The 72,089-nt window shown below is 37.6% G+C and overlaps 1 protein-coding gene and 1 long non-coding RNA gene across 4 annotated transcripts; one reads left to right on the top strand and one right to left on the bottom strand.

Moving 5' to 3' along the window:
* Positions 1-23,957: 23,957 nt before the first annotated feature.
* LOC110694642 lies at positions 23,958-27,793 on the bottom strand. Of its 3 annotated transcripts, none has more exons than XR_002505916.1 (3): positions 27,503-27,793; positions 27,249-27,425; positions 23,958-24,312 (listed from the first exon to the last, which is right to left on the bottom strand). It is a non-coding gene; the product is annotated as an uncharacterized LOC110694642 (long non-coding RNA). The 3 variants fall into 3 exon arrangements; XR_002505918.1 differs by having other exon boundaries at positions 23,958-24,305; XR_002505914.1 differs by lacking the exon at positions 27,249-27,425.
* A 22,514-nt stretch (positions 27,794-50,307) lies between these two features.
* On the top strand, positions 50,308-50,622 carry LOC110695159 (uncharacterized mitochondrial protein AtMg00810-like). The gene has a single exon (XM_021872380.1). The coding sequence runs from the start codon at positions 50,308-50,310 to the stop codon at positions 50,620-50,622; it is 315 nt and encodes a 104-aa protein (XP_021728072.1).
* The last annotated feature ends 21,467 nt before the right edge of the window (positions 50,623-72,089 follow it).

Raw genomic sequence — 72,089 nt, 5'->3', positions numbered from 1 at the left:
ACCAAAAAACTGTGATATTACCAAAAGCTCGTTATGATTGGTTACATTTAAGATACAAGACTTTAAGTCTATGAGTGAATCAGTGAATACAACTCGGCCATGTTTAGAATTACATCACAATTGAAATTATGTGGAGAGAAAATCACGGATGCACAAATGTTAGAAAAACATACTCTACTTTTCATGCAAATAATGTTGTCCTGCAGACACAATACCGTGAAAAGGGTTTTAAAAAATATTCCGAATTGATATCTTATCTCCTTGTGGCTGAGCAAAATAATGAACTATTAATGAAAAATCATGAATCACGCCAGCTCTACTCCATTCCCTGAAGCGAATGCGACATCCCACAGTGGGAAAGAGCAAAATGCTAGAGATCACGCCAGCAGCCGTGGTCGAGGTCGTGGTCGCGGCCGCGGACGTGGATATGGTCGTGGTCGAGGTGGTTATTTTAGGAACTCATACTCCCACCAGAAGTGGGACAACAAAGATGGAAATAAGAATGAGAAGGATAAAAATGAAAATATATGCTATCGTTGTGGAGGAAAAGGCCATTGGTCTCGTGTGTGTCGCACACCAAAACATCTAGTAGACCTTTATCAACAATCAATCAAACAAAAAGGAAAGAAAAATTTGGTGTATGAAGATGGCGAAGGTGATTTTTATTGCGGTGATACTACTCACCTAGAAGCGGCTGATTTCTTACCAAATCCTGAAGAAAACAATTGAATAAATTATGATCCAGCGAATAAACTCTATTAATTAGCTTGCATTTATTTTATTATATAATTTTATCGTAGTACTATGACTTTATGCTTTATGGGACATTTCATGTTTTTGGACAATTTTATGTTTTCGGATATTTCATATTATCAATATTTAGTCATTTATTGATTTAAGTTGTTTTATTTGATTTTGTGAATCTTATTTTAATTCCTTTAATTCTATTAGAATATGAATCCCTTTGGAGCTCAATCATCAATCAATGGTGAAGATTTATGTCTAGTTGATAGTGCTACCACTCACACCATACTTAAGAATAAGAAATATTATTCGCAATTGATGATGAAAGAAATAAATGTGAACACTATATCAGGTAGTACAAAAATTATAGAAGGCTCCGGAAGAGCAAATGTTTTATTGCCCAGGGGAACAAAATTGGAAATTATTGATGCATTATACTCCCCTAAGTCTCAAAGAAATTTACTAAGTTTTAAAGATATTCGAAAAAATGGGTACCATATTGAGACAATTAGTGAAGGAAATAATGAGTTCCTTCAAATCACGAGTGTAACTCAAGGCAATAAACTTATTATGGAGAAATTACCTACATTCTCCACTGGTTTGTTGATATGACCATTTTATATAGTAATTTACCCCCGTCCCTAAGTCATAATTAGTAGTGTTTTAGGCTCTTTCGAGCCACTTTTATTACTAATTTGTGTTTTCTAGTGTTTTCGTAGTTTTAGTTATATTTTACAGGAAATTGCACTTTTGGAGCATTTTCCCAGGCTTTATGGATCAACTACGGAAGCTAGAAGGACACGACCACTTTTGAAGCCCAGGATCGGTGAGAGCCAATGATTAAGGGCTCGATATGAGACACCAGGTTATTGGATCGTTTATCCAAAACCCGATGAGGAAACTTAGATTGGGCCGAGGAATTTAGCCCAGTCGAAATCCGAGCCTCGAAGAATAAGACCGGGCCTGATCGGGCAAGCTTGCGCCCGATCAGGCCGGCGCGCATAAGAGAGCACCAGCAAAAGGGCGCGCCCGATCGGGTGAGAGTTAGCTCGATCGGGCGCGACTGCCCAGATGAATTGTGAAGAAAAAGGCGGGCCCGATCAGGCGGCCTTTCGCCCGATCGGGCGCGTGTTTTTCTGGGACCTGATTAGATTAGTTTTTATTTTTGCTTTAGGGAATGTTTAAGTACGAGTTTGTACGTAATTTAGGATGACCTTCTTTTCTTAGAATTTCTCTCTCTACTTAGGATTTCTCTCTCTCTCCTTTTTCCTTTTACTCTTTCTTTACTCTCTTAATTCAATTTTAGATTCTCTCCCTCTTTAACCTTTGTTCTTAATCCATTCTTAATTCCAGAATTATTTTGGTAACGATTTCTCTACTCTTAATCTTAGTTGTTTATTTCATTCCTTTAATCATGTCTTGTTTTATTGCTTTGATTAGTTTAGTTTCTATTATGTGTGAGTAGTTTTCTTTCCGGGGTTTTGTAAATAATATGAAGGGGTAATTTATTGTTGTTGATTGTCCATGCTAGATTAATTTCCTATTGATTGATTTTATGCTCTGTGACTAGATTAGGCCTGATCTTTTATGCATGAGTTTGACAATATTGATTCGAGGTTCGACAGATGAGAATTGATGTTTAGGTCTAGTTTCAATAGGCAGGTTAATTTATAAATGGTTAGGTCGAGATTCGAAAGATGAGATTTAATAACGATAAATTAATTGTGTGATTATAATATGTAGCGAAAGCCCTTTATAATCTGATTAATATATGCATTGATGAATGATTATTATATTTTACCCTGGAATATTATTCATTGGTGAACCTATGCCCTAGATCCTTTTATATATTATTTTCTCCCTATTCTTGATCTCCATAGTTTAGTTTATTATTCAAATTCACATAATTGGTTACCTAATAATCTAGATCATATTAGTTAATTAGGAATAGAAAGATCCGTTTCTCTGTGGATTTGACCATACTTCCCTATCTACATTAGTTAGAGGATTTAGGTATTACTTTTGATTTGGGGATACGACTTTACCCTGTCAAAATTTGGCGTCGTTGCCGGGGGAACGACTTTATTTTTATTTCTGATTATTGTTGTAGTCTATATTATTTTCTTTTTGTCACAGAGAGCGTTAGTTCTCTGAGGCAAATCTCATATTTGATTCTAGTTTTTGTTTATGCCCAGGTGTTCCAGATCAGGGTACATCCCATTCGATCCTGAGATCGAACGTTCCTTCCATAGACAGAAAAATCTCTACAAGCAAATTTCTGGCGGATTCTGGTGATAATAATAATCACCGCGATCCTCCAACTGTTTCTAGCGATTCAGAGGTATCATCAGACGCAGAATCAGTGATGGCGGTTCCAAAGAAGCTTAGTGATTACTCACAACCCAAGCTTACAGATTTTCCACATCTCACCCCTACTCCGGTTCTTAATGGGGTTCAATTCGAAATCAAACCTCAATTTATAATGATGATATAGAGGAAGCAATTCAGTGGGGCCAAGGGTAAAGACCCAAATCTTCATATTGCCGACTATTATCAATATTGCAACACCATCAGGCAAGCCGGGGTCACTGAAGACCAAATCAGGGAGATTCTCTTTCCCTTCTCTTTAACTGGAAAAGCTTAATTGTGGTTTAATGGCTTAAATAGAACTGCACTCGGTATAACTGACTGGGAAACTCTTTATTTGAATTTCTATAACAAGTATTATCCTGCAGAGAGAACAGCCGTACTACGGAGTGCGATTTAGAACTTTGCCCAAGAAGTCGATGGATCTTTATATGAGGCTTGGGAGAGGTTCAAGGATCTACAAAGAGACTGCCCCCACCATAATTTAGCACAATGGAAGTTAATCCAAGCCTTTTACAATGGCCTTGGAAATTCTTCTCGAATAATTTTAGATTCTGCAGCTAGTGGGAGATTTATGAATCTTGATGTTTGAAGATGCAGGTCAGGTTATTGAAGACATAACGATACACAATTCCCATTATGGGAATCCTAGAGGATTTGCTAACAAGGGGAAGCATAGTGTTGACTCTGTATCCTTTTTGCAAGCTCAGCTGACCTCTATTTGCCAAAAATTAGATAATCTGAGCACGGCTAATGCAGCTAATGTTTCTGCGATTAATAATAATAATTCTAATGGGGCTTTCTGTGAAAATTGTGGTATTTTAGGTCATTGGGAACAAGATTGCAGGAGTTCCGTAGAGCAAGTTAATGCCTTTCAAGCTTATAGGCAGAATAACCCATACTCCAACACCTACAATCCTGGGTATCGGAACCATCCGTACCTTTCCTACCGGAGTACTAATGTTCAAAATCCACCACCACAAGAACCACAGGCACCACAACAACAGTAGCAGAAATATTACCATCCCAATGCTGGCCAGAAGAACCAACCACAACAACCCTCCTCATCTTCCGACCCCTCTCTGGTGGAAATCAGAGCAATGTTGGTTAATATGCAAAAGCACATGGAGAGTAGAGATGCGACAATTGATCAAATTCTAGCACATAATAAAATTGTAGCCAACCAAATTGCGGAACTTTCCGCTACTCTACAAGCCCGCCAACAGGGAGTTCTGCCGGCACAGCCGATCAGGCCTACGGATCAAGCATTTGCAATTACTCTAAGGAGTGGTTCAAACTATGAAGGGCTAAAGGATAGTACTAACATATCTAGTTCTACATTGCAGGGTACGACTCCAGAGAAGGTGGCTACTTCAGATAAGAACAATATTGCTCCAAAGCCAATTATCAAACTTCCATTCCCCAATCGTCAATTAAAGACAAATTTGGATAAGCAGTTTGGTATGTTCCTGGAGGTGGTAAAAGATTTGAAGGTAACAGTTCCCTTCAATGAATTAATCACACAAATTCCCTCATATGAAAAATTTATGAAAGAAATATTGGCAAGGAAAAGGTCTATTAGTGAGGTAGAGACAGTAGCTTTCACTGTAGAGTGTAGTGTCGTACTTCAAAATAAGTCTCCGCTTAAATTAAAAGATTCAGGTAGCTTTTCTATCCCTAGTCATATATGCAATCTATTGATTAATAATGCATTGTGTGATTTGGGTGCTAGCGTTAGTGTCATGCCATTATCTGTGTGTTCCAAGTTGAATATGGGTAAATTAAAAGCTACCAGTATTACTCTACAAATGGCCGACCGTTCTTTCAAATACCCCTTATGTGTTTTAGAGGATGTCCCCGTTAGAGTAGGTAAATTTTATATACCTGTTGATTTTGTTGTTCTTGATATGGCTGAGGATATGCAAACTCCAATTATTTTGGGTAGACCATTCCTTAACACTGTAGGAGCAATCACAGATGTAAGAAGTGGTAAGTTAACACTATCAGTAGGGGATGATAAAGTTATTTTCAATCTTAATAATACCCCTAAAAGCTCAATGACTGAGGAAAAATGTTTCAGTGTTAATGTGGTTGAGAATTATTCTAACAAGCCCCAAGCTCTTGAAAAGATCCCTTGGAGGCAGTATCTTGTGTTACATCCTTTTTAGATGAGATAGAAAAATGGCAGAAGGAAGTTGATGCAATCGAAAGAGCACTCTACAATGTTGGTCTTGGTTTTGAGGACGACAAGGTGGAATCAATCAAGCAAGTTGTGCGATTTGAGCCTACGGTGAGTGTTCCACCAGATCGAGTTGCAAGTGTTGAATGTAATGACAATTTGAAGCAACCCTCGATCAAAGATGGATCTTTAGTGCGTAGCATTAAAGATCCCCCAGTCCAAGTCAAGGAGGATCCACCAGATAAGGTGAATTGGCGTCCCATAGGGCATGTCAAGAAGCCGCGTTGCAGCCAAAACACCGGTAGACCGGGTGAGAAACCACCCGATCAAGCGTTAGGCCAAGTATCTTAGTTATTATAATGTGGTAAGAGGGTCGTGCGGGACCTAGATAAACCAGCGCTTTGCGGGAGGCAACCTGTATTTCTTGCTTTCTAAACTAGTTTTCCTTTTTATCTATTTTTATTTTTATTTTAGAGAGGCGAGGAGAGTGAATTTTACCTTTCATGAGTGTTTTTGGACAGGTTTAGATCCCATAGCACGGAGGTTTAAAGAGAAGAAAATTTAGGCGAAGAAAGAGAAGCTCCAGGTCTGGGTACGGGCCCGATCGGGCAAGGCTCGCCGGATCGGGCGCGCACCTAAGGGTCAAAGATTGAGTTCATTCCGCCCGATCGGTCAAAGACGCCCGATCGGGCGCGCAATATTGATTTTATCGGAGCTTAATTTCGCCCGATCGGGCAAGGAGTCCCGATCGGGCGCGCAAGTGGGGGAAGAAATCGAGCGAATCCGCCCGATCGGGCGGAATTTTGGAGAAATCGAGTGCCACAAAAAGAAATATCGGGCGAAGCTTGCCCGATCGGGCGAGCAAAGAACGATTTCCAATTTTGAGTTCGCGCCCAATCGGGCGGAGGTCGCCCGATCGGGCGCGCACTTTGCAAATTGGCATTAACCACCTTCGCCCGATCGGGCGAGGCTCTCCCGATCGGGCTCGCCTTTTTGATCCGGGGTTTTAAACCCCCTTTTCCCTTTCTATTTTCTTTTTCTTTCTCACTTCTTCCTTCTCCTTCACACTTTCTCTCTCTAAAACCTCCATTTTCACACCTTCAACTACACCTTCAATCCAAGATCTCCTCAAATTCACCTATCAAAACCTCAAATTTCTTACATATTCTTAATCCTCACATCTTCCTCTACATTTCCCACCTATTTTCTCCCACTTTCTCTCATACTTCCTTCAAACCCTTAGAGAAAGAAAGCTCCAAACATCAAATTTTTCCACATATAATGGCCTCAAAACGTTCAAGGACACAAAGGGGTGAGAATTCAAGGGCACCACAACCAGATGTCAACCCAGACCTTCAAATTCCGAGATGGGAGGGGGTTGTCATCACCTTAGAGGAGCAACGGTCTAGGATGTTAAACCTCATTGATCGCCAGGTAATCTCTACCCGTTTTATTCATCATCCCACACTAGCTAGGTTAGGTTTAGATAAATATGTGGAAAAATTGTTCAAAGGTATAGGCATGAGTGGTTTCTTTCAAATGTGCCATGATACGTATGACTATTTAACATTAGAATTTATTTCAAGTTTTAATGTTATTAAAATGAATGCACTTATCACTCATGTACAATTCCGATTATTAAACAACGATGTGAGACTAATTCTTAAAGAATTCGGAAAGTTGTTTGATTTGAAATCGGATAAACCGATTGAACCCTCTCAAGACCACATCGCCGTGGTCTACAAGAGGCTAACTGGGGAGGATTTGGTTAACCTCCAACATGCCAAAGGGACGTGGATTCAACATCCCGTCCCAAAATTTTGGCAAAGATTTACCGGCCTCACTATTTTTGGGAGGCATGAACCGACAAATGTGAGGAGAGATGAATTGGAACATTTGGCATCCTATGTAATTCCTAACGCCAAAAAATTGAACATACCTCATAGGATAGCCAATCACTTCCAAAGGGCGGCCAATACGGCCGGGGCTAGTAGGTCTAGGGCACCTATTTATTTTGGGGGGTTAGTGACCCACATTGCCAAAAAACACCTAGGTTGGAACCCGAGTGGGCATAGGAAAGTTGTAGGATCAAACCTCATGGACCTATCCTATCTAGGGAGTCTAAACTGGGTGCAACCCGTGGGGGTTGACACTTGGTGGATAGTCCACCGACAATCGGGTAGGAGGGACCAAGCCTTCACCTTACCCAACCCCGCCTTGACCAAATTTGAGAAGGGGAAGCCTTCTTATACTTTTGAGATTAACAGTCAAGGTGAGGTCCAACCACCTCACCCTTCACCACAACCCCACAAATCTCACATAGACAACTCCCCTCATCACCATTCACCACACTACCCACCACCTCCACCCTTCCCATATGACATTCCCACTTCCTCAACCAACTACAACATTGACCCCAACGCCCCTTATGACTTTTTGGCTTTTAGGATCCAATTGGATAGGATCGAGATGGGGCAAGGGAGAGTCGAGAGTATGGTTAGGGACTTGGACACTAGAGTTGGGTCTCTAGATAGGCGGGTGGGGTATGTGGAGAGGAACGTCAGGAGGGGTTTGTACCCCATGTATGATGATTATGCCCGTTGGGGGGCTATCCCCCTCGATTCACTTGTTCCCGATTGGTTCCAATACCCCCAAGGAGGGTATTCTCACCCCGGTGCGTTTGGTACTTATGTGGAATACTCTTCAGTCCATGGTTATGGGAGTGACGTTCCTTTTGGGGGTATGGGGGGGAATGTGGACCCTAACTACTTTGCAGGTGGTTCGGGTTATGGTGGTGGTGGCTCTAGCCATGGAGGAGCCGGTTCTAGCCATGGAGGGGGCTATGAGAGGATGGATGACGATGAGGAGTAGCTCCTCCTAGCTACCCTCCCAAGTCAATGAGGGCATTGCTTGATTTGGCTTGGGGGGAGATTTCTTGTATATATGGTAAATTTCTTTCTTTCTTCTCTATTTATTGCTTTCTTAGTGTAGTTTTTATTGCTTTCTTATATATGAAAAATACAGAAAAAAATTAAAAATAAAAAAATCCAAAAATACGTTCCAATGAATTGTAAATCATGCTTCCCTGTGCCCCTTACTTGAGAAAATTTGTTTTGATTATTGGTTATTGATAATGAGCATTGTGGATTTGTTGGTCATGATTTGAAGTCTAATTGTTTGGATTCCTAAACATGCGTCAATCTTGCCAACTACTTGTGAATATAGTGCTTGACTAGTTGATTTGGTTAGGAAATGTGAGATAGTTCCATAGTTCCTGGTATGTCAAGGAATTTGAGTATTTATTTGCAACTATGAGTAGTGTTTCATGACTTATTATTATGCACATGAGGAGGACGAAGGCGTTCATTCTTTTCGGTAGCCTTCAGAGTATTAGATACATTTGTTCCCTTCTTGTTACCCATGTTGTTTCTTGTGCCCTTTCATTGTTTATTTAGCCACATTACAAGCTTATATGAGCCCCATTGGTTACTAGTCCCAAGCTTGGCTTGGGGAGCTATTAGTTGGTGAGGTGAGGGAGTTGTGGTGTGCACATTATTTGCACAATGTGGGAATAAAAGAAGAGTGATTGTTCTTTGATTTTTGATTGGAAAATATTGATATGTTGTGTTTCAAAGTTGAAATTTCCAATTTGAGTTAAAAAGAAAAAAAAAAGAGCAGAAGAAAAAAAATTTAACGCTCAAGTGTTCTATTTGAAGGTTGTTAAAGAAAAAAAAAAATTCAAGTTTGAAAAGAAAAAAAAAAGAGAATGAGTTCAAAGTTTGTATTTCACTCAAGTTCTACATTATCATCTTTTTATGAGTGAATTTTGTAAGTAATGGGATTGTTTATATTGTTTGGAGCTGTATTTGGTGGATTTTTGTTGGAGTTAGTTATGTTGTTGGAGATGTATGATCATCATTTATTTTTGATCATGGGTTTATTAGGATTTGACTCCCTTAATGCATAGCTTTTCTCTCACATACTCCCAAATTTATCCTACCCTTTACCCTAACCTTACATTATAAGCTTTAAAGACCTTCCGACCTTGTGCATAGAAGTTGTGTAAATGTGAAAGTGTTGTTTATCAATGCAAGTTATGACTTGACATATTTCGAGTCGACTAGTAGGTTGAGCGTTCATTGTTTTATACACACGAGAGTGTGAGATGGGTGGGCATTGTTCACAATTAAAGGGGTTGGTTGGAGAGCGATCAAGTACATCTTTTACTCGCCACATAAATGAGAGTTGAGTGTGTGAGCACTAGTCTTGAATTCTATATGCTCTTGTGGTTTGCTCTATTTGACAATTGTTGGGGAGGAAGGGTGATTAGATGAATAAGATTGATTGGTGTTGAAGCATGTTCATTAGATTTGCCTTGAATCGTTTATGCTTGATTTGATTATTGGGGTGAAGCATGTTTTATATGTTCATTGATGAGCTCTTTGCTTAGGGACAAGCAAAGGTTTGGCTTGGGAGAGTTTTATATGTCCATTTTCTATAGTAATTTACCCCCATCCCTTGGTCATAATTAGTAGTGTTTTTGGCTCTTTCGAGCCACTTTTATTACTAATTTGTGTTTTCTAGTGTTTTCGTAGTTTTAGTTATATTTTACAGGAAATTGCACTTTTGGAGCATTTTCCCGGGCTTTATGGATCAACTACAGAAGCTAGAAGGACACGACCACTTTTAAAGCCAAGGATCGGTGAGAGCCGATGATTAAGGGCTCGGTATGAGACACCGAGGTTATTAGATCGTTTAATCAAAACCCAATGAGGAAACTTATATTGGGCCGAGGAATTTAGCCCAATCGAAATCCGAGCCTCGAAGAAGAAGACCGGGCCCGATCGGGCAAGCTTGCGCCCGATCGGGCGGGCGCGCATAAGAGAGCACCAGCAAGAGGGCGCGCCCGATCGGGTGAGCGTTAGCTCGATCGGGCGCGGCTGCCCAGAGATCGTGAAGAAAAAGGCGGGCCCGATCGGGCGGCCCTTCGCCCGATCGGGCGCGTGTTTTTCTGGGACCTGATTAGATTAGTTTTAATTTTTGCTTTAGGGAATGTTTAAGTACGAGATTTGTACATAATTTAGGATGACCTTCTTTTCTTAGAATTTCTCTCTCTCTCCTTTTTCCTTTTACTCTTTCTTTACTCTTTTAATTGTTTTTTAGATTCTCTCCCTCTTAAACCTTTGTTCTTAATCCATTCTTAATTCCAGAATTATTTTGGTAACGATTTCTCTACTCTTAATCTTAGTTGTTTATTTCATTCCTTTAATCATGTCTTGTTTTATTGCTTTGATTAGTTTAGTTTCTATTATGTGTGAGTAGTTTTCTTTCTGGGGTTTTGGGGATCCATAAATAATATGAAGGTGTAATTTATTGTTGTTGATTGTCCATTCTAGATTAATTTCCTATTGATTGATTTAATGCTCTGTGACTAGATTAGGCCTGATCTTTTATGCATGAGTTTGACAATATTGATTCGAGGTTCGACAGATGAGAATTGATGTTTAGGTCTAGTTTCAATAGGCAGGTTAATTTAATACCGATAAATTAATTGTGTGATTATAATACGTAGCGAAAGCCCTTTATAATCTGATTAATATATGCATTATTGATGAATGATTATTATATTTTACCCTGGAATATTATTTATTGGTGAACCTATGCCCTAGATCCTTTTATATATTATTTTCTCCCTATTCTTGATCTCCATAGTTTAGTTTATTATTCAAATTCACATAATTGGTTACCTAATAATCTAGATCATATTAGTTAATTAGGAATAGAAAGATCCGTTTCTCTGTGGATTCCACCCTACTTCTCTATCTACATTAGTTAGAGGATTTAGGTATTACTTTTGATTTGGGGATAAGACTTTACCCTGTCATTTGTACAATAAAATATCAATACAATTGAATCACATGCTATAGTAAACCAGAAGTTTACTGAAGACTTTAAAGTTTGGCATGACTGGTTAGACCATCTCGGTTCAATAATGATGCGAAAGATAATTGAAAATTCATGTGGACACTCATTGAAAAGCCAGCAGAATCTTCATAATAGTTTTTCATGTGCTACTTGCTCAATAGGCAAGTTAATACTTCGGCCATCACCAGCTAAAATAAATTCCGAATCTATTACTTTCCTAGAACGTATACAAGGGGATATATGTGGACCAATTCATCCCCCGTGTGGGCCATTTAGATATTTCATTATTTTAATAGATGCATCAACTAGATGGTCACACGTATCATTGTTATCAACTCGCAACCTTGCGTTTGCGAGACTACTTGCTCAGTTGATCAGATTACGAGCACATTTTCCAGATTTTCCTATTAAGGCTATTCGTCTTGATAACGCTGGTGAAATCACATCCCAGGCATTTGATGAATATTGCATGTCAATTGGGATCAGTGTTGAACATCCTATAGCACATGTTCACACACAAAATGGTCTTGTGGAATCATAAATTAAACGTTTGCAATTGATTGCTAGACCATTACTTATGAAATCTAAGCTCCCAATTTCTGCTTGGGGGCATGCTATATTACATGCAGCAACACTAATTCGCATCAGGCCGACAAGTCATCATAAGTTCTCCCCATCACAATTGGTTTTTGGTCAGGAACCAAATGTATCCCATTTGAGAACATTTGGATGTGCAATATAGGTTCCAATTGCTCCACCACAACGCACTAAAATGGGCCCTCAAAGAAGACTAGGGATATATGTTGGATATGAATCTCCATCGATAATTAAGTACTTAGAGCCAACTACAGGAGATTTATTTACGGCTTGTTATGCAGATTGCCATTTTGATGAATCAGTTTTTTCCAACATTAGGGGGAGAAAACAAACCGGGGGAAAAGGAAATTAGTTGGAATAAATTATCATTATCTCATCTAGATACTCGTACTAAACAATGTGAGTTGGAAGTCCAAAAGATAATTCATTTACAGAACTTAGCAAATCAATTGCCAGACTCATTTACTGACCCAAAGAAAGTGACAAAGTCACATATACCAGCTGAAAATGCTCCTATTAAAATTGATGTCCTAGAAGGACAAGCCCAAGTATCAAATGATTCTAAAGCACGCCTGAAGCGTGGTAGACCCATCGGTTCCAAAGATAAAAATCCTCGGAAGAGAAAAGGAGCAACAATTGACAATGGCCAGACCAAGGAAGCTATTAATTTTGAAGGATCTCCAGAAGAGAATTAGACATGATGGAAAAGGATATTCAGGTACCTGACAATGAAGAAGTTTCAACAAATTTTATCATGTCTGGAATTACATGGAACCAAAACCAAATCGACGTCGATAATGTTTTTGCATGCAATGTAGCATTAGATGTCATGAATGATGATGAGGATCATGAGCCAAAACCCATTGATGAATGTAGACAAAAAAGCAATTGGCCAAAATGGAAAGAAGCAATTGAAACTGAATTGAAATCTCTCGAAAAAAGAGGAGTATTCAGACCTGTAGTTCGTACACCTGAAGGTGTAATACCAGTGGTATATAAATGGGTCTTTGTATGAAAAAGAAATAAAAATGGTGATATTGTAAGATATAAGGCCCGATTAGTTGCACAAGGATTCTCACAAAGACCCAGTATTGATTATGAGGAGACATACTCTCCTGTGGTGGATGCAACTACTTTTAGATTTCTAATCAGTCTGGCAATAAGAGAAGGACTTGATTTACACTTGATGGATGTAGTCACAGCTTACTTATATGACCCACTGGATAGTGACATTTACATGAAACTCGCAGAAGGTTTTAAACTGCCAGAAGCAGCAAATTCAGGTTCTCGAGAACAATACTCAATAAAATTGAATAGATCTCTTTATGGATTAAAACAATCAGAGCGCATGTGGTATAATCAACAAAGTGAGTACTTTTTGAAAGAATGGTATAAGAATGACCCTATATGCCCATGTATTTTTATAAAGAGATTTGTATTAGGACATGTCATAATTGCAGTATATGTTGATGATTTTAATATTATTAGAACTCCTGAAGAGATTTCAATATCAGTAGAGTTCTTAAAGAAAGAATTTGAAATGAAAGATCTTGGAAAAACTAAGTTTTGCCTAGGGTTACAAATTGAACACCTTAAGAATGGAATCGTTGTGCACTAGTCATCATACATAGAAAACACTATAGAACTATATAGATAAGAAAACTCTGTAAAATAGCTTTATCTTAACAAATCTATTCAAAATTTAATAACTTCGCATCATATGTGTCACAATAATATCTATTTGTCTCTTATGTGGTGAAAACGATTGATAAAAAACAGGAATATCAAGTGTCGCTGTTTTGTGGCCTGCCTGCGAGATCAACTTTATTTATTAGTGATGATACACACACACAAACACACACACACACACACACATACATATATATATATATATATATATATATATATATATATATATATATATATATATATATATATTCGATTATACTCATACAATGACTTTAAAAAAAAAAAATCATACTAGGGTGGGTAACGCATGCGATGTGCACCATTACAACTGTCTGCATTGTCTAAACACAATTACAAACGTTTAATTATCAGAGGTACAAATGTCTGCATAATATTCTTAATTTTTAATTAAAAGCCAATTTAATGAGGGCAAATATGTAAATAACATTTAGATGGTATGATTGTCTAAACACTATTTATAAACGTTTAATTATCAAATCAAATGAGAAAAGGCTTAGACAATTAACATTTTATCGTTAAGGGTACATAAATTTTAAGGATATAATTGTCACATATTATTAATAAGTGTTTTCTCATACTATTTAAAAAGTAAAAATTTATTATACAATGATTGTGTACACTATACATGATTACATGAATGGACTAGGTATTTTTAGACCATCCTCAAGAGTTGAGATTATTCATACAAGTTTAGAGGCGCACACAATGCTTGTACGACTATTCTCGCTTTTTATACTACATACATAAAGTTATCTTTATACTTTACTTATTTGCATAAAAGCATATTTTTACATAATTTTACAAACTTGTAATTTTTTTTTTTTTTTTATTTTTAATAATTAGTAAATGTAAGAATCCATTTAGTCCTATTCTGTTCACCTTATTTCCACTTATTTCAGAGTTAATAAGTTTAGATAAGGGTTAATAAGTTTATATAAGATAAGTTCAGGAAAGTTAAGTTTAGATTAGTTGTGATAAGGGTTAATTAGGGCTACCAAAGTTTAATCTATACCTAATATAAGTTTTAATAAGGGCTAATAAGTTTAGATAAGTTTAGATAATATCAGATAAATTAAGATAAGATCAGATAAGTTCAAATAAGTAAAAATTAGGTGAATAGATAAGTTTAGATAATATCAGCCATTAAAGAAAACCATGCAAAACCGCAATACTAGATTTAACTTTAACACAGGCTTAAAAATTGTCCATTGTTTTAGCTATCATCCATCCTTATACAAAATAAAACCTTCAAATTAAGAAAAATAAATATATTAATGTTCATTACTCAAATTTTCCCACTCACGATCTTCTCCTTCTACAACTGCTAATCACTTTTTCAAGTCCCTTTGTTATAGTCACACACGAATATATGATGTATGTCAGTCTTTTGTAGGAGAATCAATGTGTTTATGTGTGCCCTTTTCTTTCTATGTTTCTTCTATTTGCTCATGCCTCCTACAATCCTACTACAATCTTCCCTAAGATGATTCTTTATATAATCTTCCTATAGTATAATCATACTATTCTAAGATATTTTAAAACCATAATACTCATTCTTATGATATTAGTGACTCTTGCTAACCTATGTTTTGCTTAAAATGAAAACTTATGTTCATTTACGTTAAATTGTTCTCCATGCATCAATCTTTTCTATGATCTATCAATCTATCTATGTTCATTATTTGTTAGATTGTTATCCATACATCAATCTTTGCTTGATTTGATTATGAGTACAAATTTTCAATTTTGTAAGCTTCCTCCATAATATTTATACACTTCATTAAAAAAAGTTTATTTTTTAACTCCCTGCTTGGTATGATATACAACTTCAATTTCTTATTAATTTAGGCATTATATTAAAGTGATAATTGTGCACGCATTGCGTATGCCTTTTGGCTTGGCAAAGACTACACCGCTAACCCTTGCTAAAGATTTTTTTTAAAGCATTACACGACTTAAATAAGGTTCTGTTCTATTCACCTTATTTTCACTTGTTTCAGGAAAAATAAGTTCAGATAATGGTTTATAAGTTTAGATAAGTTCAGATCAAATAAGTTCGGATAAGTTGTGATAAGGATTAATTAGGGCTACCCAAGTTCAATTATAATTAAAATATGTTTTAATAAAGGCTAGTGCAGATAAGTTCAGATAAGATCAGATAAGTTAAGATAAGTTCAGATAAGATCAGATAAGTTCAGATAAGTAAAGATCAGGTGAATGAAACGCACCCTATATGTCATCGTATTTATTTATCATTTAAATCATACATACTTGTAAAATAAGTTTCAATATATTTATTTATGTAATATATAAAGAGAAGAGATTTTTTTGGTTGGGAATTTTTGAGTGGACCATTTTACCCTCTCTAAAAAAATTACTATAAATAAAAAAGTTAAAATTTATTTAAAGTTTAACCTTAAAAAATAACTTCCATTTTTAACTGCTCCATAAATTAAAAAAGATAATTTCTCCTATGGTGGTTAGTTTTTCTCAAATCAATTGATTCCTTCAAGTGTAGTTATGTATTTATGTTAGACTGTATATTAGTTTAATTTGGGAATATTTATTTGATGATATAAATTTGAAAATTGGTAATTTTTGTAATTTTGCATACGATTTTTCAACTTTTATATCTATGTAATATATAAAGAGAAGAGGTGTTTTTGGTTGGGAATTTTTGAGTGGACCAACCCTCTCTAAAAAAATTATTATAAATAAAAAGTTTATTTAAAGTTTTAACTTAAAAAAAGAATTTCCATTTTTATCTGCTTCATAAATTAAAAAAAATAAAAATAAAAAAAACTTCTCCTATGATTTTTTGAGGGAACTTCCATTTTTAACTGCTTCATAAATTAAAAAAAAAAAGAATTTCCATTTTTAACTCCTATGATTTTTTTTTTTTTTTTTTTTTTTTTTTTTGGGAACTTCTCCTATGGTAGTTAGTTTTCTCAAATCAAATTTAAAGTGTAGTTATGTTAGACTGTATATTAGTTTAATTTGGGAATATTTATTTATTTATTTATTTTTTTGTGTAATTTTGCATATGATTTTTCAAATTTTATATTAGTATAAATGCAACATACTATATTTAATTAGTAGTAAGAATATTTATATTTTGCACATATTTACAAGTATGTATACTTTAAATGATACAAATATATTGAAACTTATTTTTCAAGTATGTATGATTTAAATGATACATAAATACAATGACATTTAGGGTGCTTTCTATTCACCTGATCTTTACTTATCTGAACCTACCTTATCTTATTTGAACTTATCTGAACTTATCTAGTCTTATCTGAACTTATCTGAACTAGCTAGCCTTTATTAGATTTTATTTTAGTTATAAATTGAACTTAGGTAGCCCTGATTAATTTTTATCACAACTTATTCGAACTTATTTGATCTAAACTTATCTATTAACCATTATCTGAACTTATTTTTCCTGAAACAAGTGAAAATAAGGTGAACAGAAAAAAACCTTATTTTAAGTCATGTGATGCTTAAAATTAAAAAAAATTCTTCAGCAAGGGTCAACGGTGTAGTCTTTGCCAAGCTAAAAGGCGTACGCAATTCGTGCACAATTATCACTTTAATATAATGCCTAAGGCCTGTTCATATTTAATTATTTTCAGTTCACTTTAGTTCAGTTCAGCTCCAATCAGTTCAGTTCAGTTCAGTTCAGCTCCAATCAGTTCAGTTCAGTTCAGTTCAGCTCTAATCAGTTCAGTTCAGTTCAGCTCAATTGTTAATTTTTTTGTTTTAGATGTTTTAGCATATTACAACAACGAGAATAATAATAATAATAATAATAATAATAATAATAATAATAATAATAATAATAATAATAATAATAATAATATAATAATAATAATAATTATTATTATTATTATTATTATTATTATTATTATTATTATTATTATTTTAAATTATATTCGTCGTTCAAAATGGTCGCATGTTTTTTTATAGTTGAACTCATTGACAAAATGAGAGTACTACACAACAGTTACTAGCTTTCATAATCGGTTAGTTTTTCGTCTTCTTCTACTTCATTAAGTTGCTCCATTACCTCGGCATTCCTCTGAATTGACTCCCATATCTGATTAATTATTTGGTTTCGTACAAGTTCCAGAGCTGCTTTACTGTTATCATCGTACATAGTATGATCTTCTGTTGGTCCCATGACTTCAACTTGGTGCGTGAATGGAATCCCTAGTTCATGTAAACGAACAAAATTGTGTAGAGTACAACAAGCAACGATTGACTACAGTAAAATATTGAAGAATACTTTTTATTTTTATATATATATATATTTAAAATATAACACACAAAAATTTAATAATTTATAATATAATAATTTAAAATACAGAGTTATTTTTAAAACACTTTTATATTTTTCACAATCCACTATATATATTATCATTAATTTTCATAAACATTTTCATATATTTTTATGCATTTTGATTGTTCAGTTTAGTTCAGTTCAATTCAATTCAGTTTAGCTCCAATCAGTTCAGTTCAGTTTAGTTCAGTTCAGTTCAGTTCAGCTTCAATCAGTCCAGTTCAGTTTAGTTCAGCTCAGTTCAGTAAATATGAACAGGCCCTAAATTAATAAGAAATTGAAGTTGTGTATCATACCAAGCAGGGAGTTAAAAAATAAACTTTTTTTTTAATTAAGTGTATAAATATTATGGAGGAAGCATACAAAATTGAAAATATGTACTCATAAACAAATCAAGCAAAGATTGAAGTATGGAGAACAATCTAACAAATGAACATGGATAGATTGATATATCATAAAAAAGATTGATGCATGGAGAACAATTTAACGTAATTGTAAACATGAGATTTCATTTTAAGCAAAAGATAGATTAGCAAGAGTCAGTAATATCATAAGAATGAGTATTATGGATTTAAAATATCTTAGAATAGTATGACTATAACATAGGAAGATTATATAAAGAATCATTTAAGGGAAGATTGTAGTAGGACTGTAGGAGGCATGAGCAAATAGAAGAAAAGAAAAGGGCACACATAGACATATTGATTACCGTACAAAAGACTGACATACCTCATATATTCGTGTGTTACTATAACAAAGGGACTTGAAAAAGTGATTAGCTGTTGTAGAAGGAGAGGATTGTGAGTGGGGAAATTTGAGTAATGAACATTAATATATTTCTTTTCTTAATTTGAAGGTTTTATTTTGTACAAGGAAGGATGATAGTTAGAACAATGGACAATTTTTAAGCCCATGTAAAAGTTAAATCTAGGATTGTTTTGCATGATTATCTTTACTTGCTTATTTGTTAAAGTTGCAATCCATTCACCTGATTTTTATTTATCTGAACTTATCTGATCTTATCTATTCTTAACTTAATTCATCTGAACTTATATGATATTATCCGAACTTATCTAAACTTATTAGCCCTTATTAAAACTTTTTTTAGATATAGATTAAACTTGGGTAGCCCTAATTACAGAAAATCTTGCGTGAACCTGGTCCACAATAATATTATTGTGGACCTAAGGTTTATACACACGTAACTGACATTATATTCAATATATATAGTGACCCTTAGTTCTAATATAGTAACCTTATTTTTAATATAATAACCTTTTTTTAAAATTTGTGTGACCTTTAATGTTATTATGAAGTTAAAGTACGACACTATGTTGAATAGTGGCCTAATTTTTACATAATGATCTTTATTATTCATATAATCATATGACCATTATTCTAAAAATTTCATTAAAAAATTAACCTCTTATAGCTTTTATAATATCATACTAACTTTTATTTCAACATAATAACCTTTGTTTTAATATAGTGACCTTTATTTTTTACAATCATATTGTCTCTAATGTTGGTGGTCCACAATAAATTAATGTGAACCAGGTTCATTTAAGAATTTGTACCCTAATTAACCCTTAGCACAACTAATCTGAACTTAACATTTCTGAACTTATCTTATATGAAATTATCTGAACTTATTAACCCTTATTTGAAATTATTAACCCTGAAATAAGTTGAAATAAAGTGAACAGAATAGGGCCTAAATGGATTCTTACATTTACTAATTATTAAAAAAAATGAGTTGGTAAAATTATGTAAATATATGCATTTATGTAAATAAGTAAAGTATAAAGATAACTTTATGTACGAAATATAAAAAGGAGGAATAGTCGTGCACGCATTGCGTGCACCTCTAAACTTGTATCATTTAAAGTATACGTACTTGTAAATAATATAAATATTCGTACTACTAATTAAATATAGTATGGTACTTTTATAATAATATAAAAGTTGAAAAATCATATGCAAAATTACAAAAAATACCAATTTTCAAATTGATATCATTAAATAAATATTCCCAAAAACATAAGTACATAACTACACTTGAAGGAATTATTAATTTCAGAAAAACTAACCACCATAGGAGAAGTTATCTTTTTTAATTTACGGAGTAGTTAAAAATGAAAGTTATTTTTTAAGGTTAAACTTTAAATAAATTTTAACTTTTTTATTTATAATAATTTTGGCATGTTGCTTTGGAAGTGAAAAAATTAGTTGTCTTAATGGTGTAACTTTTTCATTTATCGTGTTTGGTGAAGTAATGGTAAACGCGGGGCTAAAATGGGAGTAATAGAGAAGCAAAGTGCAATGGATCTCTAGAGTAGGGAAGACCAGAAGAATATTCATGCTTGTTGCCAGCTACATTCTTAAAACATGGACCCGTTATAGAATAATGCATTATGGGTCTTTTGAATTAACCGTCTTCATATGAATAATACGTAGTACATGGGTTTGACCATTTAAATAATGCATAACGGTTTGAATAATAAATAATACGGAATAATGGTGTAAATAGCTTACTAACATTTAAATTTTTTAAATCGCAAATTCGCAATGAATTCTTTTAAGATATTTACAATTTATTTGAATTATTAATTACTTTATCACAAAGTCTTCTATGTGGCTAGCTAAATAATGTGACCACTTCACATAATCTCATACAAGACAATTAATTAAATAATAGGAGGGTTACGGTGATGAGCGAATGTGATTACCTTTAACTCGTGTGTAGGTTACTTAAATGAAAAATAGGGGTTACTCTCTTAAATAAGTATATTTATTCTTTCATTCTTTAAAACAAAAGAATTGGGATTACTTGAATGAACAAATGGAATATTTATAAATTACTTGAATTCACTCGTTTAATGAATTCGGGTTACTTTTATGGACAACATGAGATTACTCTTACGAAAAATATAGGTTACTCATACATATAAATGAATATTACTCTTATAAACTAATGTGGCCACACTGTGTGACTAGCTACATACAAGAATTACCCTTAATTTATTCAAATAATGTTATACATGCACGATATTTATTATAATTTTTTGAGGTACCAAATAAATATATATACACAAAAAAATTAGAATATTGAAATAAAAAACCATATTACCTATACTTGCTGTTTTCGTATTTTATTACCTGCTTCATTTCTCTAAACATGAAATTTTAGGAGACATTGTAGAAAATATTACTCCCTCCGTTTCATAATGATATTCTTGTTTGGAATATTTGACTTTTTTTAAAAAAGAGATAATCTTCTAAATTTCTCTTAATCTACAATAACAAATATAGTCATGTGAGATCTTGTTTGATTCATCTTGATGAGTAGAATATTAATATCTAACTTTTACAATTTTTGCTAGTGTGAGATTAAAGATATGTGCGATCAAAGATAAGTTAAAATTTACATCGATTTACGAAACAGGAACATCATTCTGAAATGAAGGGAGTATTTTATGAGAGAGGTTGGGTGTTAGACGGTTGGTTGAAGAATAAAATTTTTTGAATAAACAAAAGTTAAGTATAAGTGGGGAAAAGACAGAATATACAAAAATATTAAAATATGATATAGTGAGACTACTAGTGAAGAGAAAAATATAATTGTGCAACAAATAATAAAATATGGAGGGGGTATTAGTATAGTCAACTTTCGGGTGATTACCATACAAATAGGTGATAGTATATGTATCCATTTGGGATACAAATAAGCAATACATATCTTTACTGGCTTATTTGGTATTGCTTTAGAAATGCATGACAAAATCATGCATAAACTAGTAAAGATATGTGATTAGCACCAATTCGGGTTGGAAAACACTAATGCATAGTTCGTTCTTTGTGTGAAAATATTCATGCGAACCTCTAGATACTTACAGATATTATGAAATCTTATATCTTCGATGATCCTCGCCAAAAGAAAAAACAAATAAATTAAACAATATAGAACAACCACCATATCAAGGATACAATGCATGGGATTTATTATTTATTGAAAGCAATTAAAAACTTTTTGGGGCTTTTATTGGTGTTCTACTTATCATCGGCAAGAACACTAGTGGCAGCCCTTACAAAGATTCACAAATGAGACCAGGAAGAAAAGAGATGAAAGAGAATGTCAGATTAAGAAGAAGAGTGAAAAGCCCCAAAGAAAGAAACAAACCAAATGAAACTAGAAGCTAAAAAAAAAAACAAACTAGAAAACAAATAACTAAACCACTCAAAACCACTCCCTCATACTCAACTAAGAAAAATCTTAGTTTAGCATTCTTGGAAGCATACGAGCTTTAGAAACCCCACTAATATCCTCTAATAAAACGTCAAGAAGATCTTTCGAGACTGCCTAAAAAAGAATCAACTTTGACTCCATTTGAGCACCGTAATTGGTTAGCCAATCCACCACCCTATTTATTTCTTTATAGCAATGATTCAACAAAACTTCCCATCATTCTCTCTACTTATCAGATCCTTTCATTTTCGAATTATATGAGCATAAGGGGAAGTAGCAGGGCTATCCTCCGTAAGCATCTGCAAGACCACCTCTGAATCCATAGCAAGTTGCACCCTCCTATGTCCTCCATTCCAGGCTATAGCAAGCCTTCTCATTAAAGCTAGTAGCTCATCTTTTGTATTGGTGAAAGAACCACAATTAACCGCAAAGTACTCAAACAATTCACCCCTATTCTCTCATATAATTCCTCCAGCACCAGCCGCACCATCTGTATTCAATTTCACCCACCCTTCTCTCAAGAAAATCCACTTAAGATAAACTTCTTCTCTTTGCGTTGGTTACTTTCTAAGTTGAAGCACATTCCTCTCCCAAGGTCTTTTAATATCTCCAACCCAAGCCAAAATAAAGCTACATTGATCAAAAGGTATCCTTACGAACTAGTCTAAGGCACACGCACATCTCCACTTCCAAATCCACCAGCATGCAACAATGAAAATAATAGTTCAATCTTCACTTCTATGCGGGGCATTCTCATCTAAATTGTCAAGTAGCCACAACTTAAATGGTCTTCCTAGAAAATTAGTGTCACTCGTCCCTCGTAGACTTCTCCAGACTATCAAAGCAAGGGGATACTTGCGAAGTATTTGCTCAGTATCTTCTTCAGCTGCACCACAAGCTTGGCATCTTGGGTCATTAGCAATTTTTCTCACAAACCTGTTTCTATTTGTCATAATTCGATCTTGAATTGTAAGCCACAAAAATAACTGAACCCTTTGGGGAGCTCTCATCCTCCAAACGCTTCTAGCCTTACACTTGTTTAATTGGGACATCATGGGAGTTGCGCACAATCTGAATGGCTGAGCTTAAAGTGAAGCCTCCAGATGTCATACCATCTCAGTAAACTTCGTCTACTGCCTCTTTATCCTCTATTAAGTCAAAAAATGCAATTTCAGCCAAGGTATTGGCAGGTAAGTACGCAACAAATTCTTCAAACTTCCACCCTGCATTCGAATCCCACAAATCCCATACTTTCATCTTTTGCGTAGCTATTAGAGGGGTGGGATCATTAAGGGTGATATGAGGCTCTTTTGTAGCCTAAAATTTTAGCCAAAACATAGTTGTCGTTCCATTACCCATAGCCATGTTTATGCCTTTTTTCAGCACATTAACACTTCTCATTATCCCTTCCCAAGTGTTAGAGGCACCTTGTCTCTCACGAAACATGTCCATGACGAGGGGAAAGACTAGGTCATTGACTAATCCTCCTTAAGTCAAACTAAATTTATAAACACTTAACAAACCTAAATACAAGTATAGAGGTAAGTCAAGGGTCAAACTCAAAGGAATGGTAATATTCAAGCGCTTTCAATTATGCGCCTAACACTAGTAGAAAATTGCAATTTGACACCGGTTCAAACACCCCATTTGGCCCCGGTTTTGAACCGTTGAGTATTTGAGGGATGCCAATTCATAAATAAAAAGTCACCGGTTCAAAACCGGTGGCAATTGCTTAAATTGGCACAGGTTAACCGGTGCTAATAATTATTTTTGGCACCGGTTAACCGGTGCCAATAATATTCCCGGTTTTTTTTGGTATTAAATATAATTGGCACCGGTTAAAATGCCCTAAAAAAATAATTTATTTTTATTTTTTCTTTTTTCACCCAAAATTAGCAGCAGACTGTTATAATATACATAGTATACTTAAAACTGATAATTTCATTGATAACCTTTAATTTTACCCTTGCAAAAAACAAAGGAAAAAAAATACATTGGATACATTCACTATAACAAGAACAACAACTTCCTACACAACAATCACTAGCAGAGTAGCAGCATCACAATTACTAGACAACAACAGCTCCGAAGCAGCAGCACAGAACAATAATACAGCGTCCGAAGCCTGAATCTCACACCACGCCACTGGCTTAAGTTCTCTGGTTTCTGCAGCAGCAGCCTCGGCAGGGCAGCTGCAGCCTTGCCAGGCCACATACAATGGTTAGTTCCTTTTGTATACTTCGTATTATTTAGAAGTGTTACTGCTATAGAAACATCTTTAAACATGAATTCTTGCACAAAAATTCCAAGTTATGCAAAATATATAAGGTACTCAATATATCACCAATCACCAAACATAAGGTTCACAACTTCACATTTAAAACCCCAAGACAACACTACAATCAATAGGACTTAATAAAATCTAGAAAATTTACAATTGTAAATCATACAACATAGATAGTTATCCAAACACTATAATCATGCATTACCAACCATCTCCAATCATTATAGTAACTACTAATTTAGAACAATCCCAAACAAAATCACAAAACAAAAATAGATACTAGTATAGTCGCACAAAACAAAATCACATTCGATATTAGTATACTCACAAAACCGTTCCAAACAATCCCAAGCTGAAGGAGAACAAAAAAAATCCCAAAGCATGCATATTATCCATCAACCAGACAATAATTGTTCATATGAATAAAAATCCCAACATTTTCCCCACTTCATACTATGATTAATCATACTTGACTAGAAATCAAGATGTAGCATACAAAAGAACTCATGTTGGAGCTGCCTGTTAAACTAGATACTGACTAAAAATTTTCACAATTCATGCACTAGGTATTTTGTAAGAAATTTGGCTGACTTCCAATCATATATAGGCTTAGGTTTTAGCAATGAGGTGATAGTGATGACGTAAATATGGGTTTTTAACCCAACCAAATCAAAAGCAGTAAAATCAAGAAATTTTTACAAGGAAGAGATACAGTCATTGCACTAATTCAAACTAGGCATCTCCGAGAAGGAACAGAAAAGCACTTACAGAATATGCAAATTTTATCAATCAAAAGATTGGCCATTATATTATAATTCTATGATTGATCTTGTCTCTTTGATCATGGATGTCTAAAAGTAAGGTATCATTGATTATATATGCAAATAGAACATTGTAAAAGAAACTTAATAGGTGCAAAAAGAACTAGGCAAGTGCTTATGCAAAAAACAAGCATCATACTCTGTATAAGCCTAAAATTATGTTATTGTTTGAATACAAATAAAAAAGCAAGTATCAAGCATCATACTCTGTATAAACCTAAAGCTATGTTTGGTTTAACTTATTTAGCGTGAATTTATATTAAATTGAGCTTATTTTCACCACGACAGAACTTATGCTTCCAACAACTTTGTTTGAATTAAGACAAGTTATATTATTCAAGTTCATAAAACAGATCCTAAGCTAGCAAAACTCAGTGCCTGCGTTAAGTTATTTTCTGAGTAAAAAATTTAGCAACTATAGAAAATTAAGTAAAAAGCTGCCGAACGAAAGTGAAAAAATCAAAATGACAATTGGTCTTATGTAAAAAAAACAAAAGTGAAAGCTAGAATTTCATTTTTTTAGAACTAAGCCAAATTAAAGGCTAGCTTGAAAACAACAGATGTAAAGCAAAGATCTAGTCTAAGTTATCATTAGGTTTGGACGTTGAAACTTACTTGCTTATCGTATCAAAGCAAATTCATACAATATTGAAACACTACACAAGTACTAAGCATCAGCAAGCTGCATACTAACCAAATTTGGTCGGTAGGAGAGGGTTTACAAAGATCCTACATTAGATTCGAACGAGTTTCGAGTTCAAGAAAAGAGCATATAAAAAAGTTGAAATCATATAGGCATACTGAAATGAAACATTGCATATTGTTCATCGTGGACGATTATTTAAAAAATGAACACATGAAGTGAAGCACATACTGAATCTGGCCTAATGCATACTGTCCCTCAGATGGGGAATAAGACAGGAGAAGGTTTGGATACATTTGTTTATACCCCTCTCCTCCTCCCCTAGCTTATTTCTTTCTAGAAAAAATTGCACCAAACTGCCAGGCGAGAATAATAATGTAACAGGCAGTAATATTCTCTAATTAAGGGCATACTTGGATCAAGGGTGAAGCAAAGAGGGGATAATAAGAGACGAATATAAAAGTGGTAAGGTGGTGGTGATTGAGGAGGGATACATGGAGATATCACTACCTTTAAAACGGGTGTTAGTTCAGCACCAGTCACCTAGTGTAAATATTGTTCCTTGCTTATCAGCCAATAATTGTTCCTTGCTTTTTATTTGTATTCAAAAAGCAGTAAAAATTCCCATTTCATTAAGAACACTTATTATGAACGAAACCCAGAAAATATTTCCAAAATCTACCATCAAACAAAAGTAATGGATCCCAAAATTAGCAATTAAATTTTTTACATAAATTGATAAAAATAATTACATAATCTAGAAAAAAGGAAAGAAAAGAAAAAAGAAATACTAGAATGAAAGATATGAGATTAAGCTAAGAATTACGCTTAAATAAAGAACGATTTCCCTTAATATTGTTAAAATAGAAATTAATTCCCATTATGCTTCGTTTTAAAAACAAATTCCCAAAGTAGTGTCCACGTAGGATTGGTTTTCGGTTCAACTTAAAACCGCTAACGGTAGGTTTTGCAATTTTTGTAAAATAAAGTCAAAGAGACCTGTTTTTATTGAAAGGCGGTCTCTTTGAAGTTATAAGTGTAATTGCCAGCGCTCTCTTTTCTTGTGGGGGCTAAGAATAAACAAGGACACAAAGAGACCTTTCGTATTGAAAGGCGGTGTCTTTGAAATAATTTTCCTGTAGACTATGCCTTGTGAATTAACCAAGGACGCAAAGAGACCTGTTATTGTTAGAGGCGGTCTCTTTTTTAAAACCGCTATTACCATTAGCGGTTTTTAGTTGAACCAAAAGCAAATAAAAACGATCCTACGTGGACACTATGTAGGGAATTTATTTTTAAATCAATGTATTATGGGAATTGATTTTAATTTCAACATTATTATGGGAAATCGTTCTTAAATAAATTAGTAACGAATCGATCTACTGACCTTGTTAACAAAAATCCCAATAAAACATGCAAATTGAGCTCCAAATGGTATGAATTAGGGATTCAGAAATTGGGTTTTTTTTTCTTCTTCGAATTTACTGAAAAGCCTAGAAATCCCAATTAGTACCGTCGCCATCCTCATAACCACCTCTAATTCGATCTAATAAAATTTGGAACCCTAGATTATAAATTAATACAGTTACTTTCCACAACAAATTCATTAAAATTAAAAATTAAACAAGAACATTTATTCACCTGGCTGCCGGAAATAACCCCAAATTCCACCGGAGTTGCGAGGGGGAAAGGGACGGAGGAACGAGGAAGCTTGCGAGAGAGAGGAGGACGACCGACAATGCTTGAGTAACGAACCCTGGCTTCAATGGAGAGACAACAGATCTACGCTTCAATGGAGAAAGAAGGGAGTTCAAGGGAGAAGAAGGGCATGGAGAGGGAGAAGAAAGGGGCTTAGGGTTTGGGTTGAGGAGAGAGAGAGAGAGGAGGAGATCGAGACATATGAGGAGAGAGAGAATGTGAAAAAAGAAAAGGAAAGAGAATGAATATGGGAAATAAAAGGGCCGGTATTTTAATGCCACCGGTTTGAACTGGTGCCCTTCAAGGAATTTGGCACCGGTTTGGTTTGAACCGGTAAATCCTGCCTTGTTTTTTTCCCACCGGTTTTTAAAAATCGGTGCCCATTACTCGGTGCTCTTTTGATATTTTCTACTAGTGTAAGCTAGGTCGAAGTCAAGGGTAAATAGGTAACACTAACAACTAATAAACAAACAACCAAACAAATAAAACAGTAGGAATGGGGATCAATAAGTAATCATGACAATTGCACAACTTAGGATAAACATGCCAATCAATGGTTGTGAAGACTAATGATAAAATCTATCAATTGAAATCAAAGTGCTATCTCTTAATCGTTAAGTTAGATGTCTCTACGAATAACAAACTAAGAGAATCACAATCCAAACCAATCGATAATTGATGCGTGCCATTTATGGCACTCTTAGGCTAGGTTTTCTACATATTTTTATGCTCCTCTATGTCGTGTTTTTAGATAATAATGGTTGAATTGCATATTTGTGCGTAAGTTTAGGAAAATGCGTGCTTTTAATGGTTTTATAATTATTTTATTCATTTCTCGGCTTTTTCTCTCGCTTCTCCATTCCTTTGACTTGTTTTGTAGGTGTGTTGAGTTTCCCGGATTTAATCATCAAGGAGGGAGCTCAAGTGCATTCAAGGAATTCAACGGAGCCGAGTTCAAGAAGCCAAGCATGCAAGTCAAGCAACCAAGCAAGCTTCGCGACCCTGAGCAACAAAGCAGCAGCCCTGAGTAATCGCGTAACACAGCAGCACACCCGAGTAGCCACGCAGCCTAGTAGCGATGCCGCGCACCCAGGAGCCGCGGGCGCGGGTCTTCATGCCGCTGGCGCGGGTGGATGCACCTCAAAAGCAGAAAATTCAAGAAAAATGCCACCGCGGTCTAGCCGCAGGCACTGGCCCCTTCCCTGCGGGCGCGGCCTCGGGCTGCTCTATTCTTGTTTTTCTCCTCTGAGGGAGCGACTGATTTCTCTACGGGCTCGATTTTCTGGGTTTTATTCGCGATTTAACTTCTTTTCTCCGTTTGTATATATATGTACGACTTTCTTTAGTCTTCATACATGAAATTCTTTAGTTTAGAATAGTTTCTATCTCCTCTAAGAAGGATTAGGTTAGTTTAGGAGTCTCTCTCTCTAGATTAGGAGTAGTTTTAGAGAGATAAAGTGAAGGATTTCAATGGTGATTGAGAGATTGAAGATACAAGGGTGACAATTGTGTTGAAGATCTTCTCTATTATCAATGAGCATTCTTAACTCTATCTCACCTTATTGCTTTGTTTAATTTCATGTTTGTTTGGTTTAATTTTGACGTTTGATTCTTGATAGTGTAATTGTTCTTGATATATTGTTGATCCTTGATTTCCATAGTTGTTAGTTGATAGATGATGATTCTTGAATAGTTATTTTGTTAGGAATTGGGTGAAACTTGTATGATTGATTAATTGTGATTAATTTGGGAATTGTGTTGATTGATTGTTGAGATTAATGTGATTAATGAAGGTTTTCATGTGTGTAATTCGATTAGTCCTTGAGAATTATGCTAGATTGCATTGTAATTGCTAATGACACGAACAATTGATTTAGGAATTGCAATTATTGATTGGTTTGGATTGTGATTCTCTTAGTTTATTATTCATAGTGAACCCTAGCTTAACGATTAGGAAATAGCTCTTTGATTCCAATTGATAGCTCTTATCACATTAGTCTTCACAACCTTTGATTTGCATGATCTTCCCAAGTTGCTGCATTTGACATGATTACTTGTTGATCCCCGTTCCTAGTGTTTTATTTGTTTGGTTTCTTTATTTGTTAGTTTTTAAGGTTACCTCTTACCCTCGATTTTGACCTAGCTTAAGCGCGTAATTGAGAGTGCTTGAACATTACCGTTCCTTTGGGTTCGACCCTTGACTTGCCTCTATACTCGTATATAGGTTTGTTAAGTGTATATAAATTTAGTTTGACCGAGGGAAGATTAGATAACGACCTAGTTTTCCCCTCGTAAATAATTGCAATTCCTAAATGGAAAATTTGTCAGGAACTACACATTTAATATGGGTAATTGGAAACAACTACCCACTAAAAAATTTTATCAAAAAAACTACCCCCTAAATTTAAAAGTTAGAGTAACACTACCCATTTGCATTTTCTGGCGAGAATGTCCAGCGCATGGGCCCACTTTTTCAATTTTTCTCTGAAAAGACACGATGCAATGACAAATTGGACCTTAATTCGTAACCCAAAGATAACCAATTTGAATTAAAAGCAACAAATTCAACCAATTTCAAATTATCCCCAATTTCTAAGAACCCGAATTTTTCTAATCGTTACACTCTAACATGAAAATTCATAATTAATGGATTAAAAGAAAATAATTACCTATGAATTGCATATCCTACTTGTTTTCACTTCTTCAATTAGAATTTTTTAGAAGAAAAATTGAAAAAGCAGGCCCCACACATCAGACTTTCTCGCTAGAAAATGCAAATGGGTAGTGCTACTCTAACTTTTTAAATTTAGGGGTTAGTTTTTTTGATAAATTATTTAGTGGATAGTTTTTTCCAAATACCCCTATTAAGCATGTAGTTCCTGACAATTTTTCCTTCCTAAATCAATTGGTTGTGTCATTAGCAATTACAATGCAATCTAGCATAATTCTCAAGGCCTAATCAAATTGCACACATGCAAACGTACATTAATCACTTTAATCTCAACTATCAATCAACACAATTCCCAAATTAATCACAATCAATCAATCATGCAAGTTTTACCCAATTCCTAGCCAAACAACTACTCAATAATCATCATCTAACAACAATCAACTACAGAAATCAAGAATCAACAAAATATGGAGACACAATTACACTAGTTAAGATCAAACATCAAAATCAAAGCAATCAAATATCAAATCAAACAAAGCAATAAAGAGGAGAGAGAATGTTAAATCCTCATTGATTGATAATGGAGATCTTCAATACAATTGTCATCTTAAATCTTCAATCTCTCAAACAACCATTAAAATCCCCCACTTTCTCTCTCTAAAACTACTCCTAAACTAACCCTATATCTAGAGAGAGAAGCTCTCAACTAAGCTAAGAAATATGAGATCTAAAATTGAATTCTAATTGTTTTCTTAATTTTACCCCAAAATGGGTATTTATATTTACAAGGTTAAAAGGAAATAAAAGAGAAAAGAAAATAAAAGAAAAGGAAATGAAAATAAAATAAATAAGAAAAGAAAAAGAAATTAAAAAGAAAATATAAAAATAAAAGGAAAACAAAAAGAAACGAAAATAAGAAATCAATTAGGGGGTGTTTGGCAAGTGGGAATTGAGGGTAGGATTGGGAATTTTAATTCCAATTGAAAAAATAAGCCTTGTTTGTTTGGTGGGAATGAGAATAAAAAAGGGTTTGGAAATGTGATTATTTAGGGATGAATTCCCACCATTTTATTACCTAGGGAGGGTAGGTAATAAATGGATGGGAATGGGAATAGGGGGAAAATGACATTTTTGCCATTAATGAAAAGAATGAAATAATAATCTTAGTACAGATATTTTGGCAAAATTGTTATTTATTCCCTATATATTCTCACCCACCATCCAAACAAGGTATTGGCATATTTTCACGTATTCCCATCAATTAATTCCCAATCCCGTTCCCACCTTTTAATCCTCAAACTCCCATTCCCACGATCCAAACGCCCCGTCAGGATTTCGATTTTTGTTGCTCTTAATTGGGAAATAATCCATGCTTCTCACATCACCAATCACACACCATCACAACCGTTCTGTCATCAATTTAATCAAGATCAACGACCGAAATTCAAACCTAGATGTTTGCACGCACTTTGTTAAATGGGATGCCGGTGGTGTTTGCGGGGCTGCAAGCTGGAGGCGAACTGGTTGGCTGGTGGCGTTAGTTGCGGCTGGAGCAGGGGGTAGCAGTTATGCAGTTATGGCGGGCTACTTTGTGGCTGTTTCGTTCTAAAGGTGGAATAGGGGAAGTAACTAGGTGGATGGGGTTGTTGCGGCTTGCGGAGGAAAATAGAGGAAGGTGGCGGTTTTGTTGTGAAAGCAGGGGAAGTAATTGGTGTGGCTACTAGGTGTTCGTGTGGTGGCGGAATAGGTGGTCTGTTGCGTGGGTGCAATTGGTGAACGACAATGCAGGGGCCACTCTGTGGTTTCGGGTGACAGAGATTGATATGGGCTGTTGGTGATTGGATGTGAGTTGCTCTGTGTGTGAGTTGGTGGGAAGGTAGAGGAAAGTGGTGGTGTGAATTGCTGGCAGAAGGTTTGTGGTGCTACTAGGAGTTGTTGTTGCTAGCTGTTGGTGAATTGGGGAGGCAAGGGAGTAGCGTGAGTGGTAAGGTGTTTGGTGGGCACGAGGATCAACCTCATAGCAAGCTCGTGATGCCCACTAAAGCAAGCAGTCCCAAAACGCATTTATAATGGGTTCAACACTACTTGGCTTGAGAGCGCGAGGGCATCCACCCACAAAACACAATTAAAACCGAGGTGAAAATGAAGTAAAATGAACTTAAATTTAACAAACAAAATTAAAATAAATAAAATGAAAATGAAAAGGATAAAAGAATAAAAGATATCAAAAGAAAATAAAATAAAGGAAAGAAAAATGAAATGAAATGAATATGAAAATAAACTAAAATAAAATAAAAACTAAATCTATAAAATCTATAATAAAAGAAAGGCAACTAAAATAACAAAAAGAGAATAAATAAAGGAGAAAACACAAGAAAAAACCATTAAAACACAAAACAAGATAGAAAAGGGAAATAAAGAGAAAATGCATAAAACTAAGTGTTTATTAAGAAAGAAAGTTATGAAAATAAGGTAAAAACAACCTAAATACTCATCAAATGAGTGTCATAAGTGACACTCATCAGCCCGCATCACACCGTCCCCCACAATATTTGTGTCGCATTACTCTTGACCATAAAGTTTCGGGTTTAGTTAACAATCTCCATCCTAATTTTGCTAGAAAAGTCACATTATCTTGACGCATCGATTTAATACCCAATCTACCTTCAAGTTTGGATTTAGTGATATATTCCTACGCAACCATATGAACTTTTCTCTCATCCTTTTCTTCGCCCCACGAAAATTTGCGTGCCTTCCTATCAAATTTATCACAATTCGAACGAGGGAGCTTGGCCGATTACATTGTATATAAAAGGCACTGATGGTAATGAGGACTGAATAAGTGTTTCCCTGCCTGCCATTGACAAGGTCTTTGCTTCCAACCTCGTAAGCATTAATCAATTAAATTTTGTTAATTTTGTTTCGATGTCCTCCCACTAATAGTTGGAACTGATTGTGGGTTCAACACTACCCGCCTTCAGAGCGCGGCTTTGCAAGCGCAAGGAGTTGAATTTGGAACATCCACCTACAAAACACAAATGAAACCGAAAATAAAATAAAGTAAAATGAACTCAAAATTAACAAACAAAATTAAAAGAAATAAAATGAAAATGAAAAGAATAAAAGAAAGAAAATATTATAAAATGAAAAGAAAATAAAGGAAAGAAAATGAAATGAAAATGAAATAAAATAAAACAAAATCTATAAAATCTAAAATGAAGGAAAAGCAACTAAAATAACGAAAATAGAACAAATAATGGAGAAAATACTAGAAAAACCATCAAAATGCACAAAAGCCACAAAACAAGAGAGGAAAGGTAAAATAGAGAGAAAAAACATAAAACTAAACATTTATTAAGAAAGAAATCTATGAAAAGAAGATAAAAACGACTTAAATGCTCATCAAATGGGTGCCATTTATGCCACCCATCAGGAACACCCAAGTATTTACCAAAATCATCTATAACCTCCATCCCCATCTCATGACACTACAAGAAAATAACTTTTTCGTAGCTATTATTTTAACCTTTAGTATCGATTGTAATTGTAATAAAATGTTTTTCCAACGAATGGAAATTCGATACAATATCCCCCGTTGCCTTAGCCTTTAGTAGTGGTTTTCAATATCGCTGGGGTTGGCCTCAATAATCGATACGAAAAACTACATCCAATCGTGGTGATTATTGTAGCGATTACAATCGCTGTAAATGTTGAACTCATTTTCTTTAAAAAAAAACATGCGTATTGATTAGGGGATTTTTATCCACCAATCACCGTCTGACAAGTGGACCAACCAGGTTCCGCCACGTGTCCTTCACGAAGGCCAACAGGAGCTTGCCACGTGTCAATCACAGATACGTCCTCTACGGACCACTTTAGACACGCCACGTGTCCACCCATGCCAAATGGGACAACCGGCCATCAAGGCCCAATTCAGTCTAGAGGCCTGATCAGCCCTAGGTTTACCTTAAACCTAGAGAGTTGCACGCTTCTCAAGGCTATAAATACTCGATTAATCCTCATTAATCACGGAATCGAATAATCAAGAGATTAAGCAGAGAAGCACAGAGTTATTAACAACCGGCTAATCTCGCTTACGACGCAGATTACCAACACTAAGCACTCTCACCTAGAGAGATCTCATTACTTTAATTTCTGTATTAATTACTCCTTAATCAGGTACTAACTTGACCGTTGGAGGCGGAGCTCTCAGGAGTCTCCGTTATTTTGCAGGTACAGGCGTCCGGTTCCAGTCTCGGAATTGTAACTCTCCCGCAGGACATCAGAAAACCCCAAAACATTTGGCGCCGTCTGTGGGGAGAGTACTTCAGAGATGGCATCCAAGTCTGTACCGACTCCAGAAGAGAGGCGTCCCCTAGACGACCCTCAAGTCCAGTCGGACCATGATACCGAAAGTGAATTTGAAGTTGAAACTCATACAGCTCCAGACGGGACCCTAAGGGCCCGACGTACCCGCCATACCGAAAGGAGGGAACGGGAGCATCTTAAAACAGGAAGCGAGCCAGCAGGCGCATCGCTTGCTCGGCAACAGCCGACTGATGGGTCTGCTCTCATCACAAGGAACGAACTCATGACCTTCATGAGGGACTTCAAGGGAGAGATTCAAGAGTTGATCAACAAAAAACCGCCTGCTTCAGTCAAGGAGCAGACGGCCAAGAAACCTTCCACTTCACTGAAGAGGAAGCCAGTTCAAGGGCGAGAGGCGACTCCCCATCCTAAATCCAAGAAGCGGGAGCCACCTGCTCTTGATTTTACAAAACTCCGCTATCCTACGGGAAATAGGAAACCGGTTCGTCATATTCAGGCGGACGGGTCAAAGCAAACGTTCACAGATGCTCGGCTCCTGCTAGAGCAGAAGAAGAGTGACCGATTATCAGAGTCGGCTTCTACTTCAAATTTTTCAGGACAGTTTGCGAAATGCCTCGATGAGGCATACTCAGTCGTACCATGAGAGTCAGTCAGGCGGCACCTCCCGTCAGTCCGGCTTTCATAGTGCCCAGGCGGTACCAAACTTACCATTTGTGCCGCAACAACAGTATTTTATGCAGCCACCTCCATTTGGTGGACCTGCAGCAAAAAACGTCCAACCTATGGACTGGCAGCTACGGCTGCTTAGACTTGGTGAACAGCCGTCGGCCTTCTCCAAGGAAATTACTGAAGCCGCTCAGCCGGCCAAAGTAAAAAATGTTCTAGTAGGCGCCTATGACGGCACTACTAACCCAGAAGACCATCTGATGACATTCACCAACCTGATGTACCTTCAAGGGTTGGATGATCCCACTTGGTGCAAGTGTTTCCCAGCGACTCTCAAGGGAATTGCACAGCAATGGTTCGGCAACCTGCCGACTGGTTGTGTAAACAGCTTCAGGACGCTTGCTTACTTATTTGCCTCCAACTTCGCAATGAACATCCCTGCGAAGAAAACGACCCTTGATTTGGGAACAATTCAGCAGGGCGAGAAGGAGGGGCTTCGTTCCTACATCAGGCGGTTCAACCTGATGAGAATACAGATTCAAGGGTTACCGGATGAGGTAGCTTATACTGACTTTTTTAGAGGTCTCAAAGACGGGTCTACCTTCAAATTTGATTTAGTTCGAAAAAGGGTGGCGACTCTCCAAGAGGCCTTGATTGAAGCAGAAGCCTATATACAGGCGACTGATCTGTGTACGATGAAACAGTCGGACGGGAAGAGGTTCGACCAAAGAGAGGGACGACAGAAACAGTCGTCCAACAAAGATGAAAAAAGAAAAGAGGTCTGGGCGGCTGATTCCTCTAAACAGCCGGCCCAGAAAAAGAAAAAAGAATTCAAACCATACTCCCCAAAGTATGTGTTTAACAAGGATAACCAGTTTATCCTAAAAGAAATAAAGGGACGGCTCTCAATTGAGAAGCCGCTCCCCATGAAGGGTTCTGCGAGCAACCGAAACCAAGACAAAATCTGTGCTTATCATGATGACTTTGGTCATCACACCAATGATTGCATCAGTCTCATGCGGTACCTAGACCGCTTGGCTGATCAAGGTGATCTTGACACTTATGTCAAGAAATCTACGGGGAATACTTCCTCAAAAAAGCAGTCGGCCAAAAAGAATCAACAGGCCGACAGTTCCGATACAGATGATGCAGTCGTCTACACCATTGCAGGCGGCTTCTCAGGAGGCGGCCCCACTATTAGGGGCAACAAAGATAATATAAGGCGGTTAGATGTAAATTCCGTTCACCAAGAACAGCCGTCCAAATATACATTTCCTGGGATTGTCATCACTGAAGAGGATCTAGGAGGAATAAGGGGGCCGCATGACGACCCTCTCGTTATTGAATGTAAAGTGGCCAACCAGAGAGTTGGCCGAATCCTCATAGATACCGGGAGCTCTTCAGATCTCATCAGCAGCAAATGTCTGTCAAAACTGAAATATCAGACGGACTGCATACATCCGGCCTCCCACCCTTTAATAGGTTTTGGAGGAGGAGTCGTCCACCCACTGGGACGAGTAGATCTACCCATTCGCCTGGGCGAAAAAGGGGAAGGACGACACATGGTAGTCCGGTTCCTAGTGGTAGAGGAACTCTCGGCCTACAACATGATTCTGGGTCGACCAACCCTGAATAATTCCAAGGCTGTTATAATCCCGTCACTTATGCTGCTTAAGTTTGAAAGGGATAATGGAACAGTCGGCTCCCTAAGGGGAGATCAGAGGATGGCCCGAGAGTGCTATCTCTCGGATGTCAAGCCCACTGTTATGGCCACTGGGTCAAGTGGAGAAAAAACAGACCTTGACAATGTCAAGGAGAGTGCGCCTGTTCAAGAAACAGGCGACAGAAAAAGAAAGGCGTCCCAAACAGAGTCCGCAAGAAAAGCAAGAAAATAGCAATCATTGGCAGAGGAGCGGCCGGATGAGTTCCGCCCTCAGCCGGCTGGTGAGCATGCGGACCTGATATTAGACGACTCCCATCCTGACCGAACAGTCAAAGTTGGGACGACTGCTCTGAGAAACCTTGGTGACGACTTTCACAACCTGTTGAAAGAATACAAGGACATCTTTGCATTTGAAGTCCATGAAATGCCAGGCATTAGTCCTGATCTGGCAGTACACAAACTCGTTGTGGATCCGAAAAAGAAGCCGGTACGGCAAAAGAAGCGGAACCATGGTGAAGAAAGAGGTCAGGCGGCAGCCGCCGAAGTCAAAAAATTACTTGATGCAGGGTTCATTCGGCAATGTTACTTCCCAGATTGGGTTGCAAATGTGGTGCTTGTTAAAAAGCCGAATGGCACCTGGCGAATGTGTGTAGACTACACAGACTTAAACAAGGCGTGCCCCAAAGACAGTTACCCTCTGCCTAAAATTGATAACCTGGTCGACTCAACAGCCGGCCATGCCTTGATGAGTTTTATGGACGCTCATGCCGTTTGGTCTTAAGAATGCCCCGGCTACCTTCCAACGAATGATAAACACAGTGTTCTTTGATCAGATTGGGAGAAACGTCGAGGCATATATTGATGATATGATTGTCAAGACTAAACTTCAGAAAGATCATCTGACGGACCTCCGAGAAACTTTCGCCACACTCAGGCGGCACCATGTCATGCTCAATCCCAAGAAATGTGTATTTGGAGTTGAGTCTGGGAAATTTCTCGGATTCCTTATCAACCAGAGAGGAATAGAGGCGAACCCTGAGAAGGTACAGGCGGTCATTGACATGCAGTCGCCTCGTACCGTCTGAGAGGTTCAGAAGTTAACAGGTTGTCTGGCGGCCTTGGGAAGATTCCTAAGCCGATCAGGCGACAAATGCCTATACTTTTTCCAGGCAATTAAGAAAAAGGCAAGGTTTGAATGGGGGCCGGATGCTGAGGCCGCCTTCCAGAAATTAAAGGTTCACTTGCATTCCTTGCCGAGGCTGGTCAGCCCTTTGCCCAAAGAAAATCTCTACATGTACCTGGCCGTCTCTGATCATGCGTTAAGCGCTGTGCTCCTTGCTGAAAGGGACGGTTGTCAACTTCCGGTCTACTTTGTCAGTCACGTACTGAAAAATGCCGAGTTGAGGTATCCCCTAGTGGAGAAATTTGGTCTTGCACTCTTCATGGCTGTTAAAAAATTGAAGCCCTACTTTCTGGCACATGCAGTCGTCGTGTATACCGACCAACCGATCAAGCGGCCCCTTACCACCATGGAGTCGTCCGGACGAATGATCAAATGGGCCATAGAAATGCAGAGTCTCGAAGTTACTTTCGAGCCTAGAAAAGCAGTGAAGGGGCAAGCCTTTGCTGACTTTATTGTAGAGATGACTCGTCCTCCTGACTCTCAAGTTCCAGACCAAGTCTGGAAGGTATATGTGGACGGAAGCTCTACTTCAAACGGTTGTGGAGCAGGCGTCGTATGTCAATCTCCAGAGGGCGACAGGTTCGAGTATGCTCTACGCTTCAGTTTTCAGGCTTCAAACAATGAGGCAGAATATGAAGCTTTACTAGCCGGGATCCGCATGTGCAAAGCGGCAGGGGCAAGAAAAATAGACGCCTGTTCTGATTCGCAATTGATAGTAAGTCAGTACAATGGCGAATACGAAGCAACCCATCCGGCCATGATCAAGTATTTACAGGCGGTCCGACAAGCAGTCGGCTCCCTTGAGGATTTCCATCTGATCCAAGTGCCGAGATCAGAAAACAACCAAGCAGATGCACTTTCGAAATTAGCATCATCCGCCTCCTCCGATACTCCTCGAACTGTTTTTTGGGAAGTAATGGAGAAGAGAAGCATCGAGGAAAACCCTATTGGAATCCTAGACAGAAGCTCAACCTGGATGGATTCAATCAGGGCATATCTAACAAACGGTACACTGCCGGATGATCCTCAACAGGCGGCAGCACTGAAAAAACGAGCCTCCTGTTTTGAAATGATACAGGGAGAACTTCACAAGAGGGGGTACCTTCAACCCTTCTTAAAGTGTGTTACTCCTGAAAAGGGACGAGAGATACTAGATGATCTTCACTCTGGTTTCTGTGCTTCCCATATAGGTGGTAGGATGCTTGCTCAAAGGGCAAGGCGGCAGGGCTACTTTTGGCCTACTTTGGAAGCAGATGCAATGGAGATGGTGAAAAAATGTGACAAGTGCCAAAGGTTTGGCAAATTAATTCACCGTCCGGCTACTGACCTCACTACCATTCACAGCCCACTACCGTTTGCTAAGTGGGGCATAGACATTCTGGGTCCATATACGCCTGCTACAGGCGGCAGAAGGTATATACTTGTTGCCGTTGACTACTTCACTAAATGGGTAGAGGCGGAGGCTGTAAAGGGAATCAAGACGAAAGATGTAATTTCATTCATTTGGAAAAACGTCATCACTCGGTTCGGGGTTCCCATGTCTATGGTTTTTGATAATGGTCCCCAATTTGAGACGCCTGTTCTCAAAAGCTGGTTGGGAGACCAAGGAATTGCACATTACTTTGCATCTGTCGGCCGTCCACAAGCAAACGGCCAGGTAGAAGCCTTTAATAAAATCATATCAGACGGTCTCAAGAAGAAGATTGAACGAGCAGGCGGCCTATGGGCAGATGAACTACCACATGTTCTCTGGGCCATTAGGACGACTGAAAAAGGGGCGACTGGAGAAACTCCATTCCTCCTAACTCATGGTGCAGAAGCTGTTCTTCCAATAGAACACTACGAGCCGACTCTTCGAGTAATGCTATATGACGAAGAGGCAAACTGGGAAGCTATGCGCCTGGCATTAGACTCACTTCCTGAAAAGAGGGGCAATGCTGTTTTGCGCCATGAGATCTATCGCCTGAGAATGACTAGATCATACAACAAAAAAGTACACAGGCGTCCACTCAAAGTAGGGGACTTTGTACTTAGAAAAATGGAAGCAGTTGGTAGGGCTAATGAGTCTGGCAAACTAACTCCCAACTGGGAAGGACCCTACCGAATCTATGCGGAAGTCAGGGACGGTACCTACCGTCTGGAAACACCAGACGGACAACCGTTGCCTCGAACCTGGAATGTAGATAACCTTAAAAAATATTTTTTCTGAATGATGTAAAGTAAAGAGCTACTTAATAAAGTTTGCACTTACTATTCAATTTTGTATAACGAGGGGCATGCCGTCTGTACCTTTACAGTCGGCTACTCTCCATTGAGTATTTTTACTCTATCTCCAGAGGGGCATGCCGTCTGTACCTTTACAGTCGGCTACTCTCCATTGAGTTTCACTCTTTATCTTTAGAGGGGCATGCCGTCTGTTCCTTTACAGTCGGCTACTCTCCATCGAGTATTTTACTCACAATACTTAGCTAAAAAGATTAGGGCCTGGCCGATCCTGTGACTAACAGGCGGCTACCCTTCTTTTACTTAGCACCTACGTTCACCAAGAACTTACCAAGGCCACCGGCCGAATGATCAGACCAGGCGCCAAGCCACCTGATCAAATCTACAAAACTAATTCGACCTGTCCCAACATCATAGCAGGCGTCCGACGGCATCCCTCCGGATGAAATTCGTCGCAGAGAGCAGCTCCCTTTTGGGTGGAACATTGTTCTATAAACTAATTACACGGCACCTATACGACTGTCCCCAAGGGCAACCACGTAGCCGTTTTTGAGACAAGGATAACTCTATCACTAACCAAACCAGTGGTAGCAGTTGACATCTGAGTCAGATAACCGCCTGTATTACTTGGGATAAATGCAGGGGGTACCTATTGAGTTAATAGCCAACAAACATTGGCGAATCAAGGGGTCTAGCCGGCCTACGCCGCCTGGTACCTCTACTTCTCAAACAAAAGTGACGGCGACTGAGTAACTCCAAAGTTAACTCAGTCACTCCTTCAAATTTGGTATGGAATCCAAAAAGTTTGAGTCGTCCGCCTGTTTTAAACAAACAAGGGCACTCGAACCCCTATTCCTACTGGATAACCTATTGAGTTAATAGCCAACAAACATTGGTGAATCAAGGGGTCTAGCCGGCCTACGCCGCCTGATACCTCTACTACTCAATCAAGATTGTGACGAAGACTAAGTAACTCCTATGTTAACTTAATAGTCACTCAAACTTAGTATGGAGCCTAAAAGGTATGAGTCGTCCACTTGTTTTTAATAAACAAAGGCTCTCAACCAATACTCTTGCTAGGTTAACAAATAACGAGTTAAAAGCCAACATTGGCGATAAAGGGAAACAACCGGTACCCGCCGCTTGTTTTCCTACTTAATTCCCTGGCTACTAGGTAATTCTATTTACTTGGTCAAATTGAATAAAGAGTTCGAATACCGATTGATTAAATGGCCGACTGATCATCTATCTTGGAAACAGACAACCAGTCGTCCAGGGGCATAGGCGGCATACTTACTATTTGTACCTGTCTTAACGTTCGGCCATACACAACAGTCGGTCTAGTGAGCAAATTTCAAATACTTAGACAAATTTGAACCAAAACAAAAATTTGATTAAAAATGAGCTGGCCATAAAAGACCAGCAGAATATTCAAAACCCCGGCCCCCTGGCCGGGTAATTACAAAGCAAACGGCACGCAGGCCGTGAAAAGAAAAAATACTTAAAGCTTAAGAAGGGGGCAGTTCAGTATCAGCAGCAGCCGCCTGGTCAGTACTCTTCTTGCTGGACTCGGCCTTAGCTGCACCATCTTTTGATGCCTTACCCCCAAGTGGCACAAGCGCCACAACCGGCTCTTCCTCCTCCAACGCACCGTCCAACGCCTCTTCTTCAGCAGCCGCCAGGATCTGTTGATTATATATTTCCGAACACTGGCGGTACGTTCTTTCCCATGAGGCAAAGTCGGCACTGGGGAACAGTCGTTCCCAGGTCATGCGTTGGATTTGAGCGGAGTCTTCCACCATCTCCCGGACGAGCTCTTGTTTCTCTTGCTCGGCCTTATCCGAGAGCTCTTGGGTAAGACTCTTCTCCTGGTTCACCAGGCGTTCTTTTACGTTAGCCAAAGATTTCTCCATGGCTTCGTAAGAGTGCATTTTTTGGCGAAGGGGTTTCAGCTCGGCTTTAAGGTTGGTGACGGTCCCCTCCAGCTCGTCAACCTTCTTTTGGGCCGCCTCTAGCTGAGCCCGAACAGCGGCGGTCGCCTGCGCCTGATAATAAAGAAGATCAATGGTCAGTACTTCATTTTGGGCAATTTGAAACATTGCCTTATCACAGCTGGAGGCGGCCATAGCCTTTGCGGCCTTTACCTCTTTGTTTTTCCGATCAATCGGCTTGCGAAGGCTGTTGACTCGGAGCAGGGCCTAAGTACAAAGAAAAACAGGCGTCAGTTTCCAATCAAAAGAGTTAACAGGCGTCCTGGAACTCAAAAGCTCAAAAAGGTGCTAAGTATACCTCAGCTAGGACCCCTGAAATTCCATCAAGGTCAAGGGTGCCGGCACCCTTGACCGCCTCCCTGTCAGATGGAGGAACTACTTTAACCATTGACTTGGCTACCTCAACCAAGTCAAGTCCCTGGGGGCCGGCTGCATTAAGCGAAAGGAAAAAACAAGTTAGACCTAATCAAGAAGGAAGCAAGGGTGAGTTTTTACAAGCAAGTGTCCATACATCTAGGCGGCCCCGCCTGGGTTTTTGAAGAAGTGGCCGGCTGCTTCTCAGCCGCCACTGTTTTCCTGGAAGACCCAGGAGAGCTTGCAACAGTCGTCCTCCGGGCCTTGGGGTCCGGCTGTTGCGAGGAAGAAGCCCTTGGAGCGCCAGACTGAAAACAAAAAGAGTTAGTATAAGCATAAGACAACTAAAAGAGGAAGAGTTTTCAAAGCTTACCAAGGGTGCCTCCTTGTTAGGGGAGTCGGCATACGTCTGTTTCATGAGCGAGGCCCGCAATATGGCCGCTGCAGTCTTGGATGCTGTTATTTTACTCATGGCGTCAGCTGCAAGAAATAAACAGCAAAGTTAGTAAAAATCCCAAGTAAACAAGGCGTGAAAAAACAGAGTATTCGTCAGGCCGGCTACCTCTAGAGCACCGACTGCTGAGGCCACAGGCGGCCAAGAAGTACTCGTCATAGAGCCACTTGAAGCTCGGGACGCAGTTTAGGGGTACTTGCTCTCGTACCCCTGAAGTAGAGTTCACCCTAGTCTCTACTTTGAAGAGTCCTTTGTCTAGGATCTCTTTTTTAGCCTTTGGGGGAACAGGCGGCATGCTGCGGCCGCCTGCGAGAAGAGGCGGATCCCTATTCCACTTGTTAAAGCGTTTGTTCAGCTCCGTGTCTGAACCCTCGATAATAAGGAAGGTGTTCCGCCAATCTTTCCATTTGATCGCCTTACCTTTTGTCATAAGGTAACCCCTATGGCTTGTTAGTTGGTACCAGCCGGTACCTCCCGACTTAGGGGTCCGGCTGAGATAGTTCATATGGGCGAAAGCCTCAAAGCTTGGCTCCACCCCGTACATTTCGCACCCGGCCACATAGCCGAGTACGTTTACCCAAGAGTTGGGGGCTAGCTGCCATAACCCCAGATCATACCCATCTAAAATCCGCTGAACAGCCGGATGTAATGGGAAGCGCAGTCCAGCTTTGATGGCTGCCACATAACAGCCAAAGCAGCCGTCACCATAGCTGGTACCAGCCGGCCAGACGACAGTATCTTCTGGATCCGGCACAAACAGTAAAAATTCCGGGCCCATTTTGTGGTTAGCAATAAAGCTCGCTTCGTTGTCTTGCATAGTTGCGATCCGGCCCCGGGGTACCCTGCAGTAGTAGGGGGCGTTTTCCTCTCTGTAAGAGGCGGACGGCTCCGCCCAATTGTCCCCCTTCTCAACTGCATGAGAACGTCTCGCCTCTTGTAGGCGGCTATGTTTTTCTTCTGAGCCAGGAGAACTGTGGCCAGAAGAGCTGGACTCAGACTCGTCCTCTGACGAGTCCGAGGAGGACGACTCCTCCCCTTTCCTAGAGGGGCCCGCCTCCTCTCCCTTAGAAGGAGCAGAAGGAAACTTAGACATGTCAACAGTAAGATGGGAAGGGAACACCTTGGCCCCTCTCTCAGAACTGTCGGCTTGACAGTCGCCTCGTTCTACATCTGGCGCCTGGTCAGATGTTTCACTAAGGAGCACCCTTTGGGAGGAGCCGTCTGAGTTTGATATCATAGCAGTCTTTTTTGTTCTGGCCATCACGTTCTGCATAGACACAGATACAGTCGGACTTTGTATAAAGGGCAAAGATGGGTCCAGAAAAGGGCAGGCGGCACTCCTAGTCCTAGATTCAGCCGTCCCCGGTGACCGGCTGATCACTAACTTAGGGCGTGTCGTGTGCTTCCATGGTGCCATTTCAAAAAATAAAAAGAAAATTAAGAGTAAGAGAACTGAGTTACCTGAACGAGTGACGGTTGATGAAGTCCCGAAAGTTCGGGTCAGTCGGCTTGTCAGAACAGGCGGTAGGCAGAAAAAGTCCAAAATGTCAGAGCAAGTTCAGGGGTCCGAATGTTCTCGCAAAGTTCTCAAATGTGAAAATGACCGAAGTCAGCACTTCTTTTTATAGGCAAAGTGAGAAGGCGAAGGGTCGCTTCCAAATTCAAAATTTGGGCGGGAAAATCTCTCGGCCGTTTGCAAGGTGACACCTGTAACAGGCCGTCGCCTGTCACCGTGCGACATCTGTCACAGGCGACCCGTGACCAGTCACGTGCCACCTGTGAGGGGCAAATGATTAGGGGATTTTTATCCACCAATCACCGTCTGACAAGTGGACCAACCAGGTTCCGCCACGTGTCCTTCACGAAGGCCAACAGGAGCTTGCCACGTGTCAATCACAGATACGTCCTCTACGGACCACTTTAGACACGCCACGTGTCCACCCATGCCAAATGGGACAACCGGCCATCAAGGCCCAATTCAGTCTAGAGGCCTGATCAGCCCTAGGTTTACCTTAAACCTAGAGAGTTGCACGCTTCTCAAGGCTATAAATACTCGATTAATCCTCATTAATCACGGAATCGAATAATCAAGAGATTAAGCAGAGAAGCACAGAGTTATTAACAACCGGCTAATCTCGCTTACGACGCAGATTACCAACACTAAGCACTCTCACCTAGAGAGATCTCATTACTTTAATTTCTGTATTAATTACTCCTTAATCAGGTACTAACTTGACCGTTGGAGGCGGAGCTCTCAGGAGTCTCCGTTATTTTGCAGGTACAGGCGTCCGGTTCCAGTCTCGGAATTGTAACTCTCCCGCAGGACATCAGAAAACCCCGAAACACGTATGATCTTTACAAGATTCGAACATGCAACCTCAAACTCTTATATTAAATGTTTCACCAATAAGCTATGATATATTTTATGTATTCTTTGTCAAACAATATTTATATATCTAGTGTTGAAAAGGCTTTTCGTATCGATTTTTAGGATTTAGTGGCGATTGTAAATGATATGATTTCTCAAAATTATATAAATGTGTAAAAATAGTGTTGATATGTATTATTATGTTTTCCGTATCGATTTTATATGGGAACATGGTGATTGTAAAAATGATACAACATCCTTAATTATTTCACAAACATACTTGCATATTGTAGTGAATGTAAAATCGCTACGAAATAATCGCTACGAAAAGAGATTTTTCTTGTAGCGTGACAAATTGATTCTCTAATTTTGGGGTTAGTATTTTTAGAAAAATACACTTGAGACTTGTCTACACTAACCTGGGATCCAGATTCAGCACAAAAATTTTCCAAGCACTCCTTCATAATAGTCGCTTGCTCCACTCTTGCTTCACAGAATAAAATTAGATTATCGGCAAAAGCAATGTTAGAAATTGGAAGCCTATTTCTACTAGCTCGATCCGGCTTACAATTGCCCATATTAATCTTAAAGTCGATCAAATGTGCAAATCACTCCATACAAATAACATATAGGTATGGAGACGATGGATCTCCTTGCCGAATGCCATGACTAGGACTGATGGACTCCATAGGCTCACCATTCCACAAAATTTGTAATCTAGCTAAAGTGAAATATCTCATGATGATGTCCACCATTGGTTGCGGTAGCCGAAGTTCCATAAGAGACACCCTAATAAAGCTCCATCTCAAATGATCATAAGCTTTTTTAAAATAAATTTTTATTGACATACACCCCTTCCCACTTTGATTGTTTTTTTCTTCTCATAATATGCACCATATCTTGGATAATAATATTATTTCCGTTATTTGACGTTTAGGCGAATTGCTACATTGAGTTGGAGAAATCAAAGTTGGTAATAAAGGTTTGAGCCGGTTCAATATCACTTTAGTTACCAACTATTGGAGAAGATATCAATCAATGGAGTAAATTGATATATTTTCCTTAGTTATCTTCTCCGTATAATAATATCTTTGACTTGTATCATTGTAATCTTCCTAATTAGTTAGGCATATATTCCTTGCTAGCTGTAAATAATATCCCCTCATAAGGATATTATTATTTTCCTTAGTTAGTTTATTCCCTGCACATATTTAGACTATAGCTTGTAATATATATAGTTGACGTTACTTTTGAATATAATTATCAATCACCATTCATTCCTTCTTACATGGTATTAGAGCAGGAAGATTCAAACTCTTGATTTTTTTACCCCACGCTTCCATGTCTTCCAATACAATCCCAAATGAGGTTGAACCATCCTCTCCTCTCATTATTGTTAACCTTACCAATGTTCTCAAACTCACAAATGTGAACTATCTTTCCTGGAAACTTCAAATAGAAGCCATCCTTGTTGGTCATGGGCTCTTCAAATTCCTTGATGGTTCCCACCCAGCACCCGCACCAACAATTACCAAAGACCTTGTATCTTCTCCAAACCCAGCCCATGCCACATGGGTTAGACAAGACAAATTGTTGTTCGGTGCCTTTCTCAGCACTCTTGAATCCAACATTTCTCCTCTCGTCTCCAGAGCCACAACAACTAAGGAGGCATGGGACATTCTAGCACACACTTTTGCTCGCCACACTAGAGGCCATGCCAAGCTACTCAAAGCAAACCTGAAATCCATTACAAAAGGAACACGTACAAAGCATTACGGAGTACATGAATGCTATACGTGTTTATGCCGACCAACTTGCTGTGCTGGGTGAGCCTTATAAGCCAGATAATTTGTTTGAACGGGTACTCGAGGGCCTTCAAGATTCCAACTATCAATCGGTAATAGATGCAACAAATAATCGTGATACCTTGATTTCTTTTGATGAACTACATGAAAAACTGCTTATCAAAGAGGTTAGTTTACGTACAAATAACACCCCCACCCCGCTACTCGTCACTTTGCCTCACATTCCTCACATCCATCATCAAATGATACTCTCAATCGTCCTACTAACCATCAAAACAAGTCTGGACAAAACTATAAGAAAACTCATATCAATGACAAGCCTAATGGGCAAGGGTATAAAGGGAGGTGCCAATGGTGTCATGCTCATGGACACTCACTATACCGCTGCCATAGTTTCCAACAAAAATTCCCATCTGCCAAACCTACTCTCCCACCCAATTCTAACCCTCCACCTCCTCCTCAAGCCCATGTCGCCACGGCTACCAATAATGGTGCACCATCCTCTTGGCTCTTGGACACGGGTGCTACTCATCATGTCACACATGACATGTCCAATCTTTCCCTTCATCACCCATATGATGGCAATGAGGAGATTGTCATAGGTAATAGAACTGGAGTGTCTATCACTCATACAGGTTCTCTTTCTCTTCCCACTAACTCTTCTAAAACTATTCATCTTTCTAATGTTCTATGCGCTCCTAATATGACCCGCAATATTATTTCAATTTTCCAATTATGTCTAGACAATAATCTTCTCATAGAATTCTCATCCGATTATTTTCTTTTGAAGGACCGACTCACGGGGGCACCTCTTATGAAGGGTCCAACTAAACAAGGAGTTTATGAATGGCCATCTCCATCAACTATTTTAGCACTCTCTACTATCAAAACCCCGGCAATAAATTGGCATCATAGACTTAGCCATCCATCTTTATCTATATTTAAGCACATTATTTCAGATTTTAATCTTAATGTCTCTAGTTCTTTATCCTTCAATTGTAATGCTTGCCAATGCAATAAAAGTCCTAAACTCCCATTTGCTCAATCTACTTTAGTTTCCCACTCTCCTCTTGACATTGTCTACACTGATTTATGGACCTCTCCGGTTCACTCGCTTGATGGATTCAAATACTATGTCATTTTCATTGATCATTATACCAAGTATATATGGTTTTATCCCCTCAAAAATAAGTCCGACACTAAACCAGTTTTTATTCATTTCAAAGCCTTAGTTGAGAAATACTTTGATAAATCAATTAAGGTTTTATATTCGGACAATGGGGGGGAATATGAAGCTCTAAAATCCTTCTTAACTATAGATGGAGTATCCCATCTCACATTACCCCCACACACTCCCGAACACAATGGCTTTGTCGAACGGCGACATCGTCACATAGTTGAAACGGGACTATCTCTCTTATCTCATGCACAATTACCACTCTCATTTTGGTCCTATGCTTTTTCAACTGCTTCTTACTTAATAAATAGGCTACCAACTCCAACCCTTTCAAATAAATCCCCGTATCATTGTTTGTTCGGGTCTCCACCCAATTATCTCAAGTTGCGTAATTTTGGTTGTCTATGTTATCCATGGTTAAAACCATACACATCTCATAAATTAGATCCAAAATCAAGACCTTGCATATTTATTGGGTACTCAAAAACACAAAGTGCATTTCATTGTTTAGATCCAATCACTAATCGTATTTTTACATCCCGCCATGTTCGATTTATTGAGAATGAATTTCCTCACTCACAGCTTATAAAAATGCCTTCACCTACTACTACTCCAAGTCCAGACTCTTTGTGTTCAATCTCGTTGCCTATTTTAAAAAATCCCATTCACATGCCAATGCATGATCATCAAGATTCTTCTGGCCCAAGTCCACTAACATTAACTCCATCTAATTCAACTCATACCAACTCCTATCCTACACATGTCTCTAGCCCACTTGATACTACCCAACACTCACCCATTACCCCACTGCCCAACACTACTCCAAATAGCCCCACCTCTTCTACCCACTCTATAACTCAAGCTCAACTCATTTCCCCAATACCCACACCGCCCCTACCATCTAATCCTACACCCTCACTTATAGATACTCTACAAAACCCATCTCTACCTCTTTCACCTACCCCTGACACAAACTCAAATAACCAAATAACTACTCAACCAACCCAAGGGATCATCACGAGATCCAAACACAACATTTTTAAACCGAATAAAAAGTACGTAAACAACACCTCTGTTCATTCTAAGCCGGAGGTACCCAAAAACTGTAAAACAGGCTTTACAAGACCCATTATGGAGGAAAGCTATGGAGGAGGAGCTTGCCTCTCTTCATAATCTTGGTACTTGGGATCTAACATCTCCGGATACGGTTCGTAACATTGTCAAGTGTAAGTGGGTTTTCCGCATAAAATACAAAAAGGATGGTTCGATTGAACGATACAAAGCTCGTTTGGTTGCAAAGGGTTTCCAACAACGCCCTGACATTGATTATACAGAGACTTTTAGTCCGGTTGTTAAACGGGCTACTATTCGCACCCTTCTCAGTTTAGCAGTTTCTCAAAATTGGCATCTCCGCCAACTCGACATTAATAATGCGTTTTTACAGGGACCACTACATGAAGAGGTTTTTATGTCCCAACCTCTGGGCTTTATTGATGCTAATTTTCCAACTCATGTTTGCAGGCTCAAGAAGGCTATATATGGTCTCAAACAAGCCCCACGGGCTTGGTACACTGAGTCAGCAAATTATTTGATTGGTAGAGGGTTCAAACGATGTGTTTCGGATACATAATTATTTATCCTTCATCATGCTACTACACCTATATACCTTATTGTGTATGTAGATGACATTATTGTAACCGGGCCCAATGCTACTAATTTAAATATGTTTCTCAAAGACTTTGCTAACAGGTTCTCCTTGAAGGATTTAGGTGAACTCTCGTACTTCCTTAGTGATGAGGTCATGCCTTCTTCTCATGGTCTATTTCTCAGTCAACGCTGATATATTATTGATCTTATTGATCGCATGGGTATGCTTGACACCAAACCGACACCTACTCCTATGGTCACCACACAACATTTGACCGCCAACTCGGGTGTTGTCTTAGAAGAACCGAAGGATTATAGAGCAGCTGTTGGAGGTCTCCAATATCTTACTCTAACCCGGCCAGATGTTGCGTACACAATTAACAGGCTATCACAATTTATGCATCGCCCCACCTCGGATCATTGGTTAGCTCTTAAACGCCTTATGAGATACTTAAGTGGTACACTTGATAAAGGGATTAACATATATCGTGATTCACCACCTACTTTGCATGCCTTTTCCGATGTGGATTAGGCAGGGGATAAGGATGACTACACATCAACCATGGGTCATGTTGTCTTCCTTGGGCGCAATCCTATTACTTGGTGCTCTAAGAAACAAAAGTCACTAGCTCGTTCGTCTACTGAGGCTGAGTATAGGTCCGTTGCCACTACTACTGCTGAGATTATGTGGGTTCAAAATTTACTCACCGAACTAGGTGTTAAGATTACTCACACACCGGTGATTTACTGTGATAATCTTAGTGCCACTTATCTTAGTGCTAATCCTGTTTTCCATTCAAAGATGAAGCATTTGGCAGTTGCATTTTACTTCATCCGTGAGCAGGTACAAAATGGGACATTACGTGTGGTACATGTTTCCACCGGTGATCAGCTCGCTGACTTCCTCACTTAACCATTATCTCGACCCCGACTCGACGTTCTCTTGACCAAGATCGGACTATCTGATAGCCGTCCGTCTTGAGGGGGCATATTGGAGAAGATATCAATCAATGGAGTAAATTGATATATTTTCCTTAGTTATCTTCTCCGTATAATAATATCTTTGACTTGTATCATTGTAATCTTCCTAATTAGTTAGGCATATATTCCTTGCTAGCTGTAAATAATATCCCCTCATAAGGATATATTATTTTCCTTAGTTAGTTTATTCCCTGCACATATTTAGACTATAGCTTGTAATATATATAGTTGACGTTACTTTTGAATATAATTATCAATCACCATTCATTCCTTCTTACACCAACTTGTAGAAAATGTTTCACAAAGTAACTAAATTGTTGAGCTTTTTGTGGAGTATCGATCTTCGGTATGATGAGCACAAGAAAAGCATAATTCAAGCTTTTGGGGAACTCTTTTCTTGCAAGAATATCTTGAACCAAGTTAGTGACACTCGGCTTCATAATCTCCTAGTATCTTTGGTAGAACAAGAGCTGGAAACCGTCCGGCCCCAGAGCCTTATATGCTTTCATAGTCATAAGTGCTTTCTGATTTCACAATATGTAAAAGAACAAGAGATACCTTTCCAGCCTTTTTTCATCTATTCTCGTAAAGTAGTCATCTAGCAGCTTCATACATGTGAAGGTTAAGTTCTCTTCTTGGAAAATATTTCTCCAATTATCCAACACCATACTTTTTACTTGATCATGGTCAATCACCTAATTTCCACTAGCATCTTGGAGAGTTTCAATTCTATTTTTGAGTCTTCTAATGATAGTTGACACATGTAAATATCTTGTATTCCGATCTCCGTCACAAATTGCATCCAATCTAGATTTTAGGAACCATAAGGTTTCTTCTTGATCAAGTACATCGCTTAATTGTCTTCTGAGACTCGCCTCAAGCTTAATTAAATACAAGTTCCTCCCTTTTGACAATTCAAGTTGGATGCTAGCAATTCGAGCCGTGAGTTCTTCTTTTTTACGGAATATATTATGAAAAATTTCTTTATTAAAAAAAAAAAAAAGATTTTTAGCAAAGCTTTTCAAGAAACTCGCCACAGGTACATCATTATTCCAATTTGCCATTGCAAAGTCCTCAAATTTCACATGATGAATCCATACTGCTTGAAACCAGAAAGGTTTCACACTAGAAGGAATTGGAACAAAGTCAGTTGTGCTAATCAACAATGGACAATGATCAGATAAATTTTTAAAAATATTGCAGACAACCCCCTCATCAAAATGCACCTTCCATTTCTTAATCTCCAAGCTGCGATTGAGTCTAGCCGATTTAAAAGTAGAAGTAGAGTTACCTTGAAACCAAGTATGTTCAAGACCAGAGCATCCCAAATCTATAAACTTGTTATTTTTAATCTAGCTAGCAAACATTACACCTTTGTTGCATTTCAGCCCCACCACAGCCGTTACGTTCAAAATATTTTGAGGTTTCATTAAAGTCCCTAGCCATAAGCCACGACCCCTGATACATCCCTTTAATTCTCTCAAGCTTGGCCCAAAGATCTCTCCTCAAAGTACTATTTGGACTTGCGTAAATAGCAGAGAAAAGCCACAGGCCTCTCCCAATTTCTTAATCAAAATAGTGACATGTTGTGTATGCGAATCATATGGAGTCACAGTGACAATTTCCTTTCGCCAAAACACCTAAATTCCATCACTAAAACCTAGACTCCACTCTTAGATGCCTAGAGAACCCAATTTTTTCATAAACGTGGTCAACTTCTTGACCACTCATATGAGTTTCAACAAGTGCTATTACCATAGGTTTATTAATTCGAATAAGATCTCGAATAATATTCACTTATTTCTAACACCTTGAACATTCCACACAAGAATCTTACTTAACATATTAAACATACTAAAGTTCGGGAACCTATCATATACGTTCAAAGGAACGTTGCAACAATAGGATGATGTAGGCGTCTCTCAATGCTATCATCCGATGGATTATATTCTAGTGGCAGATATGTGCTCACTTGGAGTGAGACTTTGTAAGCCAAGGGATAAGTCGAAACCATCAAAAGTCCCTAGCTCCATCACTTGATCTATGAATGTCTCATATTCCCATGGAATCCATACCTCCAAAGTTAGAATTAGTTGATTCATGGCTCTCAAACACAATAGGGGCACTTTCACTCAAAGTAATACTAGGAGGGTTTCAAAGTTCACTTGGTGTCGAGGAAGCAAATTTAATCCAATTCTCCTTCCCTAATTGTGACGACCTAGATAAGGAAGAATTAGATTTTTTATTATCTTTTTTCTTAAAAATCACATTTCCACTAACCTCAATATTTCTATTATCCAGTGTGAGAGGAATTCTTGACTTATCTTTTCTTCGAATATTCCCAAAAGATAAACTTTCTTTTTCTTGGATAATTTTTTACATCTTTTTTTACTAGGGATTGCTCCCTCGACTTTCTATCTTTATCATTCAATGATTCACCCAAATCAACAGTTGATTTTATTTCCAAATCCCCTTAATTGGAAGCATTAAGCTCCTGTTCCAACTCATGAGAACTTGCATCACCTTGAGTACCGTCCATAGCTAAGTCCACCACTTCCCAGTGGCGGAGCCACATTAGAACAAGGGGGGACAGTTGTCCCCCCATTTTCGGAAAAAAAGTTTTTTTTTAAAAAAAAAAAATCAAGAAAATACAGTAAAAGGCTATAAATAACATATACTTACAGTAGATATCACAATATTGAATATGGTTTGGTGGTTGAGTCCTTAGTAAGGTTGTGTTTTGGTCCTAGGTTCGATTCCCTACTCTACTGTTTTTCAGCTTTTTTGTTTTTTTTTTCCCCTACTTCTTGTTTTTTTTATTACATACTCTAATTTTCAACAACCTTTTTAATTTGATTTTTTATTTCCTATTTCTTGTTTTAGGATTTTTAATGTTATTTCTTATTTCCTACTTCTTGTTTTTAATTATCACTTAACTAAGTGTGCTTAAACTCAATTTTTTTTTACATTTCTAATAAATAGATTACTATTAATTAATTGTTTGTAACTGTGTTTTAACGAAATACATATTAATAATATGATTGATTTGAAAAAGTTGAGTTTATTTTTTCGAATGTAACTCAAACCCTGGCCCTTCATATCTACCATCAATTTGTTTTAACGATAATTATTTGACTTTATGATAAGGTAATTAATTCGTATTTATCAATTATGTGATTACATAACAGGATTTACAAATATAAATTTATTCATTTTTGTTGGATAATTTTCTTAATATACAATAAAACTTTTTTACCCCTCTTTTTCCATATAGAAATAATTGGCATATGTGATTTCAAATAAATATTAAACAATTTAGGTTATCAATTTTTTTCTTGAGATTTTTGCCGAAACTTTAACCTCCAAAATTTGTCCCCCCGAATTATAAATCCTGGCTCCGCCACTGCCACTTCCTCTGTAACAGTTAGACCATTGTCAAGTTGTCTAATTGTTTAATTCTTGCTAAAAGATAACGTTCCTTGATTATCATCCTCTTCAATCTCCAAGGCATTGAATCTTGATCCATCATTTTTAGGATTCTCCACATTCAGAGTATTGTCCTTGATCTTCTTGTTGGAATTTTTTTTCCCAGTCTTATGAGATTTATTACTTCCTGGCCGTTGTTTTTTCCCCTCTTCATTTGATTTGTTATTTTGTCTCCTAGGTGGATGTTAGACCAACATCTACGCACCATACTTGTTAGTCTCCTCTGCTTAAAGTAGTTTGTATAGGAAAAGTGGCACAGTCCCCTTCTTTATGGCCTAGCTCCCCACAAACAAATCAATATCATACCTTTGTATTGAAATTTCGACAGCAAGGGTTTAGTCAAGTCTACTTCAATACTAAACCTCACAAATTGGCTACGATTTTTTGACTCAGTTTTCTTTTCAATTCTAATCACCTTTCCTATCTTCGAGCCCATTTTATGCAAGAACTGTGAATCAAAGTATTCAACTGATAATTGAGGAATCCCAACTGAAGATGTCAATTTCTTGATAGGTTCCCCATTCGGAACAAAATTAGGAACCAATTTCCTAATTTTCAAGTAGCTATCACCAATAATCCATGGACCTTGAGACATGACAAATTCATAATATGTCATATTGTTAAAGCGCACAATATAATATTCATGACCCACGTTTTTTACGGCAATATCTCCCCTTAAGCACCATTTTATACGAAGCTTTTTCACCAAAAGGTCATAGCTTAATTAGCCTTCTATCAAATAATTTGACAATTAAAGCATCTTTCACGGTTGTTGCAACCGCTTCTTCTCTTCTTTTGTCAATAGGATGGTAGGGCAGCTTTAATCATCAGAATCACAATCCAAGAGGACATCATCATCCAAAATTGAATCGTCCTCATAGTTTCCTTTTCAAATAGAGGATTAGTCCTCTGCACACCACCTATCGCTTGAACATACGATAAAGATTTCCCAGGAGCAGGGATGATTGGCATTTTCGTACCAGATTCATCCATATCCACATCTTCATTCGAACGAATTAGATGGCTATCAGTTCTTTTGAATTTCTTATTCGATCTTTGGAGGAGATCATTTTCTTCGTTGGATAACTCTAGCTCTCTTCGCTCTTTTTCGCTCTCTATCCTTTTTCATAGCCTAAGTTTATTATCACATCTATTCACAAAGTTGAAAAAAATAAAAATCTTAAACGTAATTTCTTAATCAATTCTTAATAGTTATTATAATTTCATAATTTGTAATAACTAATATGATGAAGATCATTCGAAGAAATTATGCCAAATTTTACTTAGCCAATTGTGATTGATTTTTCAATGCTTAGTTTCCATTTCAATGTGATAATTATAGTCATCATTTTTTCTTTCCATCCAATTCAATTGATATTAACCCAAATATTAACATTGAGCTACAATGGATGTTATTATCGTATTTTTATTAAGTGAACACTAAACTACTTTTCCCTTCACTAACAGAGATAAATGTATATGCTCATTGGTTATTTTGTTTACATACTACCAATTCAATAAATGTATATGCTCATTGGTTATTTTTAAAAAAAAAGGGGGGCTATAGGTAATAACATTAAGAGCAAACACAATAATTAACCACAATCTTTTGGTTATTATTTATTTTGTTAATTTTTCCATCTTCCACCTCATGTATAACCACTTTTATACCCATTTAATAAGTAATATATCCCAATACTTAACCATAGCTTTTTGTTATACATTTTCTCTCTCCTACTTTACCCAATCTCACCTCACAATCTCTCTCTTTCTCTATCCTAATTTAACCCAACCCCACAAAGGACAAATATTAAAAGCAAAAAGTATATTATTTTTATCTATAACCCAATGTTGATAATAACCAGGTTACTATAATTTTTCAACAAAATTTTCTCTCCTCTCATTTTTTTTATTATATTTTCACTTTCTCTCTCATAATAACGAAGTAATGTGGTTATCCACTAGGTGTGCTCTAAAAGCTTAAAGCGTAACATATAACATAATTACATGAGGAGAAATTCAAAAAGATGTTACTTCTTAGTGACACACTCTCTTTAAAATTTAACTCATTTTAGAGTTACACGCTATTCATTTATGGAAATATTATTTTTTATAATCACTAGGGTAGCCAATGCACGCGTCGCGCGCGGAATGACTAACCTTTGCAACTTAAGTTTGCATGTCTTGTGTTTGCACTTCACATGGAGGAATCGGTAAAGGAATATATTTCTATTGCTTAGGCATTGTTTGTTTGTAGTCGTCCTAAGTTGAATGTTAAGTGTGAAATATCTCGTATATTGATAAAAATCTTTATTTTTATTATTGTATATGGTGATTCTTTTAATTGGAATACTATGTAGAGTTACAATAGAATATAATTCTTAGTTTTTTCAATGATAATGCAGAAAAGAAACAAATGTTGGAATTGTTGTTTGTTTATTTTCGCAGTTTTGATATAAGCATTACTTAATTGTGGTGGTACAATACAAAATAGAGAAAGAATCATCCATGATGAACCCGAAACGACCAATTCCTAATCCACCACAGAGGCTAAAAATATTAATCGATGAGTTCATTTCATCCATCATAGAGGCTAACAATATTAATCAATGAGTTCATTTCTAATTTGAAAGTACAATCCTTCTAAATGAAATCGAAACAACCAATTCCCTCACACACTTATGCCCAACCGTACATGATATGTGTATATATATTATATACTAAAGCAACCTATATCCACCTATCAAGTCCAGTCTAACCAATGAGTTCTTAGACTTAAGAAGTCCTGTATAGTGACTAAATTCAAGTCCAGCCTAAATTATGAAATTAATCTTATCTTACACTGATGAATTGCTCATATACTAAACTAATGATCTTTAATAGAATCCCAGTGTGATCCTATCATTACAGGTTATGAGATAACATTTTCCAGAAAGGCAAGTTCAAAATCCATAGTAGAATGTTCTTAACTTTATGATAATCCTGTTTTAAATCTATGGACTTTGCTCCCAGAAAATCCAGTCGCCCTCTTCCACCACCTCCCCCTCTCCCTCTCCATTCTCGAGGCCCCCTTCCTCAGTATTCCCGTTTCCAGATCATTGACCGCAAAAAGGTCCTCGTTATTTATTCCTTTTTTTTTTTTATAAGAATTCCTTTTCCGCTATATATTGGTATTGTCAACTTTTTTTTGGCCACAATTTGATTTGGAAATTTTAGGAAGGTGGTGAACAAAGATGTGGAATTTAGTACTTAGAAATGGCAAAGATAGTGTGGAGAGAGAAAAAAAAGCTTTCAAGAGATGGAGTCATGAAAGGGAGGAGAGAAAGCTCAAATGTGTAAGGAAATGTAGACGGGTAAGAACAATTTGAAATTGGACTGTTGGAGTATAAAATTACAAATAGGAGTACAAAGGTAAAACACATTTTGAAGGATAAAGGGGTACAAAGGTTAAATAACATTTTAAAGGGTATAAAAATCTGTGCACTATTCATAAGAGCAACTTTTTACTTTTTATAAGGTAGGGATATATCACTCTTTTGGTCATACTATAGAGTATTACATACTAGTAACAAATTATGAAGTATAATTATTTTCGTTTCTTTTTTGTTCACATGTTTCACTTAGCAATAACCATCCATTTTTCAACATTTTTGCTTTCGGAAATTAAAAATATTATTGGTTTTTGACAATTATCAATTTATCAAACTCATAAAATTATATGCCACTAAATCACAAAAAAAAAAAAAAAAAAAAAAAGGAAATGTGCCGTACCTTAATTAAAGCGTAACGCGACATACATTCTTTATAACTTTTTTTAGTGACACACTTTTCATTTTTGGATAACTTATTTTTAATCATTCACTCTTTGGTTCGATCCATAATATGAAGTATTACAATTTGTACTAAATTTTTTCCATTTCATTTTAGTTGGCAAGTTTCACTTAGCAATATCCATTTACTTTTTATAATTTTTTATTATTAATAATTAAACATATTATTTGTTAGAAATACCTAACTAAAATAAATAAATGTCAACTAAAAGAATCGTAAAAAAAAATAAACTACCTCCAAAAGGATAAATAAAAACTACAGTACTAATAAATTTAAAATTAATTTTGATTCTTATGCATGGTTTTTGCTCCTACAATTTTTGAACGGATTTTTTGTTTGTTTTTTTTTTTTTTTTTTTTCAAATCACATCATTATAATTTAATCTCCAACAAATTAAACCATATTACGCAAAAGCTACTTTGTTACATTAAACTATTGGGAGGAGTAAACATTGAAATTGTTCTTTTATATTTGGAGAGAGCTAATGTGTACAAGTATGTAATAACCTTCCAAAATCAAACGTGAATTCTGGAGTAGTATTAGTTAACGTTTTTTTTTTCTTTGTTTTTTTGGCTCAAAATAAAGAATAATTCAAGTGGATTATTGGGTACTCCCTCCATTTCATAATATAGTTTTTGTTTGGGTTTTTCACGGTATTTAAGAAATAGGAGGACAAAGTGGATAAAGTGAAATGTGCAATCATAGACAAAAGTTAAACAGAGAAAGTAGAAAAAAAATAGAACGCATGTGGAAAATTCAAGGGTTAAATTAGGAAGAACAACGAATAAAGTTAAAAAAGTGAGTGTATAATGATCTTTACATACTATCAAAAAATTAGAAACAGGAACAATATTTTAATTCTCTAAAATATTAAAACTTAAATTATATTATGGGATGGAGCCATGGATGGAATATAATTTAGTATTTGAACGAATTTTACAGTTTTTTAAATGACAACAATCATCATGTGAACAATCATTGAAAAACTAAATTGGTTCCATTAATCTACACTTTAATTTACCCCATTGATATGAAATGTAGATTTAGAAGCAATATTTGTGTGAAATCCTGAAAGCAAAAGCCAGAGAAAGCTAGCGTGAAATAGAGAATTGAGACTCGAGGGTACGTATCGGAATATAATACTGATATGGTGTGTATATGGTTCGATAGTGGTGATGTGTAAAGCGCAAATGTCAAAACTAGATCAAGTAATCCAATTGCACGAGTGTATGTATTGGTACGACTATGATGTTGAGATTTTAAATTGCACAACTACCTATTTAAGGATCCTACTTGCCCACGTGAGGGCATGCAAAGAATTTAGTGATTGCCAATCAAAACATCATTTTTCTTGGTGTCTATTCAGGCTATCAAATCATATCTTCACGGCACCTCATACCTCATTACATCATAGTGTGAGCTGGGAACAGCTCCCTAAAAGTCACAATTAATGGACTAAGGGCTTGTTTTCTTACGTTTGTATTCAGTTCATTTCACTTCACTTTAGCTCCTAATTTCCTTCTCTTATAAAATATTCATTTTAGTTTATTTCACTTTAGCTAAGCCTAGTTCAATTCAGCTGAATTCAGTCAATGAGAACATACCCTAAATTATTACTCCTATTCCCTTAACAATTCTTATATAGACTCATGTGTAACATGTTTTTTTGGAAAATTTAATTCTAATAATTCAACCTTTGCGTGGTCTTGTTTTATTAATCTAACCATTTAATTATTCGACAATAATTCAAGTTTTTAGGGGTGTATTAGATTATTAGACAAAAAGGTAATTTTTTTTTTCATTTAATTTTTTTTGGAAAAATTACAAATAATAATCCCAACTTTCGTTAATTTCGGTAGAATAACCCTAACTTTGGATTATATTGGAATAATCCGAACTTTTGGGGTAGTTCTTTTTCTTTCGATCCCAAATGCCAATTATCGGTTGAATGGGTAATTTTTTTTTTGGGTTAAAATTACATGTGTTGTAAACTAATTTGTTAAAAAAATATTAAAAAAACCCCAGCAAAAACCCCAACCACCCTTAAAACTGCAGCAACCCGCCACCTTCCTAGCCCATCAACCTCGCTCGTTGAAACGTCGTCCCTCCCCACCGCTAGACTCACTGCTCCGACGCTTCCCCTAAGCAACAATCCCCCTCTTCGAATCCCCACACCACTTATAAAGCCCTCCACTCCCAATTTTGAAAACTTCTAACCACTTCGCTTACCCCTATATTCTAGCGGCTAGGGTTTTCGATGGTGAGGAAGTGATTGTTGGGGGTTTTCGGGATTGGGAAGGGATTTTGAGGGTGTTTTGAATGGTTGGAGGGGTTTAAAGAGAGTTCTAGTTGTGGAAGGCGGAAAACCAAATCGGAAAAGGAGGGGATTAGGGGTGGAGGTGGGTCGCGACACCAGCATAGGGGTTTGGGGGGAAAACGGCGTACTGTTGGGGTAGGGGAAGGGAGAGGTAGATGCGGTGGCAGGTGGTGGTACGGTGGTCAGGTAGGGGGATAAGGGTAATCTGTTTTTTTTTTTTAAAAATTAATTGTTTTTTTCTTATTTTTACCAACTGTAGCTTGACACGTGGCATATAACCTACAATATCAGGTCATTGACTTTTGTTGACTGGTTTAGGATTAAAGAAAAAGAACTACCCTAAAAGCTGGGATTATTCCAGTATAATCCAAAATTAGGATTATTCTACCAAAATTGATAAAAGTTGGGATTATTATTTATAATTTTTCATTTTTTTTGACAAAAAAAAAATTGTGGTAAAACCCAGCCACCCACCTTCCTTGACCACCCCCACTACTCTGCGACCCCTCCTACTCTCTTTTTCCAGTTTTCGATCACCCCTACCCTACCCCCTTGCTAACCTTCCCCCCCCCCCCCCCCCTCAGCCCAACGCATCTGCTGCCCCTCCCCTTCCCTTATCTAGTTTCTGAGTACCCTTGAAATTCACCCCAATTCCCTAAACCCAGAACCTAAAATGCTGAAAACCTAGAAATTGAAAAAGGGTTTCTGTTATTTGAGCGGGGTGAGCTAAGATTTTGGTTTTGAGAGAGGGTAGGTGTAGACACTACTTTTGGCCTTCTGTCCAGACAGGAAGTCAAATGAAGATAAATAAAACCATCTTCGTGTTGGATCAACGTGAAAAATACTTATGGATAACTAATTAAATCGCAAGAACACACAAAAGACTAGTGTAGACACCCATTTGTGTCTCCCCAAAACCAAACCCAGTGATGAGTACCTTTCGCGTCGAATCATAATCGAATGAAACGAAAGTGTGGAAAGGTCTAGTGTTGCGGAAAGTTTTAATTTCTTTTCTCTTCTCTCTGTTTTTAAAACTTTATTTTTAGAAAATAGCCAATCCAGTTTGGTTAGTCCATGATATGGGTCCAATAGTAGTGTAGTTGGATGGGGCTTGCAAATACCTTTCCAATGATATATTATAAGCCCAATTCCGATGAATATTGAGGAAGTTATGGCCAATTTACCAAACTAGGCCCGGTTTGAGCCTTATGTGCGGCCCAATGATCTAGGGGAGGGCCTAATATGATTTATCATTCCTAATACAATTAGGAATGGTTTTAGTCTTCTAGATTCTTCTAGAAGGTTCTTTTCATTCCAAATTCAATTAGCATTGATAAGTTGACTTTGTTGACTTTTTAGAGTTTTAATCAAAATCAAATAGCATTTTCGAAGGAATTATATTATTTTATCCTCCAGTACGGTAAACTTATCGGATTTTCGAAAACGCGTTAGAATCAAGACTGACGTCCAACCCCAGGCCTTGGCGCCTGGAACCAGGCTTGGCGCCAGGCGCTAGCCATTGGTGCCTGGCGCCAGCTAGCCAGGGTTGGTGCCAACCTTGTTTCCTGAGCGTCAGACTCTGTTTTGTTAAATGATCTTTTTTGGCTGATTTTCTCTATAAATATCGTATCAAAAACTCTGTTTTCAGGGGCCAATTCTCTTCATTCTCAAGCTTTCATCAACAATCATTAATTCTTTAGCATTCTTTCTTTCTTTCAATTCTTTCTTCTTACTTTACTTTCATACAAAATTCCGCATTCACAAGATCTAGAAACACCTAGCCATATTCGAAGTTGCCTTCGCCCTAGACGTGAAAGGTTTTAATGTCTGAGGGTTTGGTCCCAAATCTCTCTTCCAATTATTTAATTGCTTTGATTATTATTTTCCTTGAAGTTACTAACGTGTGTATTATGTTATTAGATAGAGGTACGAAGCATCAAAGTAAGTACTTTGATGGTTTTTATTGATTATGATGTAGAAATCATGTTTACATTGTTATTATGATATTCCTAGTATCATGTCTAGGGTATTTTTAATATTAAATATGATTGTTACGATACTTCCTATGTTCTTCCTAATATTTATGATTGTTAATATCATGTTAGGGTTAAAGATTTGATTTTTTATGCTTAGTGACATGCTAGGGTTTGTTATTAATCTTGTTAGTATCATGCCTAGGAACTTGCTATTTTTATTATGGTTTAATATTAACATGAACATGATTATGATTATAATTGTTATAATTTATGATGATTATTATTATTATTATTATTTTGATAACGATTATAATTATTGTTATGGTTATTTATTATGTTGCTTGACACGGTATTGTTATTGCTTGATCACCTTCTATGCTTGTTTAAAGGGAATCTATACTTGTAATCACGCTTAATAAGATATTTAATAATCTTGTTAAGGTTAATGTGATTATAATTCAAGTGATCGCCAATAATAGATTTGTTTGTGCATTAATATTCAACCAACATAGATTAAACAGGTTTAGGGTTAATCCTATTGATTGCATGTTAATCGGAAAGCGCACATGAATACGATCAGAATAAAGTAGAGGCCTATTATTAGGGCATGTTCAATCTCTTTTAGGTTGGATTTGTACCATCATCCCCAAACCCTTATTTGGTTCTAGACCTTATGGAGTTGACGATCTCTTGGATCTTTAAGGGGTGTAACCTTCATCCTATGAACGGTTTACAAGTTCCTTAAAAACTTGTTGGCGACTCTTTTGCTCTATCTTCTTCCCTTTTGGACGCCACCGTACTTTAGTGTATGATCACAATGGGGTTCAAGCTAATGGGATTTAAAGGCTTGAAATTATTCCCTACAGTTTTTGGCAACTCCGCTGGGGAGGATTTCTATCTTAATTCTTGAATTTGTTTCGGCAATGATTTAGAATGAGTGGATGAGACTCGAAAAGTTCTAAGTATTTCATGCGCGTAATTTTGATTAACATTATTTTCATATGCATAAAAAGGATCTCATTGGAAAGACCATCCTTAATGAGTCAAAAGCATAGGATTTTACACGTAGGAAATTTGAGAAATATCTTTCACAACTAGGACTAAAATAACACCGCGCGAAAGTGGAAGATTTTATCGAGCACAGAAAGCTGCTGAGGCATGTGGGAAGTAGCGTCAGGGGCCAGAGCTTGGCGCCAGACATTTAGCCGTAGCGCCAGACGCCAGCATTGGCGCCAGGCGCTACAGTTAAAAGCTGGCGCCAGTCTCTGATTGCTGGCGCCAATTTCCTCCAATACCGAGCCAGAAATATGCGTTCTAATTTCGACCGATTTTTCGTATTGTTTGCTGGATCCTACTTCCTGATTGAATTTTTCCTCACTTTTCTGAAACCCATATGTGTTCTACATATGGACATAACCCTCTGGGAATTCATGCTCCATCTACCCGATTGAACGCTCCGTGCAACAAAGGGTACATCCGAGATGTTGAATTCACCAAACCATGGAAGCGAGTTTTTTCTAAAACTCGCGGTTTCCCATCCACTCGCGCCAACCCTTCACGGTTAGGCTTCCGCGCGGTGCATCCGGACAATTAACCATGGAGCCCCTTTGACTAAACATATCCCGAACTTTAGAGAACTAGAGCCATGGTTAGGTTGCGAACGCATTGCATCATATTGTGCCTACTTGACTAATTGTGCATTATTTATTGTGCATATATATTCTATGTTTCTCTTAACCGTTTGTTAATTTGTGTTGAGAATAAATCAATTAATGACTCAAAGCACTTTGCCTAATTAATTAATTATAAAGTCTAATTTTTCAATCGGAATTGACCTAGTACAACTTTAGGCATACCCCAGTTGACTAATAATACCGAAAACTGTCCCAGACCGAAGCTCCACTATTGGCGCCAAAGTCTGAGATGTAGCGCCACACTATGGTGTGTAGCGCCTGGCGACAACTATGTTGTCTGGCGCCAAGCTCCGCAGTGTGACGCCAGTCCTATAGCTTGGCCGACAGTTCAGATTATTGGTCGAGTCATCACCTAGGGTCTAATTAACCAGTTTGCTAATTAATTCGGTTCATTTTCGCTGTCAATAACACCTTGTCAAGTCATTAATCGAGTCTTGGTCACATAGTCTAGCCACGTGGTCATGACATGAGTCTTAATATGCCACCTACACTCACTAATATTAGCACACACTTTGAGAACACATCACCATGACCATGTCGTAGGTCCATGCATGAGTCGGTCTTTCCGTCATTTGAGTTGGGGGGGTACATTCTATTCCTAATTCTTCATATCCCTCCATCTAAATCTTGTTTCACATTTTATTCCAATTTTTCTTCATTTCCTCCATCCATTGCATGTTGAATAAAGTTTGAGTCAATAATTAACTATAAGTATCCCCAAATTCCTTTCCCACAGTACTTGGTCGAGGAGAGAAGGGCGATTAATCAAGGACAACCTCTTTATTCAAGTCTCGTTTTTTGATAAACCGATTCGCCAAAGGAGGAAGGCTAAGAAGATAATGGAAACTCGAGAAGAAGTCAATGATCTTAAGAACCAACTGGCTACTGTGACTGAGACACTGAAACTTCTCGCACTTAGGGTCGATGACCCCGTGAAGAAACAACAGATGAACCTCATGCAAGAGAGTCTAAGCAAGCTATCTAGTGAATATAAATTTCAGGGCATAAGTTCGCAAGGGGTCTCGCTGGACAAAGAACTTCTTCCACATAATTTCAACACCACTGACATCCCAAAATTCAAGGCAACAGATAACCCTTACTTCCATCTAAGAGATTTTGAAACCATAATGAGTATTAAGGGTATCGATAAGAAGGTTTTTCCCTCTCTGTTCTCACTATCTCTTGAAATCGTTTGCCAACTATGGTACTTCTCCCTTGACAAGAAGAAAAACCTCTACTTGGGAATCGATAGTAAACACTTTCATCGATAGGTACAAGTGCAATATTCAAGTTGAAACCGATCATAGACAACTTGAGATGCTAAGACAGAAAGAGAATGATGGCTTTACTTCTTTCTTTAATAAGTGGAGGGAAACTTCCGCTAAGATGATTGAGGTCCCTACCGAAAAAGAGTCTGTGAGGATGTTTATCAAGAATCTCCAAGAAAAGTATTCAAAGCACTTAAAATATCAACACAACTTGAATACTTTCAAGGCCGTTTATGACATCGGAATTGAAATCGAAGACGACCTCGCAAAGCAAAAAGCTACTAACAATAGTAACCATGGTGGCTGGAAAGGAAACAAGAGCGACAATCCTTCTTCTTCCGAAAACGCCCACTCTAGTAATAATGTTAGTACCTTTGACCATAATGATGTCTTAGCCGTAGACAATCAAAGATCTAAAATTAAACCCAGCCGAGAGTTCACACCCATTGGAATGACCTACGATGCTGCTTTCGATCGTCTCTATGATCGAGGATTAATCAAACCTATTGGCCCTACCGAGGATCCAACACCAGAAATCGATCTTCAAGATGGAATCCAAATTCCTATTGCAAGTACCATCGAGGAAACAATCATACCACTGATGAATGCTACAGGTTTCAAAACCTCATTCAAGATCTCATAGAAGAAAACAAGATCCCATTGCCTCTAGCTAGCGAGAAGACCGGGTGATAATGAAGCAAATGACACAAGACAAGAGGCGAGCTGCAACGACAAGATTTCATGGCCTCTTTTTCTATTTCTTTTTCATTTTTTTTCCTTTCCCCAATAAGTCTAGCATAGGCACCTTTTCCTTTCCTTAGATTAATTTTGTAGATTCTTTATTTTTTTTTTTAATAAAATGAGCATTTATTTTCTTGCATATGATCATTGCATTAATATTGCATTAAAAAAAATGTTGAATTAAGCACAAGGTATACCAATGATTTAAGGCAACCCTTGTAGCCACATCATATCTCATTTTACCCTTCAATTATACATCCTTTCTTCATAAACCACTTTGAGCCTCGTCTAACGATAGACCTTTCTTTTTTTCAACCCACATCTATCTAACCTTGGGATAGGATGTGTGCAGCTTATGCAATTTTCAAAGAACAAAGCTTGAGTGATATGACTAATTCAAAAGATAGAAAAAGCAAAAAATAAATAAAAGTGTACGAAAGGGAAAGTGTTCCAATGTATTTCATATGAAAATATCTTCGATAAGAACACGTCTCAGATTGCGTCTCTTATCGAGTGCTCGGTACCGTGCCTGAGAAAAATGAATGCCAAGTGAATGATAGACCGCATGATCGAGATTGCCCACACTTATTAAAATAAAATAAATGCTAAAGCAAAAGAAAGAGCTAAAAAAAAAGAGTAGAAAACCTCAAGCATGAAAATACAAATATTCAAAAGCAAGGTTGCACACCTTGGGGGCTTATCTAGGGTCTTGATCCTTTATCCCCTTCTTCTTTAAACCTTTATCCTAACCACGTTACAACCCTTAAAAAGACCTTTTTAAGGTATACACACTTGTGCGAGGTTTGGCTAGAGCTACGTTCGGCCTCATCCCTAACGGATACGTAGGCAACCTCACATCGAGGTGCGGCCGTAATAAAAATGAATTCATATTCACATTCACACACTTACACCATGATCATATCAAGGGATCCCCTGTGCTCATCCCTATTCATTTAGAGCTAGACTTGGGGGCTTGATCCCTACATTATTTGCTTACCTAGCCTAAGAGTCACCACCATTTGACTCTTTTCAATAATATATTTTTCCACACATTTAGCTCTTGCGGCCTAACTTTAGTGTCACTATCACACACATCACGCATACATGATCAAATATATTTCCCTTAGGAACCCTTTGTCATGAAATCTTAACATAATGATGAAGCATGCTTCGTCAAAATCACTCATAATTGTCACTCCATCACGAAGTATGAAGTGCTTAGCTTCCGTGCCTAAGTTACCCAAATACTTTTATCATGGAGTCAACAGTTGAGATATCCTAGGATGAATTAATCCTTGAACCTTGAGAGATAGTATCAAACAACATTTGAATAAGCTCATTCAACATGCATCTTCAAACTTCGCTTCTTCTTTTTCACGTCTTTCTTTTTTGGGAGAAAGTCGGTGCCCTCCACTCCACAAAAATGACGGAAAATTTTTGCTTTTTTGCATTTTCGAGTCGCATAATAAACACTATGCACACACGGGTCATGAGTCTAACACATGTGTCATTTCACTTTGAGTCGAGCCAACCTCGAGTCAGTCAATCAGTGAGTCAAGTTTATACCTTGATTCGTGTCAAGTCGATGAGTCAAGCAACATTAAACCTTAGGTCAACCCTAAGATAATTAAAGAAATTGGAAAATTTCTATAGTCAAAATAATACAGGTGTAGCAGAACAGGGAAGACCTTACTCCAGCGCCTGGCGCCAGAAATATCTCAGCAACTACAGAGCTCGAAGCCTCTCAGAAAGGTGATTTCGACCTCATGTAGCAATTTTAGGTTCCTTGGTACGCCAGTTAGCCCCTATAAGCAATTTGACATGATTAGTAGTCGGCTCGATTACAATCGTAGTAAGTGATTGACCTGACAAAAAATCGTCTCACTTAGCTTAAGCGCCTAAAACACTGGCTCATTACAATCGGTTCAAAAGCAAGCACTTAAACGACAATATTTCCAAATATGGATTGTCGCGCATTCTTATTAAACGAAAAAGTTTTCCAAAAATTGGATTGTCATCCCCAACTGACAATATTTCTAAAAATGGATTGTTGTGCTTCTTCTTCAACGACAATTTTTTCAAGATTGAATTGTCATCTTTGGCAAAGTTTCCAAGCGTGGATTGTTGTGCTCCTTCTCTGTTTGGCAAGTTTTTCCAAGTTCGGATTGTCATACATTCATAGATCATTGGCAAGTTTTCCGAGATTGGATTGTCATACACTCAGTTCCCTATAGCAAAATTTCCCAAAGGATTGTTGTAGGTTTCTATTCATCATAAATATCGGCAAAAGTTCCTCAACGTGGATTGTCATTCATTTCAGCAAGTGGCAAATTTTCCCGAAGTGGATTGTCGGTCGACTCTTTCTTGCAAATGTTCCAAGACGCGGATTGTCAATTGTGGCAATATTTTCCTAAAAGGATTGTTGCATAGTGTTGGCAAGTTTCCAAGGTGGATTGCTTTCAAGAGTTATATTCCAAGATGTGGATTGTTGGTCGTAGCAAAGTTCTTATAAAAGATTGTTACGAAGCATTGGCAACTTTTCCAAAGATTGGATTTTGGCAAATTCTCCAAGGTACGGATTGTCGCTTCATCGTGACAACATTTCCAAAGATGGATTGTTACGTAGCATTGGCAACTTTCCCTAAATCGGATTGTCATACATCATACAAGAGTTGTATTGGCAACTATTCCTAAAGAAAAGAGGATTGTCATCACAGCAAAAGCACCGACATACTGGTTCACAAGCAGCAAAGCGCCGACGTACTGGCATAGCAAATATTAAAAATCAATGATCTTTTCGAAGACTATCACAGCGGAAAAAAGAAGCTCTTTGTTCAGAATGTCAAAGCAGCAAAGTGGCATTCCCTAGCTTGCGGAAAGTTGTCACAAACAACTGAAGGTAATTTTGGGTGAAGTTGTCTTCGATCATATTCCCTTAGGCATGGAAGATGATCATAATGCGGATGAGGATTATTTCAAGAGAAATAATCTTCGATGGTATTCCCTTGGACGTGGAATATTATCAATGCGGATGAGGATTGTTTCAAGAGAAATAATCTTCGATAGTATTCCCTAGGATGTGGAATATTATCAAGGCAGATGAGGATTGTTTCAAAACGAAATAATCTTCGATGGTATTCCCTTGAACGCGGAATATTATCATAGTAGAGGAGGATCGTTTCAGGCGAAATAATCTCCTAATTTGGAAGCAGTTACGGGCGTTGCGGTTTTCAAGCGGGATGACATTCTCTAGCTTGCAGAAGGTCATCAAAACGACAGTAAAGCGACAACAAATTGGTTACTCTCAGAGACGTGTGCTCGACGGTGCAAGATACGCATTTCTTAACTCTTTTATCTGTTTAACTAACGCTAGTTTTGCAGGTATCGGCGTTACTAGAATGATTTAGGATCGCAGAACGTTATGAATCATTCTCCGTCCCCATCGATACTTTGACTTTCGTTTTCGAAACTTGCGTTTCTCCAAACTCAGTCAAAGTGGGGGCTTCTGTAGACACCCATTTATGTCTCCCCAAAACCAAACCCAGTAATGAGTACCTTTCGCGTCGAATCATAATCGAATGAAACGAAAGTGTGGAAAGGTCTAGTGTTGCGGAAAGTTTTAATTTCTTTTCTCTTCTCTCTGTTTGGAAAACTTTATTTTTAGAAAACAGCCAATCCAGTTTGGTTGTTCCATGATATGGGTCCAATAGTAGTGTAGTTGGATGGAGCTTGCAAAGACCTTTCCAATGATATATTATAAGCCCAATTCCGATGAATATTGAGGAAGTTATGACCAATTTACCAAACTGTGCCCGGTTTGAGCCTTATGTGCGGCCCAATGATCTAGGGGAGGGCCTAATATGATTTATCATTCCTAATGCAATTAGGAATGGTTTTAGTCTTCTAGATTCTTCTAGAAGGTTCTTTTCATTCCTAATTCAATTAGCATTGATAAGTTGACTTTGTTGACTTTTCAGAGTTTTAATCAAAATCAAATAGCATTTTTGAAGGAAATACATTATTTTATCCTCCAGTACGGTAAACTTATCGGATTTTCAAAAACGCGTTAGAATTAAGACTGGCGTTCAACCCTAGGCCTTGGCACCTGAAACCAGGCTTGGCGTCAGGCGCTAGCCATTGGCGCTTGGCGCTAGCCACTGGTGCCTGGCGCCAACCTTCTTTCCTGAGCGTCAGACTCTGTTTTGTTAAATTATCTTTTTTGGCTGATTTTCTCTATAAATATCGTATCAAAAACTCCGTTTTCAGGGGCTAATTCTCTTCATTCTCAAGCTTTCATCAACAATCATTAATTCTTTAGCATTCTTTCTTTCTTTCAATTCTTTCTTCTTACTTTACTTTCATAAAAAATTCCGCATTCACACGATCTAGAAACACCTAGCCATATTCGAAGTTGCCTTCACCCTAGACGTGAAAGGTTTTAATTTCTGAGGGTTTGGTCCCAAATCACTCTTCCAATTATTTAATTGCTTTGATTATTATTTTCCTTGAAGTTACTAACGTGTGTATTTTGTTATTAGAAAGAGGTACGAAGCATCAAAGTAAGTACTTTAATGGTTTTTATTGATTATGATGTAGAAATCATGTTTACATTGTTATTATGATATTCCTAGTATCATGTCTAGGGTATTTTTAATATTAAATATGATTGTTACGATGCTTCCTATGTTATTCCTAATATTTATGATTGTTAGTATCATGTTAGGGTTAAAGATTTGATTTTTTATGCTTAGTGACATGCTAGGGTTTGTTATTAATCTTGTTAGTATCATGCCTAGGAACTTGCTATTTTTATTATGCTTTAATATTAACATGAACATGATTATGATTATAATTGTTATAATTTATGATGATTATTATTATTATTATTATTTTGATAACGATTATAATTATTGTTATGGTTATTTATTATGTTGCTTGACACGGTATTGTTATTGCTTGATCACCTTTTATGCTTGTTTAAAGGGAATCTATACTTGTAATCACGCTTAATAAGATATTTAATAATCTTGTTAGGGTTAATGTGATTATAATTCAAGTGATTGCCAATAATAGATTTGTTTGTGCATTAATATTCAACCAACATAGATTAAACAGGTTTAGGGTTAATCCTATTGATTGCATGTTAATCGGAAAGCGCACATGAATACGATCAGAATAAAGTAGAGGCCTATTATTAGGGCAGGTTCAATCTCTTTTAGGTTGGATTTGTACCATCATCCCCGAACCCTTATTTGGTTCTAGACCTTATGGAGTTGACGATCTCTTGGATCGTTAAGGGGTGTAACCTTCATCCTATTAACAGTTTACAAGTTCCTGAAAAACTTGTTGGCGACTCTTTTGCTCTATCTTCTTCCCTTTTGGACGCCACCGTACTTTAGTGTATGATCACAGTGGGGTTCAAGCTAGTGGGATTTAAAGGTTTGAAATTATTCCCTACAACTAGCCTAACCCAAAAACAAATGGAATAAGGTCCAATTAACTAAGCCTGATCATAATTAGGCTTAAGTTCGAGTTTAAAACCTAAAAATGACGGATTTAGAGGTGTCTAGGTTAAAAAATCAAATGTTGCCGCAGAGAAATCCGCGCACATATCAATGAGTCGTGCTGGTCTGGCGCGTGCAACTTATTCATCTGCACACAACAACCAGCGCAACTGCTAGTGTTGCGCTTGTGGAAGATTCAGA

This window comes from Chenopodium quinoa, unplaced genomic scaffold (assembly GCF_001683475.1).
Source record: "Chenopodium quinoa cultivar QQ74 unplaced genomic scaffold, ASM168347v1, whole genome shotgun sequence".
Lineage (NCBI taxonomy): Eukaryota > Viridiplantae > Streptophyta > Magnoliopsida > Caryophyllales > Amaranthaceae > Chenopodium > Chenopodium quinoa.
The sequence above is the reverse complement of the archived record's forward strand: the minus strand, read 5'-3'. Positions and strand labels throughout refer to the sequence as shown.

What these genes read in the sequence shown, in the direction of transcription:
- LOC110695159 (XM_021872380.1), top strand. Translation starts at nt 50,308, where the DNA reads ATGGGTATGCTTGACACCAAACCGACACCTACTCCTATGGTCACCACA.